The sequence below is a fragment of the Staurois parvus genome, unplaced genomic scaffold, assembly GCF_062004578.1.
Source record: "Staurois parvus isolate SC_StPar_1 unplaced genomic scaffold, SC_StPar_1.0 ptg000694l, whole genome shotgun sequence".
Classification (NCBI taxonomy): Eukaryota; Metazoa; Chordata; class Amphibia; order Anura; family Ranidae; genus Staurois; species Staurois parvus.
This window is the reverse complement of record NW_028318490.1, coordinates 7,224,995-7,297,083: the sequence shown is the minus strand read 5'-3', so window position 1 is coordinate 7,297,083 and position 72,089 is coordinate 7,224,995. Positions and strand designations below refer to the sequence as shown.

The window sequence follows — 72,089 nt, the reverse complement described above, 5'->3', positions numbered from 1 at the left end:
GGACCCCTGCACACTGATCCCAATGTAAGGTCACACTCTTCCACTGTTCACCAATGGAAGTGGGCCCTTCTACACTGGACACCAATGTAAAATGCTACTTCTCCACTAATATGAAGGGACAGTTCCATGTCTGTTTTTGATTTATAAAATGGTGAGGAGAGTGCAGAAATCCTCTACAGATATCAAATATGTTATGTACATCACATTATTTTATCTTTGTATTTATTTTGTCTGCAACTTACATATCCTAATGTACTATGAGATACAGATATAATCATTTTAGTAAAAGTTCCCTGATCTTTGGGAGTTATTTTAAGGATTTCTCCATGGTAAAAAAAAAACATTCAAATGCAACCAGATCCCTTTTTAGCATCAAATTGTCATTAATAATCTGCCATTTAAAAATGATCATTGTGCCAAGCCCAATCTAAAGCATCCAGCACAGTTCTTTTAAACACATCCAGCTAAGAGTAAAGTAGCAGAAGCATCATTTCAAAGTATATTTAGCTACGCATACTATATGGCATTGTACAGCCATGCTATTGACCATGCACCACATTTACGGCATATAACAAATGGTGGATGAAGATGCCTGTTATGCTTTGTTTTCTTGCAAATCTGCACCGATCACAAACCCGGTGTTCTGCAAATCCAAGTTCATTTTTACAACTGGTTTATTTATCTGCGGTTCTGCTTTTTTTGAAATGCCAAGTTGCCAAGTGGTATAAAGTCCATGTTTAGGCTAACCTTCTGCACCCAGGCCCTTTAAACTTCTAATATAAATTGGCCTAAAGTAAATATCTAGAATACAGACTGCTGATACTGATACTTTTTTAAGTTACATATGCCCTAAAGACAATTCATTGCATTTCCCTCTTTAACATCATTAAACCTTTAACACGAAAGTAATTTGTGATTAACCATACATTTCATCTGCCACTAAATGATGTGGTTTCCAAAGCGCACTACAATCACAGATAATAATACTTTTATAAAAGTGAATAATGATCCACTTATTTGTCCACTGAAAAACAAGGTGCATCATGTTTGATGTCAATATAACAATATTCAATACAGCTTCCACTCAAGTATTTATCATGCAGCAAATGGATGCCAGATTGTAACTGGGTCAAATGCATTGTGTATTTCTACTAATGCACCATTACAAATACGTCTTTAATGATGCATATAGAAGATGACAGGTTATCTCACTGTGTAATGGACCACATTGCATTTTGTCAGTGAACATTTTAATGTATCATGTACTGTTATAAGGAAATTACTAATGAATATACCAAATTAGTTAACTCGCTTTCAATCACATCTATCCTTAAATATAATCACAATTACAGTGGATATAAAAAGTTTACACACCCCTGTTAAAATGTCAGGTTTCTGTGATGTAAAAAAATGAGACAAAGATAAACCATTTCAGAACTTTTCACTTTAATGTAACCTATAAACTGTACAACTCAGTTTAACAACAAACTGAAATCTTTTAGGTGGAGGGAAGTAAAAATAAAAAACTAAAATAATATGGTTGTGTAAGTGTGCACACCCTTAAACTAGTACATTATTGAAGTACCTTTTGATTTGATTCCAGCACTCTGTCTTTTTGGGTATGAGTCTATCAGCATGGCACATCTTGGCTTGGCAATATTTGCCCACTCTTCCTTGCAAAAACACTCCAAATCTGTCAGATTGCAAGGGCATCTCCTGTGCACAGCCCTCTTCAGATCACTCCATGGATTTTCAATCCGATTCAGGTCTGGGCTCTGGCTGGGCCATTCCAAATCTTTAATCTTCTTCTGGTGAAGCCATTCCTTTGTTGATTTGGATATATGCTTTGGACCGTCATGCTGAAAGATGAAGTTTCTCTTCATGTTCAGCTTTCTAGCAGAAGTCTGAAGGTTTTGTGCCAATATTGACTGGTATTTGGAACAGTTCATAATTCCCTCTACCTTGACTAAGGCCCTAGTTCCAGCTGAAGAAAAACAACCTCAAAGCATGATACTGCCACCACCATGCTTCACTGTGGGTATGGTGTTCTTTTGGTGATGTGCAGTGTTGTTTTTGCATTAAACATATCTTTTGAAATTATGGCCAAATAATTTAACCTAGGTTTCATCAGACCAGAACACATTTTCCCACATCCTTTTGGGAGACTTCAGACGTGTTTTTGCAAAATTTAACCAGGCTTGGATGTTTTTCTTAGTAAGAAAAGGCTTCCATCTTGCCACTGTACCCCATAGCCTAGACATACTGTATGAAGAATACGGGAGATTGTTGTCACATGTACCACACAGACAGTACTTGCCAGATATTCCTGCAACTCCTTTAATGTTGCTGTAAGCCTCTTGGCAGCCTCCCAGACCAGTTTTCTTCTCGTCTTTTCATCAATTGTGGAGGGACGTCCAGTTCTTGGTAATGTCACTTTTGCGCCATATTTTCTCCACACGATGCTGACTGTCTTCACTGTGTTCCATGGTATATCTAATGCCTTGGAAATTCTTTTGTATCCTTCTCCTGACTGATACATTTTAACAGTGAGATCCCTCTGATGCTTTTGGAAGTTCTCTTCGGACCATGGCTTTTGCTGTAGGATACGACTAAGAAAATGTAAGAAAGACCTACTAGAGCAGCTGAACTTTTTTGGGGGATAATCAGAGGCACTTTATATGATGGCAGGTCTGTACTGACTCCTGTTTAACATGATTTTGAATGCGATTGCTTAATTCTGAACACAGCTACATCCATGGCCGGATCTAGGGAGGAGCTGGGGTGCGCTGCGCCCCCCCCAGATTTCAGTTGTGCCCCCCCCCAGACTGCTGAGCTCCTTCCCCCCATCCCTACACTCAGAGCTGGGACAATCAAAAGGGAGGGTGACAAAGAAGAAAGAGCAAGGAGGAGCACAGGATCACTCCATCCATCAGACTGTACACAGTTGCATTACCCGCCCCCATCTCCTGCAAGAACCGCTTATCTCTCACAGCAAGAAATGTGGGTAGGGAGCGGGTAGTGATCCTGTGTCATCAGCTACATGTAGCAGCTGTGTTCTGACAGGAGGAGGGGGGATTTGTGCTAGAAGGGGGGATTGGGGGATTTTTACTAGGAGGGAGGGTTAGCGGGGGGGATTTGTGCTAGAAGGGGTGATTTGGGGGTTTGTGCTAGGAGGAGGGATTAGTGGGGGGATTTGTGCTAGGAGGGGGGATTAGCAGGGGGATTTGTGCTAGGAGGGGCAATTGGGGGGTTGTGCTAGGAGAGGGGATTAGTGGGGTATTTATGCTAGGAGGGGGGATTAGTGCTAGAAGGGGGGATTGGGGGGTTTGCGCTAGGAGGGGAGGTTGGTGGGGGGATTTGTGCTAGCAGGGGGGGAGTAGTGGGGGATTTTTGCTAGAAGGGGGATTGGGAGGATTTGTGCTAGAAGGGGAATTTGGAGGGTTGAGCTAGGAGGGGGGGTTAAAGGGGACATTTGTGCTAGAAGTGGGATTGGGGGGGATTTGTGCAAGAAGGGGGATTGGATGGGGGATTGAAGGGGGTTTGTGCTAAGAGGGGGGATTAGTGGGGGGATTTGTGCAAGAAGGGGGATTGGGGAGATTTGTGCTAGGAGGTGGTGAAGGAATTTGGGTTGGGGGATTGGGGGGGGGGGGGATTGGAGATTTGTGCTTGAATGGAAAATTTGAGAGGAAGGTGGATATGTGCATGGAGGGATGATTTTTTTGGGTGAGGGAGATTTGTGCTAGGAGGGGGGAGTTGGGGGCATTGGAGGCAAGATTGGGGGGCAAAGATTTGTACTGGGACGGGGATTTATACTGAGAGGAGGGGGGATTTTTGCATTGCTGTTTGGAGAGAATTTTGGCTTGCAGACAGAAGTTATGCTTGGGGGGAGCATGGTGATTAGTTCTGTTTTTTTGTGGGGCTTAGTTTGTCATCTTCGCCCTGGGAGCTAGATGACCTTGTCCTGGCACCACACACAGGGCAGTCAATAGATCTTCTCCTCCTCACTCAATACATTGCTGAAATCGGATTCCCCTACAGACAGCCTCGATCTGCAGTTTATAGCTGGCTGCTATGGTGCAGTTCTGACCCTGTCCTCTGCTCTTCTGACCCTTGTCCTCTATCCTGCTGACCCTCTGTACCCTGCCGTGCTGACCTCTGTCCTCCACCCTGCTGACCCCAGTACACTGCCCTTCTGACCACTGTCCTCTGTCCTGCTGACCCCTTTTTCTCTGCCTTGCTGACCCCCTTTTTTCTGCCCTACTGCCCTGACTTTGCCCTGATAACCCCTGTTCTCCACCCTGCTGACCCCTGTTATCTGGTCTGTTGACCCCTGTCCTTTGCCCTTCTGACCCCGATCTTCTGCCTTACTGAACCCATGTATACTGCCCTACTGACTCTTACACACTCCCCTGCTGACCTCCTATCCTCTGCCTGCTGACCCCTATCCTGTGCCCTACTGAACCCCTGTATACTGCCCCACTGACTCTTGTACACTCCCCTGCTGATCTCCCATCCTCTGCCCTGCTGACCCCTATTTTGTGCCCTACTGACCATTTGTACACTGAGTCTTGTACACTCCTCTACTGACCTCTAATCCTTTGTCCTGCTGACCCCCTGTACACTGCCCTGCTAACCCCTGTACACTGCCTTGATAACCCACTGTAAACTGCCATACAAACTAATGGCCTCTGCCCTACAAACTGCTGTCCCTATCTATCTGCCCTGCTGACCCCCCTGCACACTGCCTACTGACTTCTATACACTGCCCTGTTGTTCTCGCATCCTCTGCCCCCCTGATGTGTTTTACTGCACAACCACATCAGACAGGCTAGATCCGGCCCTGGCTACATCCCCAGCTATAAAAGAGGGTGTGCACACTTATGCAACCACATTATTTTAGTTTTTTATGTTTACCCCCCCTAAAAGATTTAAGTTTGTTTTTTAATTGAGTTGTACAGTTTGCAGGTCACATTAAAGGTGGAAAAAGTTCAGAAATTATTTAATTTTGTGTAATTTGTTTACATCATAGAAACCAGACATTTTGACACGGATGTGTAGACTTTCTATATCCACTGTATATAGCACATGGGTATTAATACTGCATTTTAATGTATTTTCCTGCACTTGTGAAATTTTGTTCCTTGCTTTTCTTTATATTTAATTATATAAGTTTACATTTCTGCTCTTTATGTTTATAGCTGTTTTGTCAATCAAACAAAAAATATTTTCTTCTTAATCTAAGGGTGGATGTTTTGTTTTCCATATACAGTATAACATGACACCTACTGTAACTTTAAGCTGAAAGTCTTACGTTAAGGGTAAATTGCATTGCATTCCAACATTTCATACAGTCCAAACAGGGAGACCCTAATAAAAAAAAAAAAGAAACAGAGGGCTCTCTGAGTTTCATTACTGGGACATCATCTGCTGAAGTTCGTTTTACTAAAGGTAAGTTACTGTTGAAATGGACCACTGGATACAAATTTCCCTCTATACAGTTGATCTGAAATGTGTGTGAAATCTGTGTTTGTCCATTAGAGAAATAGGCAAACACCTTCACACCTCAGTACTCGGAGATCTTTGCATTGAGCAGAACCACAGTCTGTTTAACTTCATTAAATAACCAGTATTAACTAATGTTTATGGGCCCCCGCCATTGCTAGCAGAAGACACTGGATCTCACCATATCAGGAACTTTAAACATCACAGGACTCAAGTTGCAATCTCTAGTTAAAGGGACCTCTTCTCTTTCAAGGCCATTGCTATTTAAATTTGGGTACTTATATCTATTCATAGCGGAGTAAATGTTTACATAATTCTTTGCATTCTCCATTGCTGCACTGGTGGTCCAAAGGAAGCTGATAAGTCAACAAGCCTTTTCTTCCCCCTTTTGCTGCAGGTGTTGTAATTAAATGGTTGAAGCACACTACTCATGACTGTATAATATGTTAGATGTTGCCAATTGATTATTTTTATTTTACCAGTGTTCTGCTGCTCTGTGTTAACTGGAGTTGTATATCCTAAACCCATTATTTAGGTGGCCTACTCTTTTGAACAAGTTTCATATAGAGGTGTTACTAAAGAATTGTGTATTATTATTCTATACTGTTGAACTATATCTGAACCCAGAGTGTCAAAGGTGTCATGAGGCCTGAAGGTCAGGGCAACCACTGGGGACAAGCAATTTAAAGTGGTCCCTTTGGGGGTAGCGCTACACAAATGACATCTTGCAGATCATAGAAAGCTTTAATCCAAAAACGTGTGCAGACTATAACAGATGAACATCAGATGGGTCAAAAAATCATAGTGTGTCTATCTCCAGCTGAATACAGCACATCCCCAAGCTACAAAGTGGGGTAGAGACAAAATTATTAAAGGCAAACAGACAGACAATGCAGGTGTAACATAATAATCCTGTACATATGAACAGAGATAAGAGCCTTTCTGGATATTTGTTTCACAACATGTTCCATGACATTTGCCCAAAAAGGAAGAGCAGGAGGAAGAAACTGTGGTTGTTCTGTAGCCAAATGGTTCTGATAGACCTGGCCATATTGGTTGTTCATTGTTCTGGTCCAGTTTGCTGTGGAACGACATAATGAAATAGCAGCCAGAACAAGTTGCAAAAAGATAAAAAGAGCTTTTAAAAGCATCCCAAATTTTTTGTCCAGAGTCTTTAAATGATGGAACATCTTCAATAGGTACTGATGAGATGTTTGTTTAAAGCCCGGTACACACATAGTGAAAGTCTGCTGGTTCAGCAGGAACCAGCTGCCTTTCAGTATATGTGTACCGCTGTCTGTTCAACAGAACAGTCTTGCTGGAAAACCCACATTCATAAACCTTACAGGGATTATAACTCTCCTTTACTCTATCCAAAATGAAAAAAAAACTATGTTAAAGATAAAAGATCTCATGCACTTATCCCTTTTAAAGCCAGAACACAGCTGTTTCTCCTCTGGTGGATGCTCACTGCTTGAATTCCAGGATCATCACACATGCTCAAAGATACAAAGAAAGAAAAAAACTGTAATTAACCTTTTATTTTTGAAAAAAGAGATACACTGTTTTTCTTCACTGATAACACAAAGATTTTTCATTCAGTTATTCATGGACTTTTAAAAAAGTTATTTATATATTTATATACTAAGCACATTGATTTTACCTATACATGTGTGGTTCAAAATCAAAACTCGGATAGAATTTTCATTACGTGGAGATTTGGATGTATCTGAAATTCCGAATTACAATAGTAAAGAGTTTAAATTTATCTGAAATATCGAAACAAAATTTTGTCCAAAATAATGAATGATTCCAATCGAATACAAATTTGAAACTTATTCAAAAATGAATACGAAATGTAAACATATTGCTGACTATTGCTTATTTCCTTCAAAGACTGTGTGTCTTAGTGTACCTAAAAGAATTTCTGTTGTGTTGCAGCCAAAAGGTATTCAAATATTGATTTGATTTAGATTTTTCTTCTGTATGATCACTTTGTAATTTTTAAATTGATAAAAATAAACAAGTAAAATATATATTTTTTAAAGCATTTATACTTTCAATTATACATACCGGTACTTTACACTTGCCTAAAACATTTGCACAGTACTGTACATAAAGACATCAAAATGCTGAAGTTAGATTTTGCTTTTATACAGTAACTTAGAACACTTCACATATTATGAATAAACCATATTATTAATACAAAGAAGATTAACATGTCAAAAATTAATTGGTCAATTTTTCTGGAGAAAGCATAATTTTACCATCATTTTGATCAACATATATGCCTTATAACCAAGGGGTAAGTCCAGCACAGGCCAGAGATCCGGGCAGACAAGGTATGGTACATCAAGGGTACAGGCCAGCACACAGGGTTGCAATTGGATACAGCAAGAACTTGGTCCAGAGTCACAGGACAACAATCTGAGCACAGTGAGTAGCAGGCCACAATACAGTACAGCAAAGTCTAGGGCACGGGGCAGCAATTCGTGGACTCACCAGCCAACGGTGGCCTCAGCAGAGGAAGTCTGGTGGAAAGGAGTCTGGCGGGCAGAGGTCCTTCACAAACCCATCACTGGTCTCCAGTGGGCTGCTTATCTTGGCCTCCTCTTCAGGGTCAGACAGGCAGTAGTTGAAGGAAGAACGGTGGAGAGAGTGAAGTCCCATTGTCCAGAACGCCGCACAGAACCACAAGTCCCAGCAGTGCAGAAAGCAAAGCACAGGCCATTCTCACCAGTTCTAGGCATCTTCTATCTCCTTCTCGTGAGACTTCCACCCATGAACTCCTCTGTCCACTGAAGTAAGCTCTGAATAGTCTGACCCTTTCTCCTAGCATAGGGATTTAATATTGTCCTTTGAATTCAGCTAAGCCTAAAGCACCCCCTGCGGTGCACAGGAACCCGTAGATGAATTATGCAGACAGATTGACTGTTTTACACACTGTTTATTTCAACAAAACAACACCAAACAAAATATTTCTGCCCCCATTACAGGAGCAAATTTTAAGTCCTACATGTTTTGCATGTGTCTATAATGCTATGGAGTAGATTTTTTTTGGAGAGAGTCAATGAAGAGCATTGCGTAGAAGTGACAAAGCCACCAGCATCTCCAACCATGCGTATCAAAATTAGTCAGCATCAGGAAAACTTGGCATTAGCAAAAACATGCCCAAATGCAGAGACACGAGGGACAGGCAGCTCCGACCTGGTATGGCTTCTACCCCCCAGGCAAACAAACTAAAGGTGGTTTAGCTGAGGGTTGGCATAGATTCTGGGGCAGTTGGGGTTGTGTGGAGTTGAATATATATATGGGGTAGAAATTCAAGCAACAATAAATATGTGGGATAAATGTAAATATATTAACAGAATATGTCCGCAAGTGGCAACATCCAAAGGCGTGAAGAGGGGACATCATCACAATTGATACTATTCTAGAAGCATGCAATATTTGTAGAACTGTATATTTTATCTACAGGTGTTAGAAAAAAATGGAAACACTATATGATTTGCAGGTGTGAAAGTGATGACATACTGTATTTCACATTCAAAGCAGAAGTGATGTAATACTCTTTTGCTTCAGCTGTGGGATGAGAAACCTAGCTAACAGGTGGGAAGTCTCACTTTCTTCATTCACTGCAGGCACTGCTAGCAATACAGAGTCATGTCAGAGCTTACTAAACTTCAAAGAGGGCAAAATGTTGGTGCCCACTTAGCTGGTAGCTGTGTGACTGAAGTTGCCAATTTATTTGCCGTATGTTGAGGTACAGGATCAAAGAGTACAGGATCAAAGGTTATGATGGCATATACAGTTTTCGGGAAAATATTGTCTGATAAGCATAAGCGTGGTCGACATGGTCAACTGGCCGAAAGAAACAAAAAGACATTCCGCAGGAAAGAAACCTGCTGCAATAGTGACTGCAGAGCTCAATCTCAGTAGATGAAATACTTTGAACACCTCAAGTTATCAAGCTGCCCCCAACTATTGGTTGATGTAATGACCAGAGGTGAAAGACTGCACCGAATAATATGGGTGGCCACCAAAATTCTCCCACCAAGAATTCACCCAAAATGTGCCTGTTCATTAGCTGAATCTATATCTCCTCCATGGTGCCCTATAAATGGTACAATTCCAAGCTTAACTAAAGTGTACCTTTAAATGTACTTCTTTTCTTGACAATATTGTGTGGTAAATTAGCTTTGCTTATTTTCCCTGTCCTGTTTATATATCCTTAATAACAATCACTTCCTTATTTTAGTGAAAGAATGTCAATTGTAAAATCATTTGGCCAAAGATTTAATATTTCCATGAAGTGCAGTGTACAGACACCAGGCACCACAACAGGTATTGGAAGCTTTCACGTCAGTCATGATGTCCTGATTTTTTGTTCTCTGATATGTTATTGTAAGGGACAATGTGCTAGTTTATAGATCTCAGGGAAATGCTGTCAGTGTGAATATCCTGATCTATGATTACATATTTTATTTGCTTTCTGGACAACATCATTTTATTAGATAAGATATTTGTCATTCGGTTTTTTAAGGATACATTTATTTAAACAATGTCATAAGTTACATAATTAACCTCTTGAGCTCTGGAAGGTTTTACCTTTTTCATGGCCAGGTAATTTTTTGCTATTCGGCATTGCACTACTTTAGCAATCGATTGCGCAGTCAAGGCAATTCTGTTAATATATAGGGTTTTTTCCGACAAATAGAGCTTTCTTTTGGTGATATTTGATCACCACTGGGTTTTTTTATTGTTTTGCATTAAAAACAAAAAAAGAGGATACATTTTTGAAAAACTATTTTTTACTTTCTGTTATAAAACATATCAAATAAAAAAAGTTTTAAATTTCTTCATACAATTAGGCCAAAATGTTTTCTGCTACATGGCTTTATTAAAAAAAAATCCCAATAAGTGTATATTGATTGGTTTGTGTGAAAGTTATAGCATCTACAACCTATGATATATATATTAGAATTTAATTCTTTTTTATACTAGTTATGGCAGTGATCAGCGACTGACACTAACTGACACTTGCTAACTGCCACTGACATCTCCATTGACACTAATACAGTTATCAGCATTAATAATATGCACTGTCACTGTACTATTGACACTGGCTGTGAAGGGGTTAACATCTGGGGGCAATCAAAGGGTTAAAAATGTGCCTAACTAATGTTTACTGTGTGGTGCTTTTACTAGGGGATGTGCCAGTTTTTATTCCCTGCTTTTAGTTCATTGAGTCTTCCTGTCAGTCTGTCTGCTTGCCTGTATATCCCATATGGGCAAGCAGATATACTGACAGATCTGCAGGAGTCCTGGTGCAATGGTTTACAGGCTCCTGCAGCAAAAAATTATAAATGCACATTTCTTCAACTGCAAAAAAATGTGTATTTATTATTTTTTGTATAAAGGTAAACTTATCCTTTAAATATATATATAATCACAGAAAAAAAAAATCTTGTATAGACTGCATAGACAGTATTTAAACGCGAATAGCAGGCCAGTCAGATTGTAATCCAAAAATCAACATTGAAGTATATTTATTTCACAAACAAAAACAAGCTAAATATTGTACATACTACATACACAGTATTTATGCAATTTTAGTAGGCTGCATTTTGAAAAGGAGAGATACCAGTCAGCTTTTAATCCAAAAATCAATATTAACCAGTTAAGCTTCACCCTATAGTAGGTTTACTGCTACAGAGCAGAGACCCTGCGCAAAATCACGTATATAAACGTGATTCACACTCCCACCGTGTGTGCAGGTAGGGGGGCACGAGCGCACGTGCCTGCCGGACCAGCAGTGCTGTGATTTGTTGATGTTTGGCCTGGATCTGCTGAGTGATCACTGCCCTATCACAGATCTTCCTGTGCCTGTGTTTACATTACACAGACACAGGAAATGATGCAATCTTCTCTCCCTGGAGCACATTCCATTCCAGAGAGAGAAGAAAGCAGATCCATGTGAGTCAAAGCACTACACTTTTACAGTAAAAGCACTGATTAGTGTCACAGATGACTTTAGATAGCATTAGCATCAGTTAGCGGCCCTCCCAGACAGCGTCAGATTGCCTTCCACTACATCAGTCATCACATTTAACCCTTTGATTGCCAGGAACACGTTCACATACACAATAAGACTCCATTACTAGTATAATATCTGAATGGATCAATGTATTTGATCAGATCAGCACTATACCAGCATTCACATTAGTATAGTGTCCCCAAAATTGCATCATTAGCAGGATCAGCCTCAGCACCTGCGTTTAGTCCCTATGCTTAAACCCCCCCCCCTTCTCCCCCAGCAAGTGCAGTGTCAGTAGATCATGGTCACTTGATACATTGCACACAAAACTGCAGGGTAAGAAAAGATCAGGCCATGAATCACACTAGGTATCTTTACATTTAGTGGCCAAAATGTCCAACGAAAGGTACTCTAGTGAAGAGGCCTACAGGATTCTGATCATGTCAGGTGAGAGCGAAGGAGATGCCTCACTGACAGAATCAGGCTCAGAATAAAAACCTTTAGAGAGCAGCAGCACCCTGACAGATAGCTCAGATGATGGAGTAGAGGTTCCTGCTAAGGTTAGGCGTACCCGATCCCGTTCCCAGGTTGCTGAGGTGTTACAATTGCATGATGATTCTCATATGCTGCAAAGTGGCAGTACTAGTGCTGCTCTACCTTTTGGTGAACTGGTGAACTAATCACCGGGGCTTGTAAATACCCATCTTAGAAAGGGGAAGAAAACCTGCTTGAAAAATGATGAATTGTTTGCAGTGCAGTGGAAGGACAAATGGGACGTTTTCGAGCTGTCTCCCATTCACGGCAGCTGGTGTTGTTGAGAAGTCCACGACTATACCCTTAACATGGGAGGGGTGGACATCAGCGACCAGATGATGAAGCCGTACTTAGTTTCCCGTAAAGTCAGACACTGGTACAATCCAGGCTCCTGAGCCATACCAGGCCACATGCCCTCAACATGTGGGGTGCTTTGAGGCAGGCTCCCCCCCAAAGCACCTTCTCCCTATGTTGATAGAGACAAGGGCCTCTTCCTCCCTGGCCGGTAGTTGTGGGGGTTTTCAAAATCTGGAAGCCCCCTTGTGGCCCCCCAGATCCCACCCCCACATGTACATGGTAAAGCTACCCATTCACAGAAAAAAAAAGGGTAGTATAAAAAATGACAGTAGACAGTCTTTGACAAGTCCTTTGTTAAAAGAAAAAAAAAGTTCCCTGAAGTAGATCCAACGTAAAAAAAAAACAAAAAACGCTCTGCTCTCTGTGCTGGCTCCCAACTGTTTGACAGCTGTGCCATGATGACAGTTCTTAAATACAGTGATGATGTAACAAAGGGGCGGGGTCATACCTCCCCCTCTTGTGATGTCATCATGCGCCAGGTGCATTGCTTTGGCCAATCACAATGCACTGTCAGGGTGCAGTGCATTGTGGGGCACGGCAGGCGAACAGCCCGCCGAGCACCCTTATGTTCGACTCGAACATCTAGCTTAACATTAATTGGCAGCCCACAAATTCTGCAGCACCAGTTATCCCCCCATTCACTGCCCAACCTGGATTTCAGGTCTAAACAGCAAATTTAACAACTTCCCTTAATTTTCTTGAGCTGTTTTTCACAAAGATTTGTATCAATTGATTGTGGGCCAAAGCAATTTATACACACAACAATACATCACCGTCCACCCAAATTCAGCTCTTGCCAGATAGTTTCCATGGAAACATACCACAGTTTCTGAATGTAAAACTTTTTTGGGCCTAACCCTCAAAATGGGCATTACAAAAAAGAATGAATTGTGGTCATATTGGTCCACAGACCTGATTCTTCATATGCCCATGTTCTCTGCTGCCATGAGCAGGTATAGAAATGAGACGATATTGACCTTCATGCATTTCAGTGATAAAACTCTCATGAAAATAAAAACATTACATATATGCCCCCAACAAGGACCAGCACTATACTGGTACATCACTGGACTTTGAATAGTTATTCCAGGATGATGCCTGCAGCTGCAGGCATTATCCTGGTAGTTTTTTTTTCAGACAGCAGTCTGCTTTCATGTAAAAGAAATCCTACCAGCTAATTAGCCACTGGAACACTTTTAGAAGCAGATGGAAGTGACTCCCCCAGTTCTGCCTTCCATAGCTTTCCGGCTTTCCCAGGTACTCCTGTCCCACTGGGGAACCCAAGAATGCATTCCTTGAAGTGTCTACTTTCCAAAAAGGGGTCTTTGGGGGGGGGGGGTGCATCTCTATCCTGGCATTTCAGGAGCTCTGAAACTGTGATAGGTAGTCAGGGAATGTGCTGAGGAAATAACACCCTTTATAAGCCTGAAGGTGGTCATTGGATTTTGGGGGCCAATTCATGGCTAGGCTGTCAAAAAGTTTCTCACATGTGGTATCTCCATACTCGGGAGAAGTAGCAGAATGTGTTTTGTGGTGCTATTCCACATATACTCATGGAATGTGTGAGCAATATGTCATTTAGATGACAACTTTGTGTAAAAAAAACAAAACACAACATTTTTTTATTTTCCAAAACCTTGTGGCAAAAAATAAAATCTTCCATGGACTCCACATGCCTCTCAGAAAATTCCTTGGTGTGTCTACTTTCCAAAAGGGGGTCATTTGGGTTTTTTTTTGTACTGCCCTGGCATTTTAGCACCTCAAGAAATGTGATAAGCAGTCAAGAAGTAAAAGCTGCAGAAATTCCAATATATATCATAACTTGTAGACACTATAACTTTCACAAAAATACAATTAATATATAGTGCCTTGAAAAAGTATTCATACCACTTGAAATTTTCCACATTTTGTCATGTTACAACCAAAAACGTAAAAGTATTTGATTGAGATTTTATGTGATAGGCCAACACAAAATGGCACATAATTGTGGAAGGAAAAGTGGAAGGAAAATGATAAATGTGTTTCAAAATGTTTTCTAAATAAATATTTGAAAAGTGTGGTGTGCATTTTTATTCAGCCCCCTTTACTCTGATACCCCTAACTAAAATCTAGTGGAACCAATTGCCTTCAGAAGTCACCTAATTAGTAAATAGAGTCCACCTGTGTGTAATGTAATCTCAGTATAAATACAACTGTTCTGGGAAGCCCTCTGAAGTTTGTTAGAGAACATTAGTGAACAAACAGCATCATGAAGGCCAAGGAACACACCAGACAGGTCAGAGATAAGTTGTGGAGAAATTCAAAGTAGGGTTATGTTATAAAAAAATATCCCAAGCTTTGAACATCTCACGGAGCATAGTTCAATCCATCATCAGAAAATGGAAAGAGTATGGCACAACTGCAAACCTACCAAGACATGGCCATCCAGCTAAACTGACAGGCTGGGTAAGGAGAGCATTAATCAGAGAAGCAGCAAAGAAGGCCATGGTAACTCTGAAGGAGCTGCAGAGACTCACAGCTCGGGTGGGAAAATCTGCCCACAAGACAACTATTAGACATGCCCTCCTCAAATCTGGCCTTTATAGAAGAGTGGCAAGAAGAAAGCCATTGTTGAAATAAAGTCATAAGACGTCCCTTTTGCAGTTTGTGAGAAGCCATGTGGAGGACCCAGCAAACATGTGGAAGAAGGTGCCTCTTGTCAGATGAGACCAAAATTGAACTTTTTGGCCTAAGAGCAAATCGCTATGTGTGGCAGAAAACTAACACTGCACATCACCCTGAACACACCATCCCCACTGTGAAACATGGTGGTGGCAGCATCATGTTGTGGGGATGCTTTTCTTCAGCAGGTACAGGGAAGCTGTTCAGAGTTGATGGAAAGATCGATGGAGCCAAATACGGGGCAATCTTAGACGAAAACCTGTTAGAGTCTGCAAAAGACTTGAGAATGGGGTGGAGGTTCACCTCCCTGCAGGCCAATGACCCTAAATCTTAATGAGAATCTATGGCAAGACTTGAAAATTGCTGTTCACAGACAAAAATTTCACTCTCTAGATGTGCAAAGCTGGTAGAGACATACCCAAAAAGACTTGCAGCTGTAATTGCAACGAAAGGTGGTTCTACAAAGTATTGACTCAAGGGGGCTGAATACAAATGCATGCCATACGTTTCAGATATTTATTTGCAAAAAATGTTGAAAACCATTTATCATTTTCCTTCCACTTCATAATTATGTGCCACTTTGTGTTGGTCTATCACAGTGGTCTCCAAACTGTGGTCCGGTGAATGGATGTGGCCCTTTGCTTGCTTATGTCGGGCCTTTGGGCCATTTTTCCCCTACTGTCAGCAACAGTCGGGCATAGTTTCTGTCACTGACACTGAAAATGAGGTACTATGCAACAATGTTGCACTATTCCTTCCACTGTTACCAATGATGGAGCACTATTCCTCCCACTGATACCAATGATGGGGCATTATTCCTTCCACTGATTCCAATGATGGAGCACTATGCCTCCCACTGACACAAAGACACTTTCTACTCTAGCTGGCCACAGTCCGGCCCTCCTAAAGTTTGAAGGACAGTAAACTGGCCCTTTTTTAGGAATGTTTGGAGACCCTTGGTCTATCACATAAAATCCCAGTAAAATACATTTATGTTTTTGGTTGTAACATGTGTGGAAGTAGCTCAGGTGAGGGATCACCTTCCCTGGGAAAAAGGTAGTCCAGACAGCAGGGCTTTCATAAAATCTGACTTGTCGTCGGTTTTATTTAAAAGGGTGCAAGCATCAAAAACAAACAAAACAGAAAATAAATCCTTGCCATCCAGGCACTAACTAAACACAGAAATGCGCTTTTTTTTAAAGCGATGTTAGTGGCTAATTAGCTGCTGGATCACTTTTACAGGCAGCGAAAGGGGGTCCCTCCTCTTGCCACATTCCAGTGCCTTCCTGGGCTCTCCCATCCCAGGACTGAAGTGGGTGGTTCCACAGGCTTACCATAGAGATGATCGAGTAGCAGAACGTCCCCAATCATCTCTATGGTATAAGAACCCAGAAGTGATGAGTGTTTTGTCACTTCCAGTTTTGCCAGAATGCAAACAAGCCATTACTAGTCTGTAAAAGCATCTGTTCAAACCAATCTTGGTTTGATCAGATGTTTTTAAGGACAGAGGAGAGATCTAGGGTTTAATAGACCCCATATGTCTCATTAAAGAGAACATCTCACTACCCGTGCTATCACAAGGGATGTTGTTGATCCTTTGTCATAGCAATAAAACTGAACGAAATAAAAAAAAGTGTAAAGAAAAAATGTTTCAATAAAAAACAAATTAAAATTTTCTTTAAAGCACCCCAGTCCCACCATGCTTATGCAAAAAGGTGAACAAATACATTGGTCCAGCTCGCATACGTAAACAGTAGTCGCATCACGCGTGAGGTATCACCGTGAACGTTATAGTGAGAGCAATAATTCTCCCGTGTAACTCTAAACTGGTAACCGGTATAGGCTTTTAAAGCGCAGCCTATGGATATTTTTTTATTTGTTTACAAACGGTTTTATTTTTCAAAGGTAGACTGTAAAACAACAGTACTGTTTCAAGTAATGCGTACATTAATAACAAGGCACATTTGAAAAGTACATTTCAGAAGAGTACATATATGTAAAAGAGATAGGAAGGAAAAAGAAAGAGAAGAGATTTTAGGTACATGAGAAACGGGAACGATAAAGTGGGTCGAAAGACACATCTGCCAAATAGTATATGCCAAATAACCTTCAAATGGAATGCTTTTTAGTCCTGTAATAAATGTCTATGAACCCTCCATGATTCCCATTTTTTATCGAATAAGTGCATCTTATCCAGCAAAGTATAATGAATACACTCCATGAGCATCACAGAGTCAACTCTATGTAAAACAGAGGTAAGAGGTACAGTGATGGATTTCCAATGTAGGGCTATAGACCATAAAGTGGCAATACAAATGGTATGTATCAATCTCATAACAGCATCAGAGACCCCCGGGATACGAGCTCCTAGTAAACAAGACTGTATAGTCAGACGTACTGGGGCACCTACCAATGAAGCAGCTACCTCAGATATCCTACGCCAAACCAAGGATATAGTTTGGCAAGCCCAAAACGTGTGAATCAATGTGCCCGTGAGGCCACAGCCCCGGAAACATAAGGGGGACGTTTGTGGGTACAGTACATGTAGCCTTGATGGGTATAATACCATCTGGTTAATACCTTGAGGGCAGTCTCACGGACAGAAAGGGATCTTGAACACTTACATATGTTATCCATCATGGAATCCCACTCCTCATCTGAGAAAGTGATACCAATATCCTCCTTCCATCTTTGTATATATAAAGGGGGCGTGGAAGAGAAACTGATCAAAAATTGATGATAAAGATCTGAGATAAGACCCCTACCCCTAGGAGAGTCACGGCTAATATGTTCAAAGAATGAGATCGGAGAAGAGGGTATGAGGCCAAAATGTGACCAAAAAAAATGTCTAATCTGTCGATAACGATGGTACTCTCGAAGCGGAACCTCAAAAAGTACACACAGCATATCAAAAGTAATATAAGATCCTCCTCTTTGAAAATCAGATAATCTAATAAGAGGTCTGTCATACCACTAACAAAACGTTTGAGGGGAAGAAAATGCTGTAATAAAGTTTGGATCACCAAAAAACGAAACACCCGGAGAAACAGAAGAGACCAGATTTAATTTAAGTGTATATTTGGACCAAAGTGTCAGTGAATGGGCAACTATAGAACTATAGAGTTGTAAAAAGTGAACGATCGAGGGGGGATTCTGGACCACAAAATACCCGGTAAGTAAAATGGGTGTATAGACTGAGATTCAAATCTAATCCACAGGGTCTGAGAATTTACAGTAGCCCATTGTGATAATTGTGCAAAACGGGCTGAGAGGTAATATAGCCAGAAAATTGGGAAGACCTAGACCTCCCATCCGTTGTGAGCGGTACAGAACAGATGAGGTAAAGCATGGATGTTTATTACACCAGATAAAATTATTAATAACCCGCTGAAAGTGATCCAGAAATGTTTTCGAGACCGGGACTGGAAGTGTTCTAAATAGGTAAAGTAGTTTGGGCAAAATATTCATTTTGACTGCCGTGACGCTACCCAGAAAGGAAATAGGGTAACCATGCCAAATCTTCAAAAGAGTAGAAAGGCACGATACACATGGTGGGTAATTAGCAGCAAATATATCTGAGTATCTGGGAGTGAGATTAATACCTAAATAGGTAATCCGATCCGTGGCCCAATGAAATGGAAAAGAACTACGGAGAGATGCACTTAGGGAATCAGGAATATTAACAGGTATAATCACCGATTTGGTAAAGTTAACAGTAAGACCTGACACTTTAGCAAAGTCATTCAATACTGTGCATAAATTAGGCAATGAAATTAACGGGTTATTGAGGAAAAGCATTACATCATCAGCATACATGCATATTATGAAATGTGAGACTAATAATGGGTAACCAGAGATATCCAAGTATGATCTAATTGCAATTGCCAAAGGTTCCAGCACCAGCGCAAACAATAAGGGTGAGAGAGGACAACTTTGACGGGTACCTCTTCCCAATGTAAAAAAGTCAGAGTTACAACCGGGAAGCCTTATTCTCGTTTTAGGAGAGTCATATAGGGCGTGTATACCAGACAGAAACTCATCACTGAAACCCATTCTCTGCAGCAATGTACACAAATAAGGCCAAAAGACACTATCAAAGGCCTTGTTAATGTCCAGACTTAGAAACAAAACCTCTTTAGAATGCAAATTGGCATCCTGAATAACATTTAAAGTAAGGCGAATATTATCAGTGATAAATCTGTCTGGGATAAAACCCGACTGGTCTGGAAAGACCAAAGAGGAGATAACAGGGGCCAACCTGTCTGCCAAAATGCGGCTGAATATTTTCAGATCGTTATTCATTACTAAAATTGGCCTGTAGTTTTGTGTTAGATGGTGGTCTTTCTGTGGTTTGGGTAATAAAGACATATTAGCCAACAGCATCTTCTCAGGAAACTTACCTCCCTGCAAAACATCATTAAATAAAGTTATCAGATAGGGAGCCAACATAGAGGCAAAGTGTTTACAATAATGAGCAGTAAATCCGTCAGGACCCGGTGCAGTGGAGGTTTTTAGCACGCTAATCGCACGGGTAATTTCCTCCAAAGTACAAGGGGCATTAAGAGAAGCTAAATGAGAGGGTGAGAGAGCAGGGAGGGGTATAGAATCCAGCCACGAGTCGGATGGTGGAACAGAATTTGACTGTGGGGGAGCTAATAGATTGGAATAAAAATTTTAAAAAATACCCAAAACTTCTTGAGGAAGAGACGATACAGCACCAGAGTTAGTGCGTAACTTATAGATATGTGGGGGGCGCAGAGAGTGATTCAATTTCCTTGCAAACATAGTGGATGCTGAGTTGCTGTGTAATAAAAATGAGGCCTTCGACCAGCGGAGAGCTTTTTCGGTCTTTTGAGAAAGTAGAGTATTCAATTCTAAACGCTTTTGAGATAATAGCTGTTTATTAATGAGAGATGGATTCCCAACGTGACTTCTGTAATGTGCTTCTAATTCTCAGGTCAGTTGTAGAATCTGCTGCCATCGTTTTCTATTTCTGGAAGAGGCCATGGAGATAAGGCGGCCACGTAGGACATCCTTATGTGCTACCCATAGTGTGGCTGGAGATATATCAGGAGTAGAATTAGACTGAAAATATTCCTGAATAGAAGTAACCACCTCCTGGCGAGAGTTAATATCAGTGAGCATAGAGTCATTAAGTCTCCAAGAGTAGGGGGTAGGTGCCAATCCTATAAACGTGATAGATAAGGCTATTATATTGTGATCCGACCAGGGGCTCAAGTGAATGCAAGCTTTCCTAGAATTAGCTAGCAAAATGGGGGTACAGTAGATGTAGTCTAATCTAGCGTAAGAGTCATGTGGGTGAGAATAAAATGAATAATCCCTGGCTCCCACATTATGTGCCCTCCAGGTATCAACCAACTGGAGGGCATCCAGTTTTTTAGTGAGGGATTTTGGGAAAGCTTGGGAAGATTGCAAGGGAGAGCTACGGTCCAAAAGCGGGTTTGCTACCAGGTTAAAATCACCACACACCAATAGATGGGGGGATAAAAACCTATCTAGAATGTTAAAAAATTGAGAAAAAAAGGAAGCTTGTGCCGAATTAGGTGTTTAGATATTAGCGATCGTAAGTTCACGACCCGAAAGGGTGCCTTTAAGAATGATAAACCTACTGTCCGGATCACGGTACACATGTTGAACCTCAAAAGGGAATGAATTATGCAAAAAAATGGCTACTCCTCTACTTTTAGAGGAAAGTAAAGTGTAATACCCCTGCCTGTAGGATTTATGAAAATATGTCGGGTGTTTTGTGGCTGCAAAGTGGGTCTCCTGTAGTAAAATAATTTTAGCCCCTAATCGCTTATATTGAAGAAAGGCTGTTTTGCGCTTGTTTGGTGAATTGAAACCCTGGACATTATGCGAAATACATTGAATAACCATGGCAAACGGAAATAATAGCTATCAACATAAAAGTACACATTGACAGGATATCCCTTAGAACTATTTGGCTAGACATTAGAATCTGCAGATCCACAACAGACAAAGCAATAATCTGTAGTGCCAATTTAAGGAACATACAGACCCCAGTATGGGCTCCAGGACATCCACAAACCAGCACAAAACCAATATCATGCACTAAAGCTTTGAGAAGAGGAAAGATAGAAAGCAATAGAGGTGAGGTTTTAAGAGCTCCTACAATTAAAAGGATAGTTAGGAAACATGGATCAGGTGGGCCAGTTATCATTCCTGAAAAAACAGAAAAATCAAACATCAAAGGGCCAATCGGGCCCAAACCCTGACACCGTAAAACATGGAAAACAGAGTCGCCACCCCACAATCGGGAGGTGACATCTCCGGCCATGCCAGGCGGCAGGGTGGGGTCACGTGTCCAAGAGTCTTAAGATCATTAACATGCGGGTGGTATAATAAAGGTCCGAAGACCCTAGTTAAACTTTAACACATCCAGATATAGATAACAAAAAACGCAAACATAATATTCAGGAGTATAGAGATATCTCAGCAGTGACCAAGAAAAACATCCAAAGGATGTATGAGATACAAACGAGCAAAATCCTTTTATAACGGTTCATCCTGGTTCTTGTCTGTCTCTCCTCCGTTCTCTTCTTGGAGATGGAGTGTGCCATATTGGAGATACCCGAGGAGTGGAAGGAGGGCTCCGAGGAGAAGGAGCATCCGCCAAGCCTAATTTGGCCAAAATATCTTGGCCCTCAGAGAGAGATGTAGCTGTGTATGTGCTTCCATTGTGGGGGATTATCAACTTAAAGGGGAAGCCCCATTTATAGCGGATATGAGCTGAAAAAAGGGTGGACGTAATTTCCTTCATTTTTCTGCGTCTCTCCAACGTAGATGGAGAGACATCTGGGAATATTTGCAAAGTGGTGCCTTCAAAAGTGATTGTTGGGGTATTGCGGGCAGCCCTGAGTATGTTTTCTTTGATCAGGAAATCCTTCATACAAAGGACAATGTCGCGAGGCGGTTTATCGTTAGGTGGTTTTGGGCGCAGGACTCTATGAATGCGGTCACAAGCAAAGGACCCGGTGTCGTGGTCTGGAAGGAGTGACCGGAATAGCCTGATCATGGCTTTTGAAAGGTCACTCACAGACTCTGGGACTCCTCTGACTCGCAAATTATTCCTGCGGTTACGATTATCAAGGTCCTCAACCTGCACCTGCAACTGTGCAAAGGCTGTTTGTAAATGATCATGATCCCTTGAAAGCTCAACATAAGCCAGGCTGAGTTCATCATGTTTGGTTTCTAAGCGGTCGGTTCTGGAGCCCAATGCCGCTATTTCCTGGGATAGAACATTTGTGCTCTTGTGGAGTTCTGATTGGAATTTAGCAGCTAGCTTAGTGTACATACTTTCCAGGCAAGATTCCAAGTCTCCCTTTATAAGTTGCTGTGCACATTCATTGTCCTGAGTTAATGGATGAACTACGGTATCCTGCGTTGGACCGGATGGAGATGCTCGTTCTGTATTATCTTGAGACATGTTGCTTATCTCATGCGTTTTAAGTAGGTATGTCATAAGGGACTTTTGAGCTTGTCCCTTTTTTTGTTTGAGGATGGCATATAGGAAGTCCCTTGGGGGTGATCAGCTGAAAATTAGATAGCCAAGGAAGATAACCCCAGGAGACCTATAACGCCCTAAGCAGGTATATGATGATAGTTACATGGATGCGGTCGGGCACATCAGCAGGATCTTTATATTGTAAAAATTATTATAAAGCTGCAGAAATGCAGAGTGGACATAGGCTGCAACAGGCTTCCCTATCAAGGCCAAGGATCCAAGAGTTAGCTCCAATTCCCACCATAGGAGGCCTTTGGGCCCAGCAGGGGCCACATTCACAGGGGGAGGAGCACGCGGACCAGAGAGTGGGAGCCACGGACCACCGAACGTTGGAGGGGGGCCAGATATCCAGCACCCGCCTTCCCCCACACTGCTTGTACTCACTGTGATCCAGATGGGACAGGATCAGGGATGGATGGAGCGGGTCACAATAAGCCGCAGGTCTCAGCCACCTCAGAGGGGGGAAATAGGGTCCAGCGCCCCCCTCCCAGATATAGGGAATGGTATAGGTGCCTCCGATGCCTCGGATGGGTCCTCCCTTGCCCGGATGGCCGCGGATTTTGTGCCAGGGCTCCGCGGCCGCACCAGGCAACGGACCTCCGCGACCGCAGAGAGGGACAATACAGTCCGGACCCCCTCCCCCAAATGCGGAGGATAGCGAAGGAGCCCTCCTGCGCCTCGGATGGGTCCACGGCCGCCAGATGGTAGCAGAGAGGAAGCCGAGGCGCCAAGGCTCTGCAGCCGCACTAGGCCGCGGATGTCCGCGATCGCGGATATGGGCAATACAGCTCTCTCCCAGATGCAGGGGACAGCACCGCAGCCTCCGATGCCAAGCACAATGCCACCGCTGCCCGGATGGCAGCGGATTAAAATCCTGGGTGCCGGAGCTCTGGATTAGGCGGCCGCTCCGGTCGCCATCTTGGACACGCCCCCCAGCCTACGGATATTTTTAAGTACTGTAGTTTGTCGCCATTCCATAAGTATGTGCAATTTTAAAGCATGACATGTTAGGTATCTATTTACTCAGCATAACATCAACTTTTATATTTCACCAAACAATTGGGTATTGAATTGTGTTTTTGTGCAATGAAATTCAAGTGTATTTTTTCTAAGAAATTGCATTTGAAAGACTGCTGCGCAAATACCAAGTGACATAAAAAAATTGCAACATGCACCATTTTATTCTCTAGGGGCTTTTACTTATATAGACCGCTCAGATGAGTACACCATAATCAAAGATGTAAAGTTTTCCCAAAATCAAAAAGATTAAATCTGGTGTCAAGGATTTTGCTGTAATATTATGAATATTTGTCAATCAATACATTTTTTACCAGTAATAGCCTCTATCCTTTTCTCCATTTATATATTCTTTAGTTTCCTATTTACAACACATGATTTTGTATAGGTATATAATGATAATGGCTACCACCACCCACATCCTGTATTTCAAGGAAATAGTCCTTGATTGATGTCTCTGGGTGGGGACCAAACCTGATTTAAGCCAGCCAAGCCTGCAGTCTCATGATTGTGATAGTGTGTTTAACACATGCTTCAAACTCCCTGTTTGTCTTCCCTGATCTGCTGTTTGAATTCCCCTTTTATGACCTTGTAGTGGAACTTACGAATTTGAGCCTGAAAATTCTGAACCTTGTCTGTCTTTTACCTGGACTGTCATTAAACCACTCTGTCTGTCTGCCAACTGCAAGTACCTGTTTCCTGTGCTCAGTTTGGGCCTGCGCTGGTGTAACGGCCAGGTAATAAAGCATTATGTATAAGACCTGGGGGTAAGCAAGACCCGGTAGGCCTGCTTGCCTTATGGTATAGGGGGCTGCTTTAGGCGAAAAAGACAGAAGCCAGCCATATTGCCTGACTGCCAAGGTCCTACCTTTCCTCAGGGCTTGTGCTGCTCCATGTGCTGGCATCCATCTTAGGTGTCTGCAAAGCATTGTGGGATCCTTTATGCTTTTAGCCCCCATTCGGCTCCTCCCCCAGGCTTATCACATATAAGTCTGCTGTTTGTAGCTGTCCATTGCATTCATGTCCTGTCTGTTGCACAGCAGCAAGCTCCTGTTTAGTTTCTCATTGCTCTCCTGGATACCGACTCGGCTTTGGCAAGACTCCTTCCTGGCTTCTGTCCCCGGCTCTGGCGACCATCCTTCCTGGCTTCTGACCCCGGCTCTGGCGACCATCCTTCCTGGCTTCTGACCCCGGCTCTGGCGATCATCCTTCCAGGCTTCTGGCCCCGGCTCTGGCGACCATCCTTCCTGGCTACTGTTCTACCAAGTCATCCGCTGTTGCTGTTAGACTTGCATAGACTCTGCCTTGTTTTCTATATTAAACCTACCTTTAATTGCACCTCCTTGTGTGTCTGGCTCCTCGCTCCCTGACACTGACCACCTGTGCTAGGGATAAGTGTGACAATATCACTAGTCTTTAATAAAAAATTTTACAGGCTTGTTTATTTGCAGAGGAGCTTTGCAAATGGATACACCAAGTCCAGGAACTGTCTCCACACATGACACAGTCTGGGAATGCACCTCCAGCAGTAACACAAGAACCAGAGCTCAAGGTCAACCCGCCTAATTTTTTTTTGCCACTCCCATATGTTTTCCAACTTTAAAAACAGTTGTATACTGTACTTTAAGCTTCAGTCATGCTCTTCTGGTTCTGAAGCACAGCGGGTTGACCTGATTATTACATGGTTGCAGGGGGATCCCCAGTCTTGTGCTTTTAGTCTCCAGTAGAAGATCCAGCCCGAAGGTCAGTCTAAGCATTTTTCAAGGTTTACTCTGTGATGATCCTGACTGTGCCCAACTCAGCAGAAACTAACCTTAGGTCTTTATGTCAGGGTTAAGGGTGGACTGACAACTCATGGGGCTCCCGGGCAATAGGGGATCATGGGGCCCCTGTGTCCTTGCCCAAATTCAAAAAAGCCTATGAAAAAGGTACCAGGGGCATCTCATGGGGCCCCCTACTGACCCCAGGCCCTCGGGCAGTGCCCGAGTTTCCAAATGGTCAGTCAGCCCCTGGTCAGGGTAAATGCACAGCTGAACAATGGGAAACATTCTCCAATTCAAACTCTAGATGGCACTATTGTAGCATACATGTCATAGGTCATACTGTATATGTCAGAAGGTCAAATTATTGTTAACCATTGATTACCTTGACTTCTTGATTTCAGTTACATAATAAATGAAGAACAATACAAGAGCCCAACATACAGTACAACAATGCTATCTAAATTCTCATTGTTGTAGAAGATAGCTTGTGTAATTTGTTACCAAGGCATGTTTGAGAAGTCCACTCAAACATTCAAATGTAACCTGATTTCTGTTTGTAAGACAAACAGATTCTTTCTTGTAAATCTGAGAAAAAAAATCATAAAACAGACATACACTTATATCAAAGCAGCACACCTCTTCTTTGCGCCATTTTACTTATATTACTGGTCCCAAGCCTCCTTAATTGCATTAAACCCACCAAATTACTGGCCTACCTCACAGTTCTAGCTCTCCCTGCCTGTTGTGCTGACTCTGCTAACATGTCCACTTAAAATGCCGCTTCTGTTCTCCTTCCTCGTTGGCCATATGATTGTCTGATAGACTTCCTGCTTAACTCCACCTCTCCTAGAGGCCGAACTTATCCTCTGTCACTATCGGAGACCAAGGTCATGAAAACTTATATTCAGGGAATTTTTGGGTCCAAGTTCTAAGAACGCCAAGGTGGGTGACTTGTCATGCGGTTTTGAGCCCTGTTCGGAAACTTCCTCTAAGTTTCACAATATCTAAACACCAGCACAAGTGATTGGGGCCCTTTTCCCCGACCTTTTTGGACTCTATTTTAAAGGCTCAGTCTAGTGCTCCTCCCAATCTACTCCCTGGAAAGCTGATTGTTCCCCTCCATCGTAAGACTTTCCACTCCACCTTAAGCCTAAAGTGCTTTCTGAAGCACATGGTGCTATGACAGCCACCCAGGGATTATGAAAACGTTTTTTGTTTCTCGCATGCTTTGGTGGCCCTCTCTCTGTAAGGACTCCTGTTCCTATGTATGTGTTCCTGCTGCCTCTACACCTGCCGATGTGGTCCAGTCTGCCACTACACCAGTTATACTGCTCCAGCCCTTGCAAATTGATCCTCCTGCTTTTTCATGTTTGTGACTTACCCAAATATATCAGTAGGCTCACCCTACTACAACTACAACTGCTCAAACCTAAGAAGTTCCATCCGTCCTTTAAATAGACTGCCTCATTCGGCCAGGTGGAGTCCTTGACTTTTCCTTCAAGCCACTCTGCATCCAGCCTGTGTTCCAGCTATCCAGCTTGTCTCCAGTGATATGTCACCTGCTATCAAGCGTGGTGTTACTGGTTCTCTGTCTACTGTCCAGTTTGGCTCCATAGTGTCTCTGCCTGCTAACCCACCTAACCTTGCTGATCCCCTGACCATTGCCCAGCTTGATGGTTCTGTACCTAATTCCCAGTCTGATGGTCCAGTGCCCATTGTCCAGCCTGCCTCTAAGAGTCCAGTGGAAGTTAAGGTTAAGAACATGTAAGCGCTCCTGTTCCATGACAGCTGCATTCCAGCATCCTGGTTTTGGCTGTAATGCATTCTCCCTGTCTGCCTGTCCACCTGCAAGGTGATTGATGTTGCCAGTTCCTGGGTGGAGGCCAAACCTGATTTAAGCCAACCAAGCCTGCAGTCTCATGCTTATGATACTGTGGTTAACATGTGCTTCAAGCACCCTGTTTGTCTGCCCTGCTCTGCTGTTTGGATTCCCGTTTATGATGTTGGATTGGAACTTGGACTTTACTCTGAACTCTGCCTGTATTTTGACTACGGACTTGAGCCTGACTATTCTGAACCTTGCCTGCCTTGTACCTGGACTATCATTGGACCACCCTGCCTGCCTGACAACTGCAAGTACCTGTTTGCTGTGCTAAGTTCAGGCCTGCCCCGGTGTGTTGACCAGGCACTATAGCATTGTGTTTTACTTTAGGACCTGGGGGCAACCGAGCCTGCTTGCCTTATGTGTACACGGGCTGCTATAGGTAAAGAACACAGAAACCAGCTATAGTGCTATAGTGACCACCTGCGCTAGGGGTAAGCGTGACACTTCTAATCAGTAAATTGCCAGAAGAGAAAATTAGTTTAATAAATATACAAGGGGCGTTTTAAGTAAAACCGGGACTTTTGAGTTTATATAATAACAGGAATAATTTCACAGAGGGGAAACTGCATTTATTTTCCAGCATACTCCCCTGCTACATTTAGACCCTTATCCCAGCATTTAACTAATGCCTGAAAAGCTTCGGTATAGAAAAATTTGTCAGTATGCCTAAACCATTCTAGAACAGCCTGCTTCACTCTGTCATCATTATGTTTACCGTTCCCACAGAAAGATTGGTTCTGTGTGCAATTTCAGGGTTTTGTGTCGATTATCTAGGATCAGGCGTTCCATGTGCTGAATGTTCACAGGAATGACTGCTGTGGGCTGAGAACCACCAAGGCCATTATTATCACTGACAGAAGTATGGCTATATTTGAAACGTTTACACTATTTAAATGTCTTACTGTGGCTGAGCTTCTCATCACCGTACTGTGCTTGAAGTCTACTGTAGATATCTGTAGGTTTTAAGCCTTCATTCATAAGAAACTTCATCACCACACAGTGTTCCATGCATGCACTAACACTGTTGTCTGCCATCTTGATTAACCGTCTCTGGATTGGCCTGCGACATGTGCGCCACCTATCAATAATAGGACACACTTTCCACCTACTACTGCCTGTAGTACCGCCACACTAGAATCCCATGAATACCTGTAAAATTGAAAGTCCCAGTTTGACTTGAATGCCCCTCGTGTGTGTGTGTGTGTATATATGTATATATATATATATATATATATATATATATATATATATATATATATATAAACACTGTGCAAAAGTCTTAGGCAGATGTGAAAAAATGCAGTAAATTAAGAATGCTTTCAGAAGAGGACTTGTTCATTGTTTCTTTTTATCATTTGACGCAATGGAAAGCAAATGAACAGAAGAGAAATCCATATCAAAACCAATATTTGGTGTGATCACCCTTTGCCTTCAAAACAGCATCAATTCTTTGATTCTTCTAGGCACACTTGCACACAGTTTTTGAAAGAACTTGGCAAGTAGGTTTTTCCAAACATCTTGGATAACTAACCACAGATCTTCTGTGGATGTAAGCTGCCTCAAATCCTTCTGTCTCTTCATGTAATCTTATACAGACTCAATGATATTGATATTAGGGCTCTTTGGTATCAAAACCATCACTTCCAGAAATCCTTGTTCTTTTTAAGTTAGTTCTTAACCACATGCCGCCCAGCCACTGTATAAATACGTGTCAGGGTGGCACAGCTGGGCAAAACCACGTTTTAAAACATGTGTTTTGTAAATAGGTAAGGGGCGCGCGCGAGGCGCACCGCTGCCCTACCTGTCCCGCCGATCACAGCCACGGATGTCAGTCGCCGGGTCACAGCCGGTCCTTACCGGCTATGTCCCGGTGATCGGCAGCAATCCCTGACAGAGAGCACAGCTGCAGTAGCTGTGCTTTCTGTCAGTTCCCTGACAGCTCCAGGACAAGCTGATCGGGACAGAAGAGTTTCTCTCTCCCGATCAGCGGTGTCCTGTGCAGTACACACCCCCGCCCCCTAGTAAAACACTCCCCTCACACAGATAACCCTTTCCCTGAAAAATAAACTTAACCCCTTCCTCCCCAGTGCCATTAGTACAGTTTTAGTGTTTTTTTTTTCACTGATCACTGTATTGGTGTCACTGGGGATGTCAGTGACCCAAAGTCAGTACCCCCCAATGTCAGTCCAGCAGTCCCGCCATAAGTCGCTGATCGCCGCCATAAGTCGCTGATCGCCGCCATAAGTCACTGATCACCGCCATTATTAATATAAAAAAAAAACTAAAAATCCCAGTATCTTTCCCGCCATTTGTAAATGCTATAACGTTCACGTAAACCAATTAATTTACACGTATTGGGTTTTTGTTTTAGCAAAGACATGTTGCAGAATGCATTTTGGCAGAAATTTATGACTAACTTTGATTTTTACATTTTTTTTTACTGAACATGTTTTATAGCAAAAAGTCCAAAATATTGTTTTTTTTCCTCAAAATTGTCAGCCTTTTTTTTATAGCACAAAAAATAAAAACTGCACAGGCGTTCAAATACCACCAAAAGAAAGCTCAATTTGTGGGAAAAAAAAGGATGTAAATTTCATTTATGTACCATATTGCATGACTGCGCAATTGTCCGTTAAACTAGCGCAGCGCTGTATAGCAAAAAAAATGGCGTAAATTGCAGTATCTATACCATAGTTTGTAGACGCTATAACTTTCACACAAAGCAATCAATATACACTTATTGGGATTTTTTTTACCAAAAACATGTAGCAGAATACATTTTGGCCTAAATTTATAACCAACTTTGAGTTTACTATATATTTTTTATAGCTGAAAGTAAAAAATATTGTTTTTCTTCAAAATTTTTGGCCTTTTTTTGTTTATAGCGTGAAAAATAAAAAGCGCACAGGTGATCAAATACCACTGAAAGAAAGCTCTATTTGTGTGAAAAAAAGGACGTAAATTTCGTTTGCGTGCAGAATTGCATGACTGCGCAATTATCAGTTGAATTCGTGCAGCGCCGAGTAGCAAAAAGAGGCCTGGTCATTAAGGGGAGTAAATCCTCTGGAGGTCAAGTGGTTAATAACATTGGCTGTATGTTTGAGGTTGTTGTCCTGCTGCAGAATAAATTGGGGGGCCAATCACATGCCTCCCTGATGGTATAGCATGACGGATAAGTATCTGCCTGAATCTCTCAGCAATGAGGACACCATTGATCCTGACCAAATCTCCAAATCCATTTGCAGAAATGCAACCCCAAACTTGCAAGGAACCTCTGCTATGCTTCACTGTTGCCTGCAGACACTCATTATTGTACCGCTCTCCAACCCCTCGTGGACAAATTCCCTTTTTCTGCAGTCAAATTCAAATTTTGACTCAGTGTTTTCATGCATAAGAAATGGAAATTAGGCTAACTGACTCAACTATGCATGAAAACATAGGAACTTGGGTGCAGAAAAATGCAGCAGGTGCTCTGGATTGATGAATGACAAATTTGAAATATTTGGCTGTAGCAAAAGGCAGTTTGCTTGAGAAGGGCTGAAGAGAGGTACAATAAAGAATGTCTGCAGGCAACAGTGAAGCATGGCTGAGGTTCCTTGCAAGTTTGGGGTTGCATTTCTGCAAATGGAGTTGGAGATTTGGTCAGGATTAATGGTGTCCTCATAGCTAAGAGATACAGGCAGATAATTATGCATCATGCCCAGGGGCGGACTGACCATTTGAGCACTCGGGCACTGCCCGAGGGCCCAGGGTCAGTAGGGGGCCCCATGAGATGCCCCTGGTACCTTTCATTGGCTTTTTCATAGGCTTTTTTGGGTGTGGGCGAGGACACAGGGGCCCCATGATCCCTTATTGCCCGGGGGCCCCACGAGTTGTCAGTCCACCCCTGATCATGCCATACCATTAGGGAGATGTGTGATTGGCTTCAAATTTATTCTACAGCAGGAAAATGATGCCAAACATACAGCTAACATAATTAAGAATTATCTTCACTGTAAAGAAGAACAAGGAGGCTCCCAGAGAGCTCTGATTTCAACATCATTGAGTCTGTCTGGGATTACATGAAGAGACAAGAGGATTTGAGGCAGTTTACATCCACAGAAGATCTGTGGTTAGTTCTCCAAGATTTTTAGAACAACCTAACTGTCAAGTTCCTTCAAAAATGTGTGCAAGTGTACAGAAGAATGGAATAATTAATGCTGTTTTGAAGGCAAAGTGTGGACACGCCAAATAATGAGTTGAGTTGGATTTCTCTTTTGGTAATTTTCTTCCATTTTGTTGATTGATAAAAATAAACTATTAACACTTCTATTTCTGAAAGCATTCTTAATTTACAGAATTTGCCTAAGACTTTTTCACAGTACTGTGTATGTACAGTATATATATATATATATATATATATAGTTTTTGGTTTTGGATTTTTTAATGGATGAAATCTATTAGGGTAGTGAATCATTTACACACACCGGCCACCTTAATAGGTACACCTGTTCAAATGCTTGGTAACACAAATTGCTAATCAGCCAATCACATGGCAGCAATGTAGATGTGGTGAAGACGACTTGCTGAAGTTCAAACTGAACATCAGAATGAGGAAGAAAGGGGATTTAAGTGACTTTGAATGTGACATTGTTGTTAGTGCCAGACAGGCTGGTCTGAGTATTTAAAAAACTGCTGGTCTACTGGGATTTTTGCTCACAACCATCTCTAGGGTTTACAGAGAATGGTCCAAACAAGAGAAAATATCCAGTAGCAGCAGTTGTGTGAATGAAAATGCCTTCTTTATGTCAGAGGAGAATAGGCAGACTGGTTGCTGCGACATTCAGATGGTAGGCTCAGAATTTGGTGTAAACAACATGAAAGCATGGATCCATCCTGCCTTGTATCAATGGTTCAGGTTGGTGGTGGTGTAATGGTGTGGGGGATATTTTATTGGCACTAGCAAGGTGTGCCTAATAAAGTGGCCGGTGAGTGTAGATTTGCAGTCTTTACTGCTTACCCTTCTTGGAGATACCTTTTGAAGATAACATCTTTTCTTTACATGGAAAAAATCTATATATACCTCTGTCTTGGAAGTTGGGTGTGTTGGGCTCTCTAGAACTCAGTTAGTGGACAGTCCTTGTGGACCTATAGCGCCCCTTGTGCTCCATGGCTTACACTCTATTGGCACACCTCTCTCCTTTGACACATTGTGGCATTCAGTTGTATTGTATTATAAAAAGATTATCTATGTACACATTATTGACCATCATGTCCTCTGATGAAGATTTTCTGAAACATTTAAATGCTTTTGGATCATCTACTTACATGTTGGTGTTTTTCTAGCTGTGAGGATGATCTCCGTATATATACCTTTGTGGTTGATCAGCAACTAATTTTATATGATGTTTTTAATGAAATTGTATTAATAATTTGTACTTTTATAATAATTTGTGTGTAAGTGCCTAAAAAGTCCCTAATTCAACCAATTGTATACAATCCTACATATGGGACATGGCACCCAGCATGATCAGACTTATAGAATAATTAATATTATATATATATTTGTCAATCAATATATTTTTTTACCAGTGATGACCTTTATACCCTGTCTCCATTTATATATTCTTTTTAGTTTCCTACTTAAGACACATATGATTTTGTATAAGTACATAATGGTAATGGTTACCACCACCCACATCCTGCATTTCAAGGAAATAGTCTCACCACGTCTAATAAGTAAAATGCCATTTCCTGTATGACCAGAACATTAGTTAACTCCATTGGATAGAAGTGAAACAAGCATTTTTCATGCATGCATTTGGTGATTAGGTTAAATAATTAAAAAATAATAATAAACTGCACAATATTGTTGTAACAAACTATGGGCAAATATAATTACGTAAGCAGTTCCAGTACATGACAATAATACTCTTTAAACCATTTGTGCGTCCGAGCGCAAATTGCATATTTGTATTTCATTTTAATGTTACGCTCATTCTTAATGAAACAAAGCCATCAAATGGATTTGAAAAAGAATGAAAGATAAGGTCATCTTATGTTACTTTATTTTTATGTTAAGGTTGTCACACTTCATTTCGGAACTATGATTATTGAACAGCGTCACTTGTACAATAGGCATGGTGCTGCTGTTGCTTTTTCAGGAATGCAAGATATCAATATATTTTTATGGTATGCTCTGTATCATAGACAGTCAGTGATTTTTATTATCTTTTTTCACTGACAGATCATAAAAATATTTCAATGTCAATTCAAGCAGCATAAATGTAAATGATCATTTTCACTTTCATTACTTTCTATGTACAGAATAAAGTGACTAAAGTAGGAGAGGCAAGTAGAATGGAGCTACTTGGACCGGTACAAACTGTCCACCCATGCCGTAATCACAGGTAATTACTAGGGCTGTTATCTGTCTTTTGCCTTCGTATTGCTTCAAAGTACATTTAATTCAATTGCTGTAATTTTTTGCCCTCCCTCAGTACAGTGACTTGTGGAGTGGAAATGATCTAGTGACGTCTGAGTCCCTTACATGCACCCTTGGGAGGGAGACTAGTCAATATCAAGCTGATGCTGACCATAAATACAGAGCCCCCTGGCTGTTTCACATAACACCCTGGGGAGACTTGCATGCCATACAATGCAGTGAGAATCTTGCTGTGTGTTTTTCTTGGATCACTGCACAACCTCACTTCTCCTGCATGCCAGCTGGGAGCACCTGTGGCACACTTCTGCAAGAATCAAGAGACAGAAACTGCAAACACACCTACCCAAATCAGCTCAAGGTTTGTCCTCTGCTTGATTTTCACTATTCATGTCATTTCTCTGCTGCTAGTTTTCTATTGTATTTCTTATTATCTTCTATTATTTTTGTATTCACTTTGAACAGATTTATGTACAAATGGGCAATTCAGTGAAAGGATGCCTTAGAATCACATAGCTTTGTTATTAATGTATTTTGTGAGATCTTTTAAGCTATTGCTATTATTATTATTTTTATTTTTACCAGTCCAAATAAGTTAAGACAAATAATTAAGCTGGAAAGCAGTATTTATGTGTTACTACCCTTATACTTTATTTATTTATATGCTACTATGTAATATTTTATTACTGTCTGAATTGACAGTAAAAGTACAAGTCACTTTTCACAACAAAATTTTAAGATTTTTATCAATCAGAGTGGGTTAAATTGATTTTGTATTTCAACTTATTTTAAAAAGCTTAAAAGTATACTTCTTTGTGAAAAAAATTGTGATAAAAGAAAATGTAGGGTAAAAAAAATAAAGTTTGTGTTTACTTCCAGGTAGCACTTATATAAAGGTAGTTCAACATAATTTGATATACAATAAATAATTTTTTTTGTGCTGACAACCAACCACAACTTACAGCCATTTTATTGTAAGCAGTAGTAGTAATATAGTATAATTTTAACTGTGGATTACACATGTAACATTTTTCACAAATGTTGTGGGAATTTGAGCACATTTAGAACATCCCTTATATTTGAACCTGTTCCCTGGCAAAAAACAGGGATTGATCAGATCCCATAGTAGTAGCAGTGACTGATAGAGTCTCCACTGTATTTCTTCTGTTGTTTGATTAACACACAGCAGAAGAAAACTCAGAAAACAGTTATATGCAGGATGTGTACTTTAGCATCAAACATGTTCAGTACTACAATACATATTTATTATTTATTTCAGGTACTTATATAGCGCCGTCAATTTACGCAGCACTTTACATATATATTGTACATTCACATCAGTCCCTAAGCCTCAAGGGGTATACAATCTGAGGTCCCTAACTCACATTCATACATACATATACTAGGGACAATTTAGACAGGATCCAATGAACCTACCAGCATGTGTTTGGAGTGTGGAAGGAAACCGGAGTGCCTGGAGGAAACCCATGCAGGCACAGGGAGAACATGCAAACTCCAGGCAGGTGGAGCTGTGGTTGGGATTCGAACCAGCAACCCTAGTACTGCCAGGCAGAAGTGCTAACCATTTAGCCACTGTGCCGCCCCATATTGGGGTTTATTTACTAAAACTGGAGAGTGCAAAATCTGGTGCAACTCTGCATCGAAACCAATCAGCTGCCCGGTTTTATTGGCAAAGCTTAACTAAACAAGCTAAAGTTAGAAGCTGATTGGCTATCGTGTACAGCTGCACCAGATTCTGAATGTACCAGTTTTAGTACATCCCCCTCATTCAGAACTACAATCTGTATACTCATTTGAGTTGTATAGCTACCAAGTTTGCTGTCAGTCAGGTTTCTGTATTCATCTTAAATAAAATAACCTGATAAAAAGAAAATGTAAATAAAAGTATACTTATTTTAAGCTAGCCACTTTTTTTTATATATTTATACAGATGGAAAAGTGTACAAGTCTGCTTCTGGTGTCTTTAATACTGTGCGCTACAATCTCACAGACATTTGGATTAGTTTTATCAGTAAGTACATTTACTATATATTCTATATACACAAATGGATCAATTTGCTAAAGTAGTTATCAAAGTGTTCACTGCAATCCTCCAATCACATGCAAGGCAAAATCCTGTGTTTAAATCCCCTGAAAATGATTGGGTATCCAAAATGAATACAGTTTTGTTTTGCCAAATGAACATTATCTACTTTTTAGTAAGTCAAGGAGACAGCAAATGAAAGAGGGAGAAGAAGAGAGATGAAAGAAATTTATCTACAAATACAAAGATTTTGTTTATAGTGACCAATCACTTTTAATATGTTGTTATGTGGAAAAATGAAAAAGGAATCTGATTTTGCATATACACAAGCAATTACATTTTTTGCAGCATTTACTTTTCTTCAGCTTTTATAAATATTCTTCTGATTGCATCATTTACCTTATTAAAATGTAAGATGGCCTTAGTGAATGGTTAATGATTTTTGTTTAACAATAATACTATATCATATATATGAAAATATTGCTTCATTTTGTATATAGTTTTTCTTATCAACTGGAACCAGGTGTTAATGTTGTTAATATTTTAGATTAATCAGAATGAAAACTTGATCTTTATAGAATAGCTCTCATAACTTAGCCTGAGCTGCTGATATTTGAAAGTATTAAGATTTGCCTTCAAAAAATGGGCAAAATGTGTCAATATGGTGGGAGAGATTTACTGAAACTGATGCTCAGAGAATCTGGTGTAATCTGCTTCTAACTTCAGCTTGTTCAATTAGCCTTTGAAAATAAAACCTAGAAGCAAATTGGCTACTATGTATAACTGCACTACAATCTGTGTGAACCAGTTTTAGTAAATCACCTTTATTGGCTGCCAAGGCTGAAATTATAGATCATTATTTTATTTATACTATATTTTAAATTTAAACAAATATATGTATATGTCCATGTCATCTTTGTTTTCTGAACGGCAAAGATGATTCAACTTTTCTGTTAGTTGTAAAGCTATGCGAACCACTTCTTAATTTTTATAGCTTTTAATTAATTATATAAAATACAAAATTTGTACTACAATGTTAGCATTTGAGAGTATGTGCAAACGAAAAACAAGACAATCCCTAGGTGACGAGTCCTGTTATCTCAGCAGTTGTTAAGTAGAGGTCCTGGATGAATTTGGTAAACAGACATATAGCCACTGGAGGGAGGAATCTGCAAATATTCTCATGAGATGCTGTAAAAAAATCATTTGAAACAGAAGATAAGTAAATAGTTGAAAGCCAAAGCAAAAAAAATCAAAAACTACACAGTCCTGACATTGGACCCTATTTTTCAGCACCTTAAAGATGCCAAGAATAAACATTGCACTGTACATGCTTTGGTAAAGGAGACATAAAGGGTCTTATACTGAAAAACTGTGATCAAACGCAATTTTTTTTATGACTTCAGAGAGAGACCAGATTGTGGAAGAGAGAAAGAAGGCAATGAGACTCAATAGTGGAGGGGATCAGATTGTGTTTGGATATACAGTAAATATGATCACCTATTTACCAGATCAAGTGGTCTGCTTAGATAAATGATAAACAAGTACTTTTAATTTAGGGAATTCAAATCATGATGATGTAGTGTACCTGTAAGACCATGGGCTAAGCCACCCCTATTATATTCTATTGCCCTTTTACTTATCCATTCACGGACTGGAGGGGGATTTGGAAGTGTAATGATAAAAAGTCCAGAAAAATATCTTTTTGTAGCAAATTATATGCCATGTGAAGGATCAATGCACCTACTTACTACACCTACAATCCTTCCTTCCTGTCTCACTGCCTTCTCTCCTTCCACTCTTTCATAGTCCATTCTTCTGTTTTCTTTTCCCTCTCCTTCACAGTTCATTCTTGCTACCAAACCTCACAATGTGACCTCACTGGCCTCTGTCTCTGCTGCCATACCAAATAATGGGACTTCTGAGAAACCCCACTTTAATATGTGACGGACTTTGAGGACATTTTTTATTAGCCACCTTAAGATGGACTAGTACACCTAAAGTAAATTTTTACTTAAAACCTGCTTTTAGTGCATTCTTTGTCTTTCTTTTTTACTTTTCCTTTTAGATAAAGGCTCTTTCATTTACATGCTTTGCTGCTCAAAGTTTACTAGGCCTGTGTTGTGTAAAAGAAAGTTGAATGGTCAGGTTTCATTTTTGATGGTGGCATACTATTTTATTTGGGTGAGACTATATTATTTTCACAAGGCAGAAGTCATTTTGTTCAGCTCATACAGCACTTCACTGTTTTTGGTTCATCTTTTACATTCCTCCTTTACATTCCTTCTTTTTCATTGGTATTATATACAGTACATGTGAAAAGGTGTGTTAAAACCATCCACTGTTCTTCAGACCTACCAATTACAGTGATGAGACATCACACTTTGTGTAATGTATTTTCGTTACCCGGTTGAAAATGACCCCTACCATCAAAGGGCTGTTGTTTTTGCCCCACCACTATCTATTCTCAGTCCTCTCCTACCCACATCCTAGCTGCTTTAGAAGGGCCAAGTATGTGAGTTTGTTAAATGCCAGCCACTATAAAAGGGTGAACTCCCAGCAGCTATTTTTCAGTGTCTCTAAATTAGGGAGAACTAATAGTCTCTGCAAGGAGATTTTCTTGGGATATGATGCTATACTGTACTATATTGCATGAAATTACTGTGGCTTGCACTGTGGAGGGCTGCAAATACAAATAACCCCAACACTCCCTTTTAGGATAAACTTTCTTGGTGTGTCTGCAACAATTCTGATTGCTGTTTAGGTGATGCCACCCCCCTCCCCCACACCTCCACCACCATTGCAGTTGTTTTATTATTTTTCTATTTTAATGTTATTTCACATTTAGCCATTTTCTTATTTTCTGCTAGGATGGAAAAATGAGCTGAAGTTAGTGTTTCAGGGATTATTTTTTAGGGGAGGTATACTGTAAATTCTGTTGTGAGGGACTTTTTAATTACCCTGGGGTACGCAGTGTATGTTGTTCAAGCAGGCAAAACTGCCCTTTGTTATCAGTATGTCGCTGCATACTTGTACGGTAAGGTAGTGTGCACCAAAGCACCATGTATTATTCCTCTCTATTGCCATAGCTGCCATTAGGTAACCCCTTTTATTAAAAGAAAAATAACAGACAGGCCTAGAGTAAGACGTTTCTGCATGCTGAGGTGGAAGGGCAGGCAGAGAGAGAGAGAAAAATGTCTCCAAATCACTCCTATGCCTAGTTTCTTAGAATCTGGCTTTTCATGTGCTTGTGGAGTCCCATTTCCCTGAATGTATGGCCTGTGCTACAACACAGTGACATGTACCCAGCCACTATTTACCCAGAAGACCATTTCTTCCCTGTGTCACTGGACTAGGCTTTCAGTAGCAGGGTACACAATACCATAGACATGCAATCCAGTAAACATGAGCATGGATGCTGCATATTGGTTAGCACAAACCTTTGGCAGTTGGAAAGGATACAGGATGGGGCACACCTCTGACACTGGAGGACCCTCCATGTGTCTTGTCTGATAGTGACAAAGCAGTCACTTGTACCATCTCCTTCTAATTGGCCTTCTCCACTGACTTCTTAGAACCAATAGGTCTCAGTTCCAATAGTCCCCCCTCCCCCAAGTGCCCCCAAGCATATGCACTATCCCAGGCTAAATGCTGGTTGTGCTGTGTTGCAGTTTGTATTCATAGGGGAACAGGAGCTACACTGGCACAGGGCTGTTTACAGCTCTCTATGCCCAGGCTATAGTGTTGCTGAGCCCTTGTCATTTTCAACCAGGAAAGGGTGTGTATGACCATGTCACTAACCTGATGGCTGCCCTTCTCCTGGTAAAAATTGTGATGTACCAACCTGGAGGTGCATTGGTTAATTATGGAGTACCATAATCCTTCATATGGCCAGAAGGGTTTGTGGTTACTTTAGGAAATCATATTCAGCCAGTATTCAGAAATGTAGCACCAACATAGCTGCCTGCCAACTGTTTCATTTGTGACATCTCAACATGCTGAACTGAACATTGACCATGCTGCAGAAGCAACAATGTACTATCAGAGAATACATACTCCAGAGCTTTAACAGTCTGGGCATTGGAGACACAGCAGCAGAAGGAAGAAGAAGACTTGCTGGACTGTCAGGGCCAGCAGGATATTTTGCCTACTGCTTCCATCCCTGTAAGGCAGAGATAGCAGGAAGCAATATAGCAATACAAAGAGGAGGAGAAGGGTTGGGGTACTGGCAGTGAGTAGGAGGAAATGGGGTAGGCCTCATGGGGATGTTTAATTTCTTCCTAACCCAGGTAGTTGTACATGGGTGGGGTGATATTGTTGAGGACAGTGTTAGCCACAGGGGCACAGAGGATTCAGTGTCCTCTGCTGCAGGTAATTTGTGGGCAATTGGTCTTTTATGCTTAAATGCCTGTGCAAGGACCCTAGAATTAAGATAATCAAAGAGAGGGGTGTGTATTAGGTGGTCACCCTATTAGATCCCTAACACAAGTGTAAAACAGCCAATCTACTGCCAGCTTTATAGAGGGAGCCTAAAATGCAACACTTTGAGCAGGTGCTGCATAAGAATCTCTATGATATATTTCCTGATGGTGGTCATAGAGATCCCTAACAGGAGGAGCAGCGGTGCTGGCAGCCACCTCAATGCTGTGTTTCAGAGTTGTTTTTAAACCACAGCAGCCAGGCCTGTTTAAAGGCAGCACTGACAGACAGCACCTGAACCAAATAAATTCTGATTACATTGACTCTAGTGCTGATTAAGACACTTTGTGAAGTGAGGCCCCCATGAAATACCAGATGTCCAGGCTGGACCACTGGTCAAATTTTGCACAGTATGTGCCAGAGCTTCTGGCTTTTCAATGTGCCATCTGAAAGGGCTTTCAGTGCAGCAGGAGGCAAATCCACCAGCTCCCTGACAGTGTGGACAGGCTCACTTTCATGACCCAGTCTTGAATTACCAGTGGCTACAAAACCCCTGCTGCATACTAGATTTTTAATTGTCCTCTACCCCCAACAAAAAAAAATAATACCTGCCATAATTACCAGCTCCTGCCACCTCTCTTGGCCTATTCCTGTGCTCTGGCACTTTAAACATACCACATAATCTTTCCCCAACTTGACTCCAGCTCTCTAATTTTGAATGTTTGCTATAGGGTTAGCAGCCAGTTCCAGTGCCCAGGTACTGTCAAGGTGTAATACAGTGTTTTCACAGCTGGACCACAGCTGCCAAATTTCTAATGTTTGCAACAGGTAAAATACTACATTGCACCTCAAAGCTTGCAACCTATCCTATTGCTCAGCTACTCAAAAAGTGTTTAAGTTTTGATTCTCAGATAATACAACCTAATATTTATTTCAAAGTAATTTTTTTCATATTTTCCTCTTATAATGTGTCCTCGTCAACCTGTTTGCATACTACGCAGCCACTGTACAATATTTTTGGCTATTGTCTCTCAGATAATATGTGATGATAGTGAGGTCTGATGAACCTCAAATTGTGTGGCGAGAATTGGATTGTAACATTGGATACATTGCCACCTTCATTTTCCCGTAAGTTCACAACTTGGTAACAAAAATGGTTAGACTAAAATCTCATGTCCATTCTAAGCAGTCCTGGGAGGTGACACTTTTTTCCAATCTAGAAGAAAGGACTTATGATGCAATCCTGTTGTAAATGGACAAATTGTAAAGGATCTGGAGTGCAGTCCAAGGAACATACTGTACATCTGTGATTCTGGGATCATAACCTAAAGCTGAACTCTCACATATCTTAAACTCTCAGTTTACAATCATATTACATAACCCCTACTGTAGAACTATACCGACACTATACCGACAAACTATATATGACACTCCTGCAGACCCTTAGAATGGTTAGAGTTAGCTCTACAACACCCTCTTCAGGGACAAGAAAAGATGGCTCTAACAACAGCTGCAAGCTCATGTTTTACCTTTGAAACTAGGGGGCTACTGACTCCTGCAACACCAAATTAGACTTCATCTTCAAGTGTTCTTAATGCTAAACTGTATACTAAGACCAGACTCCACTTAAGTATTTTTTCACTTTTAAACCCTTTTTTTCAGATATTTCTTGCACCATTTTCCTCAACTTTTTTCATTAAAATAATATGTAATTATGATTAAAAGGAATGCTCTAACTAGAAATTAAGAACTCTGTCCCATGTTATGTAATACACTTTAATGTTTATTGCAAAATTAAACCTGCCTCGTATATCCTTCCCATATTGCAGTCTAACCAGGTTGTTTACATACTATTTAGCCACTGTTCAATATCAATGGCTATTGTCTGTCAAATAATACACAATTATTTTTAATTTAGGATAAAATCTGTCACATCTCTCCTGCTCAGTTCACACTAGTGAACTCTAGTGAGGTTCCCAGTGTGGGCTGTGATTTCTGGAAAGGTGCAGGGAGCTTTTGCCTGTGCTTTGAGAGGCACGGTAGTTCATCTAAATGAATGGGCTGCCACACCACAGCCCAAAAAATGGCACTAGTGAGAACCAGGCCTAATATGGGGACTAACCAAGATGGTTACATACTGAACAGCTAATAAACAATATTTGTGGCTACTGTCTGTCAGGTAATACCTTCTAATTTGTATTGCAAGATAAAATCTGTCTTGTCTCCTTCTATTTGCTGTCTATTCAAGTGTTCATATACTAACCTGATACTACAATTTCAACCAAACACATACCTAAAGTCTATACTTTTAATATTTTGGGTATATGCAGATAAGCAGTATTTGGGGAGCTTTGGGTGGTGGTTGTGAAGTGTTTTTATGCACTCTGACTTGACATTGTGTTTAATTATCAAAGTTCTGTAACACCACATACAGCGTAAAGGTATCTCCAAGCATTTAATTTAAAGGATTGGCATTTTGTCTGGTTTTGGGAATTTCAAACAGATTTCGAGGAATTGAACCCTAGCAGTAACATAGTTAGATAGGTGAAAAAGTATATTAGAAGCAGAGTAGAAAATGCTGGCTGATTAAGACCAAGTTGTAAACTTGGTTCCCTTTCTTAATTTTCTGCATCAATGCAGAGGTTTTATTAAAGCCCTGTTACTAGAGGGACGGAGTTAGACTAGCCCTACCATCACAGAGTAAAGGTGGCTGGTTCTGTTGAAAGCAGTGTAAGTGCTATCAGTTCTGCCACCATTATGTAAAAGGTGACCTGTCCTGTCAAACAGTAAAGAGTAAAAGCAGAAAACATTCTAATTTAGATAGTCATATCCAGCAAGGAGGTTGTTGTAAGTAGAATGCATGTGAAACCTACTCACACAAATATTATACCTCATGTCAGCATCACACCTTAAATTATGAATCTTGGGTCAACCATGCAAATATACATGTTTAGTAATACCCTTGAAGTATTGTGAATGTGCCTCTAATATGCATTGGGAGCAATTTTCTGATTTAAATGAAATGTCTTTTTAGGGTAAAGAGAAGCGTGGCTGGACATTGAACAGTGCAGGTTATCTTTTAGGACCACGTAAGTGATTAGAAAAAGTTTTATATGCTCCATATTTGGGTGACTTTGTGTTACAGTACATATTCAGTATATCTTTAAATGCATTTTATTTGAGATATTTGCAAGTTTAAACACAAACACATATACTGAACACACAGTGAAGCCATGAAGAAAACACCAAAAAGAATAGCCATTGTTACACCTAGCCACGACTGTAAGGTTATGAGAATGTTGTTTCTGTTCACACTGTGTTATACTTACAGGTCTTAACCTATAAAAGGTAAAGCTAGCTAATGCCCCAGTGAATTCACAGATTTGATTAGATACACCTATGGCCAAAATAGAAAGATCCAGGCATTTGGTTCCAATCTAAACATCTGGAATATGTAGGCCAGATAGAAAGGTCCTTCATTGACTACAACTAAAATGTCCTGAACTGTCTCCCAAGTTCTACAGTGTGTAGTCATTTTTTACTTAATACAAGAAGTTGTCCTACAGTACACATGGCTCTACAAAAGTTCATATTCTATATCACCTGAGCCAAGATGGATATCATTGCCTTTCCTATTGGGGAAGTCATTGCCAAAAATGTCAAAGTTGCAACATAAAAGCCTTCAATTATATACAACTATTAGGTGTTGGTGTCTGGGGTTACTTTAGCAAGCTTTAAAAAGAACTACATTATCCATTGTATGTGCCGGTAGTAAAGCCTTTAACGCTAAGTGGTTTCATGGCATTTCTATCTGGATAAATTATTATGCAGCCAGACTGTTCTAGGTCCCTTTTGTTGTTGATCACAGAGCAGTTACATTGTCTGCTATGTCTGTATAGAGACTGATCATTTCAAATTCCAGATGGCTCCATATATTTCTCAGGACTCCAGTGCTGAGATCTCTAAGTTCCTAGGCTTTTGAATCTGCCACAGTTAGTGGTCTATTTTTGCAGTTTGATTTTATACATTTATTATCTAATCTAACAAAAGTAAAGGGAACAGCTCAAGGTGGGAGGGAACATGTAACAGTTAAGGTAGGTGGGAAAATAGCAAGAAACTATGACATGGATATGATGCCAATTAAGTCCCCAAAAGCTATAAGAAGCTAGATGGTGACTTGAAAATCAGTCTCCATTTATGATTAATCAAATCAGTTTTGGTCAGGCTGACTGTTGAAGTTTATTTATACAAATGTATTCTCTTTGAGGGTTTTTTACTTATTTTTAAAATATTTTAGTATTTTGCATTGTGCATTTAACTGCAACATTTAAAACAATTACTTCTTTTATGTCTTTGTAAATGTCACAAGATGTTCCTCACTGTCTTTGAGTATGCAGACCAAACTATAGACTGGATTACAAAGAGAGTTCCAAAGACGCTGTTTAAAACTCAACCTTTTTGACAACTGGTCATAACCATATGTGATAGATTCCCTTAGAGTGTTATTGTAGGACTCCCCCCATCTTAGTGATAAACTATAGGATCTCTTGGTTTTAAAACCTCCATCTTGCCCAAACTTTGAAATTGGCAGTCTGAAGCAACATTTAACACTGAGGTGCATGTAATACGTTTGTAACATTTTGAAAGAGATGTCAGCACTATATTTACAGTATACAGTAATATGTTAACTTTAGAGTAATTTGCCAACACCTACTACTGCACAGAGAGGCAAGCAGTATTGTGTCACTGCTGATGGACTCCAAAGCAGTCACATATGCTACTATAGTTATAGTAGATTTCCTTTCTTGTGTTTAAATTTTAATGAAACATTTTTCTTTTGGAAACTCAAGATACAACTGTATCTAAGAAATGTTATGCCTATGTATTTCAATTGTTTTTTTTTCATTTGAAGAATTAAAACTGGCTTTTCTAATAATGCTTGCTTCCTGGACCATTAATTTGAGCTGCACCTAGTTAAAGAAAAGTTTTTGGTAATAAGGAAATTGAAATAATGATATGAAGATGCATAATAACACCTTTCCTCTCTCAATGTTCTCATTCTCCATCCATCAAAAATAAATAGATAAAAATGGGGTGTTCTTTGTTGCTCCTTCAGTATCAGCTGTAGCAAGCTTTATTCCAGAGAAAGGTTCCTTTATGTAAAAAAAACCTTATAAATGTAAATTAAAGGAATCATTAAGAATTATTGTAAAGAGTGTCAACATTGCTAAAAATGGGACAGTTATGCATCTGAATTTGGGAAACAGCTAAGCCTTATAATAAAACTGGGAGATGACATTTCTCTTTATGGAAAAAAGTGTAGTCTTAAAAATATCAGCATGCTAGCCCTAAATCAATAAAGAGCTAACGTAAAAGTTCTAACATTTCCATAATTAAACCTAAAATGAAACTAAATGTAATTTAAAAAGCAAAAAATCAAGTACTATTTTAGACCTCCCAGCATTTTAAAGCAAATCTGTAATGAGAGAAAAAGGGAGGCTGCCATTGCTCATCTTCTGAAAATTGCTGTTTGCCTGCTTCTTGTACTAATCAGGAGGGTCAGATTTAAAATGCATTTAAAGTATATGCACAATCTTGTGGCACTGATACATTCCAAACCAGACCAAACATCTGATGTGTATTCTCATGGTATTTATTATGTACACAGGATGCCCACAGAGACATGCACAATAATAACAGCATACATGTAGCTAGTTCTCTTCAAAATTAGTTTGCTAAGCAGCACAGGCTTTAACATTGATGTATACCAAATGAGTAATTAAAATAGGAAATTATATTTTTTAGAGCTATTTTAAATCAGTTAGCCATTTTACATGTGCTTTTCATGCAAGAACAATACATCGTGGCACGTGGACTGTTATCACCAAATGTGACTTAAAAAAAATAAAAACATTTATAGTAAGGAAACCCTAATACATGTTTTGCAAAGGGGTATCACAGTGTACATGTGCATGCATGCTAACTTTGGCCTGTACAGTTTCATACTTTGCTACTTGTGAATGGATGGTATAATGATAACTATCCAAATTCACTTTGCATTATTTTCTAGTCACATTGTAGATTTATTTTAAGGAAATAGATTAACACACACATTTTCTAATGCATTTACCTGCAAATAAGATATAAAACAGCCTTATTTGAATGCTCCATGCAGACCAGGGGCAGACTGACAACTCATGGGGTCCCCGGGCAATAGGGGATCATGGGGCCCCTCTGTCCCTGCCCAAACTCAAAAAAGCCTATGAAAAAGGTACCAGGGGCATCTCATGGGGCCCCCTACTGACCCCGGGCCCTCGGGCAGTGCCCGAATATCCAAATGGTCAGTCCGCCCCGATGCAGACTGAACATGGGGACTGCAAGATATTCATTAAAACAAGATTGCATGCTTTACCTGATCAGCTAAAGCCCAAATTCAGGAGTTAGAAAACAATTATCCCTCCTTACTGCATGGGTTAAAGGCGTTTTATGTCAATGACAAAGTAATTGAACAGATATGGCCAAGTGGCCATTTTAGGTCAATGATGCCACTAGCATCCCTGTCCTTTTATTACATGTGGCTGTGGGACAGGGAATTCCATGGCCACAGCTGATTGGCAGCCTGCAGTCATGTGACAGTTTCTATCAGGTTCGGGCTGAATTTAGTTCACTCCAAACCTAATCTCATCCTTACTGAGCAAAGGCAACCTTTGTGTTTCTCTAAGTATGGTTTTCCTTAAGTTCTTCTTTATATAGAGCTGTGTGTACAGCATGCTTTTACAAAGCATTTTCAGAGCTTCTGGCAAGATTTGTTGAAGCCTTTAGGACCTGTTAACACTTGTGGCTGGAGGGATGCATTAAAAACGCTTCGTTTTTACTGGACAGCAGCTTGCTGCACACATTGCTCTTATACAAATTGAAGTACATGTGGTCAAGGCTTAAAATCTAAAATGAGGACACTTTAAGACTTACTCAAAACAAATACAAACTAATCTGCAAAATCTTGCAGATTTGTCAATAATTGAAACCACCCCAGGAATCTGAAAGTTAAACTGCTAATAAAAATTAGACTAGAAGGTATTTTTGTAGGAAAACACATATAATTTCCCCTAAATGAATATATGGAAAGTTTTCCATACATATATTTTTCATGGACTGCCCTTCGTATATCACATTCCCTATAATTCAGGATAAGGTTTCCCACCCATTTTTGATAAAGCTTAAGCACAGTATGGAAAACAGCTCCTTTTTCTACACCTCTCCTAATATGCACATTGATATGTTGCTATACTCAAATAAAAAAAACCTGTTTAGTATCAGATTTTCAAGCACAGAAGCTGTTTTCTCCAAATGATTCAGTATATGATTTAACTGTGTGATTTATAGGCTTGTGCCATTTTCTGCAATGAATTCTAAGAGAATTTAATCTTCTGCAGTGATTCTGTGAGCTCATTTTCATTAAATAGATCAAAGTGGCATAATGATGGTCTGTTTCTGCCAGATGCCAGCTTGGTTAGAATGGCTAATGGCCGCCATCTCTTATTTCAGGTCGTATTGATCAGCTTGTACTGGTTAAGGAAATTCCCATTGAAATGGGGAGAGAAGAGTCACCTGGGGAATGTAAGTAGGTTAGGTGAGGGCAGACACTGCTTCCTTTTGTTAAACAGACTTTAAATTAGAATTAAACACCACTAAACACATAAACTGAAATAACAAACTGATTATAAAATATTTAAAATGCATGGTAAAGAAAATGATAAAATAGAAACAAATTTTAACCAGGTATCACTGGGTTTAGAAATTCATTTATACATTCATTAATTCATGCATTCATTCATTCATAAAATTAATGAATTCAGTTTTATCTCCCCAACTTTTTTTTTTCTCATAGAACAATTAACGTTGTACTGTTGTGAGTTGCTAAGATTTGCCATAGACATTTTAGCCTTTCAACCAGAATTAGGGCTCATGCACATTGGCAAATCTGCTTGCACAGCATAAACAAACATCCATAATTTAATGCCTGGGAGCCCATGGTGCTGTGCACAACCCCCCAATGATATGAATGGGTGAAGGTGGCTGTACGCAACTATACGCCACTGCTAGCATAAAGTGGCCTTCATCCTTTCATGTCTACGGGCTGTTGTGCAAACTTATGAATGGTTGGAGGTGGCTGTATGTAACTAGGTTCCACAACTTGCATAAAGTGGCCTCCATTATTTCATGTCTATGGGCAGTTGTGCATAGGGGCTCCGGGGCACTAAAATATGCCTGATTTTTTACCCCATGTGGGCAAATGCACACTTGTGCATGAGATCTTACTGTTTTTATAATAAAGCTTTTTTTATTGTTGCCTAGGCTTTCATTTGGGTGATTTTTTCCATGACTTCCTGCCTGTATACATATGCGGATCTCCCATGACTTCCTTTTCTAGTTATGGTTGTCAGATAGAACAGGAAGAAAAGAAAAACATCCTCTGTGGGGACACAAGGAACATTTTTCTGTCATATTTGAAATGTTCCCTAACAGAGACACAGACAGTATTGAAACGGACAGTCCCAGTCCTTTCCTGCCCTACAAAGAACTAACACCAAAACTTTTGGCTGGAGTTAGACTTACAAGAGACCTGTCCTGACGAAATTGGCTTGATCAGCAATTAAAAGGATGTTGGCTTCCTTTTATGCACTTCCTACAGCTCCACCTCACCGCTTCGCAAACTGCAGTAGTGAGTTGTAGTATGGGTGACCTAAGGGTTTATCTAGAGGAAACACGGTCATCTCTAATTGTATAATGGAAGCAGACACATGTAGGACTGTAGGAGTTGCATGGGGAAATAATAGTAACAAAGCTATTTAGTAATCATTTTTTAAAGTGTTAAGGTGGTCTATAAAGACTGGTATTTCATTGGCTAAGCGGTGAGGTTGGGTGGAGTTAGGCAGATTTCTATGCTAGGTGCACATCTTGTGGTTATTGAGTCCCGCTATAGAGAGATGTTCTAGCCATAGCACCAGTGCTAAGGGCAGCTTAAGCTGCCTATTGCCTTTGGATTACATAATTATATTACTGAACCTCAGCAGTTGCAAACTCTCTGGTTTGAAAGGGCTTTCTAATAACCAGGATTTATATATATATATATATATATATATATATATATATGTGTGTGTGTGTGTTTAAAACGGTCCCTGCTCATCAACATGTTGTTTTTAGGCTTTTAAAGTGTTACTAAACCCACAACAGTAAAATCAGTCTGTATATGCAGTAAAGCATGCTTGTTATACTCAATGTGGAACCTATGGGGTTAATCCTCTGCATTGTGTAAAAATGCTGTTTGATCCTTTTTTCTCCGTGCCTCCCCTTTTTCAAGTGACCACCTCTTAATTCCAGACTGAAACCATAGGCATGCACATGCTCAGTTTGGTGTGTATTGCTAGAGAGGGGTTTTTTTCCCCCTTGGGAGAGTGCATGTGATCATCACAGGGCCAATCGGCACTGTCCAGACAGAGGTCAGGGGATTTCCATCCTCCTAAAGCAGAAAGAAAACTCCTCCTACAAGCTTTAGCTAGTGGTGGGCTGGACACAGATAGAAGTCACAAGATTGCTCTAACTGCTGTTAAGAAAAGGTATTTAGCAGTTTATATTTACTAAAATAATTGCACTTCCATGGTCTGTGTACTGTGGGAGACCAGATATAGTGAATGCAAAGTCCGGGGTTTAGTAACACTTTAATTATTTAATTTTTGCCTTCCTCTGAATCAACTGTGGATATAGGGTTCTGTGTTATGGAGGTTTTCTATTTTTTTATTCTGTTTATTTTTTTATTGGTTGAACTAGATTGACACTGGATAATGTCTTTTTTCAACCCAAATAACTATATAATTATTCATTCATTTCTTCTCAGCCACAAATCAGCATAAGACTTGCCCTAAACGTTTGGACCTGATTGGTAGCTGTGGGAAAATAACTCAATTTCCTAGGAAGAACACATTGATATACACGGCTTTGGGGTTGATTTATTAAACTTAAGAGGCGAAATCTGGTGCAGCTCTGCATAGAAACCAATCAGCTTCCAGATTTTTTTGTCAAAATTTAATCGAACAAGCTGATGTTAAAAGCTGATTGGCTACCATGCACAGCTGCACCAGATTTTGCACTCTCTAGTTCTAGTCAATCTCTTTGAGTCATTGTTTAAATTGCTGGTTAAGCTGGGTACACACAGACTAAAAATCAGCTGGTTCATCAGGTACCGGTTATATTTTGATCCATGTGTTACCCTCTCTTTTTAACAGAAGTCTGTTGTTAGACAGGTTTCTGATAAACGGTCCTGCTGGAAAATCAGCAATTGAGCAGCCAGTAGCTGCAGCACTGATCAGTGTATTCTTTCAGGGGAGGAGTCCCCGCTTTCAGAATACAATAACGCAGCATAGGAGCTCCCTGCATCCACAGTGGGAAGGGAGGTTGGGGTTAAACTGAACACTTTGAGTTACTCGTATAAAATCTATGTTCTACCTAATTTGGTTGTACTTTAAAAAATTACTTGGGAATTTTATTTTACAAGGTAATTAGACACATAGGGGTTGATTTACCAAAACTGGATAGTGAAAAATCTGGTGCAACTCTGCAATAGAAACCAATCAGCTTCCAGTTTGTTTGTTTTTTTTTCTTTGTTAAAGCTTAATAGAACAAGCTGAAGTTAGAAGCTGATTGGCTACCATGCCCAGCTGCACCAGATTTTTCACTCTCCAGTTTTAAAAAATCAGCCTCATATACTACAGTATATAAAAAGAATACCCACAGCCCACAACAGTTTAGATTTTTTTTATACATTCAAACGTGATGGTTAATTTAGTTCAGCTGTTCATAAGAATTCAAATATTACACACAAATGTAAAGGCATAAAAACTACACATATGTTTTAGTATATCACAGATCACTGTTCTCTACAAGTTTCATTTTATTCACATAACACATCATGTACTTTATATTGCTCATCTGAAGAACCTTTTGTTTTATCCCCAAATATGCAATGCACCTTTTACAAGTTCATTTATGATACTTTCATCTATTATTTCTTAATTCTAGAATCTTCTATACAATGCATGTTTTATTATCAGAATCATTACAGTAATTGTCCCACATCCTTATCACAGAACACTGTTTTCTACTAAGCTGCGCGGAAGGCAAATAACATAATCTCTCCTATTAATTTCATTTACCAGATGCAATAGATAATCATAGATCATTTAATGACAAACATGGAATAGCTGGAAAACGTGAGCTACAGCCAGAAGAGGATATAAAGTCAGGTAATATTTACAGTAATTATAAATGTATTGGGCACATCTGCTGAACATTTATATAAATGGAGAATTAACATATCTCTGAATTTATTACTCTTGCATTTTTTGATTATTAAAACATGTATAAACAAGCCTAATAACCATATTGCCATATCAGTAATCCAAAGCAACCAGATGTAAATTAAGAAAACATAAAACGTCTGAAAATAATTTCTGAGTGGTTGAAATAGGTTAGTGCAAGCCAGCACTCTTTAATCCTTTATATTAAAGTTAACATGTTGACCCTTTTTACATTTTTGAAGGTTAAAACTGAGCTTTCAGTACACTGGAAATCTGCAAGAATCAATTCCTAACATGCCACAATATACAAGAACAGTATAAGTTTTTTTTTTAAAATGTACCTTTTACCTTTGCAGCGCTGTTATTGAGCTCCAGTGATGTGATTTCACCTAGGCTGAGATGACGTCACTGTCCCGCAAACAGAAAAAGCCGTTTCCTTCCCCTCTGTGATCAGACAGTAAAAGTGGTCATACACTATCAAATTTTTTTCATGCAGCCTCCTGGCTGAATAAAACAAAATCTAACAAATTGCTCCATCCACACTATACAGCACGGGTAGACAAATCCCCCGGCTGTTGGCTGACAATTTTTCGCACGGCTCCATCAATTTTTCATTTGAAGGACATCAGTTATGAGGGGCCAACAGGACTACCCACTAAACAAATTTTGGCTGATTCATCAGGAAGCAGGAATTCCAACAGTGTATGGCCAGCTTAACAATGTAACATTACCATTTTCATGGCAGTTGACATTTCTAGTCCAGCAGTCAGAATAGTGTACAGGGTTTCTGGATAGAAACAGTAATAGCAGGCATCTTGTACTGTCTGTACTTAAAAAGTAATTTGACTTTCAAAGTATAAAATAGCTGATGGCGATGATTTTATGGATTGAGTGGTGTCAGCTCTGCCCAGTGTCTATTGCTAAACTACTCATCCACTCCCACTCAAAGATCTCTACAACATAAAAGCTAATTATTCCAAGATAGTCCAAGATAAGAACTAGGAGGATTGCTTGAGATAACACATGACGTTTGCACAGAACACAAGACAGATCTGAATTTTATTTATTTATTTTTACTTATTACAGGTACTTATATAGCGCCGTCAATATATGCAGCACTTTTACAAGGGGCGTACAATCTAAGGTCCCTAACTTACATTCATACATACACATACTATGGCTAATTTAGACAGGATCCAATTAACCTACCAGCATGTCTTTGGAGTGTGGGAGGAAACTGGAGTACCCAGACGAAACCCACACAGGCACAGGGAGAACATGCCAACTCCAGGCAGGTGGTGCTGTGGTTGGGATCCGAACCAATGACTCTCTTATAAGATTAACAGTTGTTTTGCATTTATCAAACCAATATAAAAATGCTTCCATTGGTACATTTAAAAAGAACACATAAGATAAATTTGTTGTTAGAGTTTACATACATTTTAAGGCAAGTCATAGATGATGCAAATTATGATGCAACCACTGGTTGCAGGAAAGAAGATCGTTCAATTCCTCCATCAACACAGTGTTGGTGGGGAAATCCCTCCTGGGGAGCTATTGTGTTCCCCTGTTGGGGGAGGAAGGGGGCGCAGAAAGCCACCCCGGCCAGAAGAACACAATAATTATTGGTAGTGGCAATAGCCTCTGGTAATAATCACATGAAAAATCCAACTGGCTGATTGTACCCAAGTCATACAACAATCAAATTGGGTACAATCAACGTTGACTAGAGATCGTTCGAATCTCAGCCAGTCCCTGCTGTACTGGCCGAGATTCGAACCATCGATTGCCAGCTTGAGTCTTTTATAAAATGTAGCCTAGGGCCTGTGTTTCCATAGTTACTGATTATCATGACAAAATAGCGGTTCTCTTTAATTTTAGATTTGCTGTGAAGTCAATGTGTAAATAGTCATCCAGTCAAAAAAACGGTCGCGAAACCTATAAGTCATAAGATCTAATTTTTTAGCAAATATTTTTGAACAGCTTGATTCTGATGTATATAATAAAATTAATATTCATTCCAACTATGCTCTTTAAAATAATGTACTATTGTAGTGCTTGCAAAAAAAAAAAACTTATACTTCTGGAGCCATGATAATGACTGTAAATGACTGCTGCTTAAACATGACTAGATAATTAAATGACTGGGATATTTAACATCAACTTGACCTTTCTTGAAGAGGATAAAAATATTATTTTCATACAACTAATCATGTAATTGCTAGTTGACATTTTCTAATTCGCAATAAAAAGCCTCAACTGAAATCCAGGTGTACAACTAAATACAAAGATACAAGACTGGCTGTTTTGTCTGCCAATAGATTTGTGTTTCTGGTTATTAGCTGGTAAAGCATCTGTAATTCTGTCAAGCCAGCCTTGTGTTTTACGTACCTCTGCCTTGCTGTACAATGAGGCACATGACACCACTCTTTCCTACTGTTGCTTTCTATGTCACATCTCTCACTCTAGTCTGCCTTTTAAAAAATGAGGTTGATATATTAAAGTTGAGCTACAAGTTTAGTTCAGTTACACTTACATTACATTGTATTTCCATAGCTGTATTTGCAAACACAAAGCATAAAATGCAAGCCATTACATCAAACACCAGCTGGAACAAGACATTAGGATTTAACAAACAGTACTTTACAGTTGAGTTTATCATTTGCTTAAATAATCATCAGAAAAAGCAGGACAAGCTATATTTGAAATGATCTGTAGACAATACATCATAATGACTAAACTTTTCATGCTTTACATCTGTGTCTTCCTAGGAAATTTTTATAGAACTTTGTCAGACGATAATGTCCTGCGCACACTGGTTGAATTTTTAACATATTTACATCTTAAAGGTAAGACTTTTATATTGGTTACCTAAAGGTCAAAGGACGTTTTGATCAATAGTACATGGCTGTGTCCATTCATGTATCCAGATGTTGTAACTCACAAAAATAAAGATGTGACATTCGAAGTTAAAATATGGTTTCTGAATAGTACAGTACAGGACACAGGCTTTTTTAACCACTTGCCTACCGGGCACTTTCACCTCTTCCTGCCCAGGCCAATTTGCACTTTGCTGTTTCACTTTGAATGACAATTTCGCGGTCATGGAACACTGTACCCATACTACATTTTTATCCTATTTTTTCCACACAAATAGAGATTTCTTTTGGTGGCATTTAAACGCAACTGGGGTTTTATTTTTTGCACTATAAGCAAAAAAAGAGCAAAAAATGTGAAAAAAAAGTCTGTTTCTATTATAAAATATTGCAAACAGGTAATTTTCCTCCTTCACTGATGTGCGTTGATGAGGCTGCACTGATACACAGCACTGATGGGCAATAATAGGCAGCACTGATAGGTAGCAATGATGGGCAATGATGAGGAGGAACTGGTGGGCATTGATGAGGAGGCACTGATATGCAGCAATGATGCGCACTGATAGGTGGCACTGATGGGCACTGATAGGTGGCACTGACTGGAGGCACTGACAGACAGCACTGACTGGCGAAACTGATGGGCAGCAGTGCTGGGCACTAATAGGTGGCACTACTGGGCACTGAAGAGCAGCACTGCTGGATGACACTGCTGGGTATTGATGGGTGGCATTTCTGGGCACTGCTGGGTGACACTGCTGGGCATTGATGGATGACACTGCTGGGCACTGATGGGTGGCTTTGCTGAGCAGCACTGATAACACTGTTCAACAGGTAAAAAGTTTTGGGCATAAAATTAGCTAATCTTACATAATTTTGGGGTGCTGAAAACGAAAATGACCCTAAAAAATGTTGATTGGCTCTAGTTTCCATGATATATTCACCCATCTAATGACGTAAGCCATTCAAAATTATGATGCAACTTCAGCTGCATATTGCGCAATTGATACTGGTGACCAATAGAAAATTGCATGTATACTGAGATGATGCAATATTAGCCTTTAATTGCATCACTTCACTGCATAAAAGCTGCAGTATCTGTAGCTGATTGTAGTTCGACAGCGTCTTTACATTTCGTTTTATGCTTATATAGGCTACTCAGTAATGCCTCGAACTTGTGTGAATAAAGCAGATAATTTCTGCTATATCTGCGGTGAAATAACTTTTATCTCACAAAAAAGGAGGATAACAGGAATGATTAAGAAAGCCTACAACTTGTATTTTGGCTGCAAGATAGGAGACCAGGACAAGAGCTGGGCACCACATATATGCTGCAATTCTTGTGGGACGGCACTGGAGCAATGGTTGAATGGAAAAAAGGCATCTATGCCTTTCGCTGTGCCAATGATTTGGAGAGAGCCAACAGATCATGTTAGTAATTGTTACTTTTGTATGGTGCCTCCAATTGTAAAAGGGCTAAATAAGAAGAAAAAGTTATCTGTGCACTATCCAAATATTCCATCGGCAATACGTCCAGTTCCTCATGGAGAGGGGCTACCAATTCCTAAAGCACCAGAATCCTTTGTGGTTGAGTCAAGTGAGGAAGAACCTGAAGCGTGTAGTCACGTGCAGTTGTAAGAGATAGCCCTTTCCTCGAATACAAGAGAAAAGCCAAGAGAAGCAAAACCGACACAAACTGAAGACAAAACTAGTGAGAATCCTAAGTATTAAAATGATTCAACTTAGCTTATGGCTATAATTTTTCTTGGTAATCCTATGCAATATATTATGCCATTTAGGCTTTGTTATGTAGTCAATATCACTTGCTTTATATTTGTGGAAAGACATCTATCTATATAATTATTGTGCATTATGTAGTCATTACGCCTATAGTAGAAAACTTTCCGTTTACAGAAAAACTAGAGCCAATTGACAAATTTCATTGTTATATTTGAACTCAGAATGTGAAATTCATTAAGAAATGTATCCTTTTGTTTCCAAAACTGGCAAAAAATAAAAATTTGTTGAACAGTGTAATCAGGGCACTGATAATCAGTGCAGATCTCCCCTGTCACATTTGCCAGTTATCGGCAGTACTTTCCTCACGACAATTGTATTTACCCGGTGATCTGCTGTGTCATTGGACACAGCTGATCACATTGTAAAAGGCCACAGTGATTGGCCTTTTACCTCATCACGTGATCAGCAGTGTCCGTAAAACACAGCGATCACCGATATTGTCGGGTGCACGCCGCTGGGGGCGCGCAGGGGGGGCACTCTGGGAGGACGTCCATGGACACCGACCCAGAACTGGACAACCGCACTGTAGCTGTCTTTCAGCTATAGCGTGGTTGGGAATCAGTTAAGTCTAAGTTATATGCTGCCACCTTCAGATGAGGACACTGGGAAACAGAGTTTTTAGAACTGCCTATATAACCTCCCCATGCCCAACAATCCTCAGTTTTTTGCTTGTTTCCTAATGAATGGCCTCTCTCTCCTTAAAGTGGAGGTCCAGTTGGAATACAAAAAAAAAAACGAGTCAGCAGCTACAAAAACTGTAGCTGCTGACTTTTAAAAAATGGACACTTACCTGTCCTTCAATCCCGCAGTGTCCTCACACCGGCTGGGTTGACCAACCATCTTGTCCCCTCAGCGCCGGCATCTTCAGTGTGGGCACCAGGCTGTGACAGCTTGCGGCTTCACAGCCGGGTACGCACTGCACATGCGCGAGTAGCGCTGTGCTTTGTGAATGGTCCTGTAGTCTTCTGGGACCTGTCACGTGTCAGGAAGAATACAGGAAGGGAGGGGGGAGGACAACTTCCGCTTCCAATCGCCTAGGTGAGCGCAGTGGAAGTGGGAGCGGGTATCTGTCAAATTTGGGTACCCCCTCCCCTCGCTCCCCCCGCTTTCCAAAGGTGCTAATCCTTAACGGGGAGCATCATCGCTCTCATATAACATACAAAACCATCAATTATATCCCTTTCTGTCACTATTGCCATACCCCCTCCCCACCTATCTAAATCCCCCCCCCCCCCAAAACCACCCACTCTGCATTTCTCCACTATATCTCTCCCTAAGCAAGGGGCACTTTCACATATCCCACTCTACTGCTTCATTATTTCACCTTGGGCACAAAATCTTCCCATTTTCCCCACCTCATATAATATAACCCCATCTTGTCTTCTTGCATGTAATACAGTTTCTCCATCCTACATATCTGATTCACTGTTTCCACCCAGTCCTCCTCGCTCGGCACCTCTGACCTATACCAAAACTTAGGTATCAGACCCTTTGCCACATTTAAATAATACCATATACCCGAATCCTTATATTTGTTCACTGATAGTTCTGTACTATGTAATAGACACATCTCTGGATCCAATCCCATCTTTATCTCAGTAATTATCCCAATTAAGTGAACTATTATCTTCCAAAAACCTTGAATTTTTGGGCACTCCCACCATATGTGATATAACATGCCTATCTTTCCACACCCCTGCCAACACTCTCTACTCATCTTGTGTTCAATATTCGGTGTAAGGTGCCATCTTATTAAACATTTATAATTTACCTCTCTCATGCTTACATTCTCGTGCATTAGTCTATATATCTTCCTCTGTTTGTCCTCATCTATCTCCTTCCCCAAATCCCTTTCCCAATTTGCTATGTACATTGGCTTTGTGTGTGCGTCTAATTCAGTGAGAATCTTATAGATTTTTGCTGTGCCCCGTTTCCCATCTCTGCGTGATTCCAACAACCTCTCAAACAAATTCCAATCTTTTCTCAAACTCAAAGGTTTCGGAAAACTCCAGACAAAGTGTTTTAATTGGTGATATCTCCACTCATCTATCTTAATGAAAAGTTCCCTTTTGTCCTTTTCCAAGTCCTTAAGTGTTCTCAATTCCTGCCCTTCCATAATATCTCTCAATTGAATGTCCTCCTTTTTAAACCATTTTCCTGTATTCTCCTCCCTTCCTGGAGGGAAATACTCCGTGTTCCTCAGTGACATTAATTGTGAATTAAAATCCCACTTCATAAGCTTGTGCAGTCTATCCCAAACCCTTAAAACATTTAATGTATAAACACTCGTGGTATCTTTTAACCCTCTATATTGTGCTGGTACCCATATGGTTTTACTCAAATTAACTCCGCTTAGTTCATTTTCAATTTTGACCCAACTTTTCCCCTCTGGATTGTGTCTCCAGTCGTAAATTCTCGCTAGAACTACTGCTCTATAATACCTCTTAAAATCTGGCACTCCCAATCCACCTTTCTCTTTATTTCTACTCAACAAATCATAAGATATTTTAGGTTTTTTATTCTTCCATATGTATCTTGTTAACATCTTTTTAATTACCTTAAAAAAAAACCTCCCGAAGTTTAATTGGGATTATCTGAAATTTATATAGGATTTTAGGTACAATTACCATTTTTATCAGATTTATGCAACCTATCCAAGATGGGTTACCACCTCCCAATTTCTTTAGTTCCTCCTTAATCTCATTTAAGAGTGAGATATAATTTAACTTATACAAGTTCGTATATGAAGCAGTGAGTTTAACCCCTAAATATTTTATCTCTCTATCTTTCCATATAAAAGGGAATTCTTTTTGTATCTTTTCTTTTTCACTATTTGGAAGATTTACATTTAAAATCTCAGTTTTTGTTGGGTTGATTTTCAAATTTGATAGCTCCCCATAATCCTTTAAGCTCGTCATTAAATTTGGGAGTATTATCCTAGGGTTTCCCACATAGAACAACAGGTCGTCCGCAAAGGCAGTCACTTTATGTTCAATTCCTCCTATCTGTATTCCCTTTATGTCCATATTTTTCCTAATTGTTGACAGTAAGGGTTCCAAAGACAATACATACAACAATGGGGACAGTGGGCATCCCTGTCTTGTTCCATTTGACATCCCTATAGGTTCTGACATTTCTCCGTTAACCAAAATAACCGCGGAGGCCTCTCTATACAATTTTCCTATCCACTCTCTCATTCTAACTCCCAATCCCAGAGTCTCCAGAGTGTCCATCATAAAGCTCCAATCTACTCTATCGAATGCCTTTTCAGCGTCGATTGAAAGCACCACTGCCGGGGTTTTCCCCTTCCTAGCTTTCTGAATAAGCAACAAAGTTCTCAACCCATTGTCTCTGCCCACCCTCCCTGGTACAAATCCCACCTGGTCCCCATGTATCCATTCTGGCATTAAATCTTTCAACCTATTTGCTAAAACCTTTGCATATAACTTAGTGTATATGTTCAAGAGTGAGATTGGTCTATAGCTAGAGCACTGATAAACATTCTTCCCTTCCTTTTGAATAAGCACCACATGGACCTGTAAGGATTCTCGTCTCATTTCCATCTCCCCACCCAGGGCGTTCATATATTTCTTCAATTTAGGTACTAACAATTCACTGTATTTTTTTATAATACCTCACAGTATAACCATCTGGGCCTGGACTTTTCCCCGTCATGGTACTTTTTAATGCTATTTTTATTTCCTCCTGCGTAATTTCTAAATCAAGGGAATTCAGTTGATCTTCACTTAATTTCGATAGTCCTGCGTTTTTTAGATATATCAAAAATATAGTAAACTTGATTACCCTCTAATCAGTATTAGTGTATGAACATAAAGTCCAAAACCCAAAAAATTAAACAAAAAAAACAAAAACCATCCAAAAGAAAAAACAAAAACAAAAAGTCCAAAATAAAGTCCCAAATTATTATTTCAAAATCTTTATCTGTGATATCTTAATTCTTCATATCTTCCAAAATCTTTGCGATATACTTCAAACCAGATCTTCATATACCTCAAAGAAAAGAACTCAACATGTGTAATATCTTCAAAGAAAGGGGTATATAAAAAACCGTGCCACACGTGTTTCATGCACATAAAAAATAAACGTGCCACCACAACCGTGAAAAAGGAAAATCCCTCAGCCTTAGGAGTCAATCCACTGCATACCACTAGAGGAAGTGCATAGTTACCCTCAGAATGGTATCAAGGGTCTGAGTACTTCTTTCCAACCTTTAACTATTCCTTCAGCCTTTCCAGCCACTTCCCACAGACCTCATAAACAGACCATGGATCAGTATGTATCATAAAAACTTTTATAAAAACATAGCACTTTATTGTAGCAACTTACATTCAAATAAGATGACATCAGCTTCAACATCACAAACGATATGTTCACAATCCTGCCTCTCCTCATAAGTGTATAGATTCCACACTATCTCACTCCCGAGGGGGAACCGATTGCCTGTGGTAAGTCCCCAGTACCTCAAAGCCCCATGAGGATTCCAGGAAGCCACAGCCGCATGTACCAGGATCAAAAATGGCCGTCGCCGCACTTCCGGAAGAGCGTCACTACGTCACCACGTCACGTGCCCCGGACGCGTTTCGTCACATCCGGACTTTATCAACAGGGATCCCTGTTGATAAAGTCCGGATGTGACGAAACGTGTCCGGGGCACGTGACGTGGTGACGTAGTGACGTGAGATAGTGTGGAATCTATACACTTATGAGGAGAGGCAGGATTGTGAACATATCGTTTGTGATGTTGAAGCTGATGTCATCTTATTTGAATGTAAGTTGCTACAATAAAGTGCTATAAGTTTTTATGATACATACTGATCCATGGTCTGTTTATGAGGTCTGTGGGAAGTGGCTGGAAAGGCTGAAGGAATAGTTAAAGGTTGGAAAGAAGTACTCAGACCCTTGACACCATTCTGAGGGTAACTATGCACTTCCTCTAGTGGTATGCAGTGGATTGACTCCTAAGGCTGAGGGATTTTCCTTTTTCACGGTTGTGGTGGCACGTTTATTTTTTATGTGCATGAAACACGTGTGGCACGGTTTTTTATATACCCCTTTCTTTGAAGATATTACACATGTTGAGTTCTTTTCTTTGAGGTATATGAAGATCTGGTTTGAAGTATATCGCAAAGATTTTGGAAGATATGAAGAATTAAGATATCACAGATAAAGATTTGGAAATAATAATTTGGGACTTTATTTTGGACTTTTTTTTTTGTTTTTTCTTTTGGATGGTTTTTGTTTTTTTTGTTTCATTTTTTGGGTTTTGGACTTTATGTTCATACACTAATACTGATTAGAGGGTAATCAAGTTTACTATATTTTTGATGTTATTTGTACTTCAGGGGAAGGATTGTGTTAGTAACTTGGTGGGGATTCTATTCTGTGAAAGGATAGTGCTATATGTTGAATATTGTTTTTTAGATATACCCTTCTTTTTTCTATGCTCGCATTTCCACTTTTATTTACTGAGTCCTGGGAGTTAATATTATACAGCTTGCTATAATATTCCTTAAACACCTTAGTGATCTCTTTAGTAGAATAAACCGTTTCTCCCTTGGGGTTTCTTATTTTTTCTATATAATTCCTGTTTTTCTTTTTCCTCAAGGCTTTCATTAAATATTTTCCTGGTCTGTCTCCCCATCTATACCTCTCGCATGCCACTTTATTAAAGACTCCTCTCCTCTTCCATCAGTATCTCTAGTTCTTCTTTCTTTATTATTACCTTCTGCCTTATCTCTTTTGTTATTCTACTTTTATGTATCTGCTCTAGGTCAAATATTTCCTTTAACAGCCCAGTAAGTTTCTCTCTTCTTTCCCTTTTCTTTTTTGCCCCGGACGTGATCAATATACCTCTTATGTAGGCCTTGTGGGACTCCCATACTGTAGCTACCGACACTTCCCCTGTTTCATTCTCCTGAAAGAATCTTTCAATCTCTTCCCTAATCTTCTGATCAATCTCCTGATCCAGGAGAAGAGCCTCATTTAACTTCCATCCTGTACCACCTGTCAACCACCTCCCCCACCCTAATTTCAATGTAACAGGGGCATGGTCTGAGAGAGATATTGCCTTTATTTCTACTTTAGCCACCATCTGAATAAGTTGATGATCAACCAATATATAGTCCAATCTCGAGTACATCTCATGTGCACTAGAGAAGAAGGTATAGTCTCTCTCTTTTCCATGTATTATTCTCCAAATATCCACCAGTTGACACTCATGCATCACCTTCTTCAAAATTCTCAGAGATCTACCTCCCTCTCGCTGCGCAGAAGAGGTTGTATCCATTTGTGGATCCATACAAAAATTTAAGCCCCCTGCCATTATCAAGCACCCCTTTTTGAAGGCCATCAATTTTCTCAAAACACCTTTCAAATATATCTCCAATCTGTTATTTGGGCAATAAATATTCACAATTGTGCATTCAATTTCCTGTAATCTACCCTTCAAAAACAAAAATCTCCCCTCAGGATCTATTTCTCTCTCTTCTAGCACAAACCTTATGTTTTTTGCAAGCCCTATTGATACTCCATTTTCTCTCTTAATTGGGGAATCTGCGTAATACCATATTGGATAATTTCTAGAATTCAACTTAATATTTGACTCAATCTCAAAATGTGTCTCCTGCTGAAAAACCACAGAAGCTACTCTAGGTTGCAACTCCTTGAATAGCTTAAATCTTTTCCCAGGACAATTCAACCCATTTACATTATATGTTATAAACCTTAATTCTTCCATACTTCTTGTATCTTTTTTTTCCCACTCAATATCCTCTTTTCCACCCTCAATTCCTTTGTGATTCCCTTCCTTGTACAGAGTGTTAACTTTAATACCCCCTCCCCATTCACCTCCCCACCCACCCTCCCATGTTACTACTTTCCCTTCCCACTCCTGTCCCAATACCCCCCCCCCTTTGCTACCCAACCCATTTTAGGCCTCTAACTTGCCTATTAATCATTTGTGGGTCTATTCCCACCATTGATTTAAACCTTAGGGCTAAGCTCTGCCCATGAACGGCACTCCCTCCTTCCAACCTCCCCAATTACCCTCCCTCTGTTTATTTCTATTATCTTTAATTTTCACGGTGCGTAAAGGAAAAAATAAAACAAAAAAAAAAACGGATCCCCAAGGAAACGTCATAGAGAGGAAGAAGTAGAGAGGGGAGAGAGAGAGGAAAAAAACCCCAAAAAAACGGAAGAACCAAACACCCCTCTACTCCTCCTTACTTCCCCGTTCTAACAATCTGCCAATCCTCCTTTCCCCTGACACCTATTTCTCCCTCTTCTTCACACCCAATAATTACTGTTCTATGTAATTCCAGTCTATCACAGAAGTCTCTCAAATCCTCTGGAAATCTCAAATAAGCTGTAACACCATTCTTCCATCCGATTAAACACGCTGGGTTGCCCCATCTATAGTGTACATTCCGTTCTCTCATCTGCTCTAGCAGGGGTTTCAAAGATCTCCTTCTCTACAAAGTCTCAGACGATAAGTCCACAAAAATCTGAATTTTTATTTCTCCATACTTAATGATTGTTTTTCCTTTGGTCCTTCTCCAAATCTCTTCCTTATCCTCATACTTGTGCAATTGAGCAATTGTATCTCTTGGTTTTTCCTTCTCATTTCCTTGGTGAAACTTTCCTGTTCTATAGACTACATCCAATTTGACTAACTCTGTTTCAGGTCTGTCCATAATGGAGTTAAACATTTTACAAACTCGCAGTTCTCCTCCTTTAAAGATTTCTGGGATTCCACATATCCTAAGGTTGCTTCTCCTATCCCTGTTTTCTTGTACTTCCATCTTATACAGCAATTTTTTCTGAGTGTTCCCAATTGTAGTAGTCTTTTTTTCTAAATCTGAGATGTTTTGGGTATGGTTTTTAACTTTTCCCTCTGTTTCTTCCATTCTTAGTAACAAATGACCCAAATCCTGTCGTATGGTTGTCATTTCTTGCTTTTTCCAGGTTTTTAAACATTTCTGCCATTTCTCTTTTATTCGGTACTTGTAAATCATTTTCCAAGTCCTTCCTCTCTATATTTTCTGACATTTGTTGGCTGCTACTGTTCAGGCCCAACGATAATCTAGGGCTATTTTCCAGGCTAGTTTCCATTTCCCCTTTTTTACTTCCACCTTGGGACCTTTCTGGAGTCGCATTCCTCTGGGACGTATATTTTTTAATCGTACCCGTATGGGACCCTTTAAGCCCGCTTCCTTTAGCGCTTTTATTCTTCATATCTTTTGTGTAGCTTATTCTCTTTAACCAACCCAGAGGGAGACTTTAGGATATATATCAGGGTGCCAGTATTGGTCTGTTCTTTATCAGTTAACACTTCCTTTCCTCTTCTCTTCTAGAGCCACTAAAACCTCTTATCTTCTTCCACACTCTTAAATCCCCCTGGGAATCCCCCTGCTCTCTTTTACAGGCTTTTTAAATTCACATCCCACAGTCCAAGACACTATACATTTAAGGTTTATTGTTAACCTGGGCCATCTTCACTCACCCTTCTTCATTAAATTCTCCTGTGAGCTGGCCCTAGTCTACGGCTGTCCGCTTCTCTCTCCCGGAATGTGTCCCAGGGGGATTCTTCCTTCTCTTGTGGTCCTCAGATAGATGTCCGACCGCTGCCTCTGCTGAACGATGGGTTAGGGATTAGACCGGCATCTCCCTCTCCTCTCTGGACGTCGGCCGGCTTTTCCGCTTCCCAGTGCTCCTTAGTGGCTGACCACGTGGTCTCGCCGCGTCGCTCCGTCACCCCGGCAACCCCGCTGCTGTTTCTCAGATTGTCGGGGGATCATCTCCTGGAGCTCGGGGCCCACTTCCTCTCCTGCCCCTCTCACCACACCAACATCTCCCACCCGAGGACCTCCTAACACAGGTAGGGCTCCACACACCGTGCCATGAGGGTTCTCGGGGTGGCTACTATGGAGGTTGCCAGAGAGCACTCACAACGTGCTCTCCTGCGCCATTATGTTCAGGCTCCGGCCTCCTCCGGATACTCTGTTCTTTTGCTTGGACTCTGTGAAGCTCCTTTTTCCTCTTTAATCAGGACATTGTTCTACCCTCTCTGTGCCCTGCTCTTAAGCATCCCGAGAGGTATCTTGAAAATGCAGTGCAAGTTTACCGTTCTGCCACGGCCTCCATCCAATATTCATCTCATTCCACCATCTCTAGGTGGACTAGGCATGTCATCACTAAGGTTTATGTCTTGAAGGATGGGACTCCTTCTTTTCCTGTTAGGCCTCACCCAACCCATTCAGTCAATGCTTCTTGGGATTTTCAGCACCAGGCATCTGTTTCTTAGATTTTCATGACTGTCATCTGGTCCTTTATTCACATGTGTGTGTGAAGTTTTATCAGGTGGATGTTCAAGCCTTTGCTGAAGCCAGCTTCAGCTGCTTTGTGTTTTATACTGCTCTGTGAATTTGGAACCTGATTCCTTGTTTGGTCCTGTTGGCATTGTTTGCTGTGTAGCTTGTTGTATTACTTGGGGACATCCTAAGATCAAGATCTTAAAGAGCCTGTGTCCTGTACTATACAATTAAGAAATTGGATTTTAGACTTACCTGTAAAAGTTTTGCAAAATGTTGGAGTATAGAAGACATTGAAGAAAACCAGGAGTTGGTGACTATTGCCAATGGTGCATAAAGTAAAAGAGATTCAAAAAAGTTGCAGTTGTCACCATAACATGAATAGAGGAGAAATCTTCCAATGAGGCACTTATTGCAGCATCAACAAAAAAGGTTTTTCCTCACTTTGGAAAGCTTTCTTCTTGTTTTCTGTTGTATCTCCAGGACAGTTAATGGAAACACTGTATCTATCAATTGCACACAGGGACAAAAAATGTTAGCACGGGTTTAGGTGTTCAAATAATTCCATACAATGGAATTATCAATAAAAATGACTTTTGATTTACTTTATATAAAGATCATATGAAGAATATAGTTTATTTTAGCAAACACACCAAATATTTCTTCATTCATTTAAGTCTGATGTTCTACCCCTTGTTCAGTATATTTAATGAATACATTGTCAATACTAATCCTAAATAAAATAGTTCTAAAGGCACAAGGTTTTTTACCTTCATACATTCTATGCAGCATTCTGTGCAGCATTCACCCCAGCCCCCCAAATACTTACCTAAGCCCCCTCTTGATCCAGCGATGTGCACTGGAGTCTCGACTATCCCTGGACTATCTCTCCTCATTGGATGAGACAGAAGTGGAAGCCATTGGCTCCCACTGCTGTCAATCACAGCCAGTGAGACAATGAGAAGAGAGAGGGGACAGGGCCGAGTGAATGGGCACATGGAGTAGTGGGTGCCTCCATAGCAAGCTGCTTGCTGTGGAGGCACCCGACAGGAGGAAGGGGCCAGGAGAGCCTGTGGGGGACCTGGGAAGAGGAGGATTAGGGCTGCTCTGTGCAAAACCACACAGCAGGTAAGTATAGACATGTTTGTTACCAATAAACCAAAATATATAATCTTGCACACTTCTATGGATAACAATTACCCTCCTCCTAATATTAATTCAGTGTCAATGTAAATTATATGTATTCAATTAATTAAGAATCCAAAAATAGCTGCTCTTGCACATAACCCTTATCCCATATAAGGCAAAACTAATAAACACAGTGACCAGTGCAGTGCTACAATGTAAAGTGAAATCACAAAATATATTGGGAATTATATATAAAAAAATCCAATCATCTTCATTAGAGTACTTCCATCCTTCTGCAACCACCAAGTGCTCCAAAGCATCGGACACTGAAGATCAACTTGATGAATTCCAGCTATGGTTCACACCTTGTCCCGAATACAACTCCCTCCACCACATCACTGTGTGATCGGGATCCTCAGTGTCCAATTTGGAACCAAAAGCGCAGTTAGACCAAGCATAATATTATGTGAGGTCACATTGCTGGAGGTGAGCAGACATCTGGTGGCGGAATATTGCACTTATATGCTTTCGAGCACTTGGTGGTTGCAGAAAGATGGAAGTACTCTAATGAAGATGATTTTTTATATATAATTTCCAAAATATTTTGTGATTTCACTTTATATTGTGGCGCTGCACTGGTCATTGTGCTTAATAGATATGTTTGTCATTGTATACGCCTTTAGAATCACTTTAACGTAAATGTATTTTTATTTTCAGAGTCTGGAGCACTGGATACCTTGCCCTCAACAATGTCCTCAGAAGAAACAACCCAATCATGAAAACAAAATCCTTTGTATTTGACTGTATAATTCCAAATCCAATAAATGTTTTCACTTAATGTTCATACAATTTCAATTATAAATATATCCCAATAATACTACAGTGTATTTTTGCTTAAGTAAAATTAAGCTACAATAAAAAATAGCAGCTGCTGTCTGATGTTTTTCATATACAATAATTTATTTACAGTTAAACTAATTAGACTGACCTATTCTTGTATATGTGCAAAACAAAAACCACACAAATATATCTAAGCCTGGCAAAAAAAAAACTATTTATAATCATGATGATGTGCAATGTGCCCATTTCAGCCACAAATGCTGAAAAGAGAAAATATGAAACAGAGCAATGTCTGATCCTCAAACTCAATGCACACCTTGTAATACTATGTTTCCCTTAAATGCTGAAAATATCTAAAACTCTCCATGACAGCAAGGCAAATAAAGACCCAGCTTCTCTTTGGAGGAATCAAAGAAAATCCAAATCTAATAAAACCCATGGCGCATCCTAACAGTGAAACGAGCCTTGGAAAAACATTTCTTTTTAATCAGTGACAGTCTATGAAACCATTAAAAGTCTTTTTACATGTCAGAGATTGGTTTCCACTAATGATATATTGAGAAATCTTATAAAAGAAAAAAACATATTCAAAAAGCTCTAGGATTTATGAGAATATATTTTGCTTTTAAAATTCATATAAATGATGTAGCGCTACTCACATTTCATAGGAATAAAAACATACATATAGGTGTGAATAAAAACTAGTGACAAAATATACGGACAAACACAATAGTGAAATCAAACTGGAGCTATACAATCCATTAGAGTGCCACAATCTAAAAATATAAGTGAACCAACAGTGAAACCAAATGTGTCATTTAGTCTATGTGTCACATTGCATGGTTGTGCATTGTTTCACTGAACCTACAGTAGAGTTCAGCATCTGTACAATCTCCAAAAACTGGCATTTTGATGTGCAATACCCATGGTTGTCCTATATGACATTTTTAAGGAAGACATTTTTAACCAGAAAAAAAAATCTGAAAAATGTGACGACATATTGTCCTAACACACATAAATGCACATACCGGTAAGTATATACTATTACCCAGTACATGTATGTGATCTCTAGACACCCCAAGTTCCACTTTAAGTGATTGCATACCTCATATATACCAGGTGTATGCAGTTAAGGTCAAACCAATAATAGCCACTTGCCCTCCAGAGGATTTACCCCCTTCCTGACCAGGCCATTTTTTGCGATAAGGCACTGCGTTACTTTAACTGACAATTGCGCGGTCATGCAATGCTGCACCCAAATGAATTTTACGTCCTTTTTTCCCCACAAATAGAGCTTTCTTTTGGTGGTATTTGATCACCTTTGCGCTATAAACAAAAAAATACTTTTGACTTTTTGCTATTAAACATATCCAGTAAAAAAATTTAAAAAATCAAATTTTGTCATAAATTTAAGCCAAAATGCATTCTGCTACATGTCTTTGCTTAAAAAAATCCCAATACTTGTAAATTAATTGATTTACGTGAACGTTATAGCATTTACAAATGGTGGTATACATACTGGAATTTTTATTTTTTTTTGCTAGTAATGACAGTGATCATCGACTTATAGCGGGACTGCAGCAGGCATTCTGACAGTGGAGGGAACTGACTTGGTGTCACTGACATCCCCAGTGACACCAATAGTGATCAGTGCTAGTAAAAAAAAGCACTGACATTGTACTAATGGCACTAGGCATGAAGGGGTTAACATCTGGGCCGATAAAAGGCTTAACTGTGTGCTGTGCGCTGTTTAACTATGTTGGTGGTGTGTGTGTTTCACTGTAAGCATACTTCTTTGTATGTCTTTGCTATGCATATGCAGGAGCTGACGGGACAGATCTGTGTTGTTTATACACAGGTCTTTCCCCCATCATAGATACTCGATCATCCGGTGTCGGCGAGTAATCACCAGCCGGGAACCGGTTATTGACAGCTGAGGCCACAAGCGCGCACCCTACCCAGAATTGCAAAATCACGTATATATACGTGATTTTGTGCACCCGTACCACCCTGTAGAGGTATTTGCAATAGTAAACAGTGAAAATGGGAATAGCTGCTTGCACCAAATATAGGATACACTATGTTAAGTCAACATGAAAAAACACAAGGTGCTAGTGCCAAGTACCCCAAAGTATGAAATGGCTGAACAATAAATCACAATTTAAAAACCAAAAATAAAAATGAAATGCAATAATAATGTTCAGTAATACAAACTGTAATAATAAATTAATAACATAAATACAACCAATTAAAAATAATCAAAGTGCAGTATGGAAGTGCTGTTCAGAATTAAAACATCATATATGATTCTTAAATGGTGACCAGTTGTGCCTTTACAAATCTGACATCATCAGAGACACAGAGGCCATGCAAGCCCATGCGCCTTATATGAAACATTCGCAATAAGGGCAAGGAGGAACCCCAGCCAACAAAAGCACTGACTATAGAAGTGATTGCCATCTTTTGGACAAAAAGTATACATGCTTAAAATTAAAATATAAACACAATATTTATAAGCGCTTAGTGTGCCAGGGAGATGCAGCACTTAATGTTCCAGATACAGGAAATTACAACTAACATTACGTAAAAGGTGCATTACCCCCTATGCTAATAAACAAAAATAATGATAAAACAAAAATAACGATTTAACACCATAATATATAAATACTCAAAAAATGTGTTATGCAAAAATACCAAATGCAAGCAAAAAAACATATATACAGTACCAGTGCATAATTAAAAAAAAGAAGAAAGAAGGAAAAAATAATAAAAAGTACACTCCGAGTGGACAATTACGGCCCCACAGGGCAATACACTACATATGTTCTGAATGCAAAATTCCACATGCAGTGCTCACAGACCTCCAGAAAGCCAAAAGTGCCAACTGCTTACCAGATCCCAATAATCTCCAAAGACAAGAGATCAAAAGCAGTTAAACCAGTAAATGAGGTCATTCCAGGGTCCACCTCCTCTTTCAAATCTCTTCACTCCTAACAGTATGACAGATACAAAACTATCCTCAGGAGTGGTGTAAGAAAACAATAGGATACCATGGAGTACTATCGTTAAAACTCCCAATTTTTTGCATACAATTTTTATAGATATTCATCAATGATAAAAACAAGCTACAGCTGAGATCCATAAATATGTAAAAATAGGAAGTGCTGGTCGGCCATTTTTCCATGCTAGTAGATGCATAATCTGTTACTCTTCTAAGAAAGTGGTGAACATAGCCCACGAAATGCATCAAGAATAATCTTTTTTCCCCACTGTTCAAATGGAAGATCTGTGGACATGGGAATGCAGGCCGCACCTTTTCTCCCTCTCCTGAATACGCAATATATAACTATCTAAATAAATAGACACAGACAATCTTTAATGGCAAAATTTTGCCTGCTGCACTTTATTGGTTTAAATAAATAAATGATAACAAATACTATAAATAATTAATTAATAATCAAGTTTATACTTCTCTTATCAAATAGCAATCAAATAGCTCTGTCGTTAAGGACTCAAGCTCAAACTGAATAAATATAACAACAGTCTCCCCTTTAAATGTAAAGGGTGACAATACCACATAATGTGCCCTACGACAAAAAGGGGAGGGGGGAGGGAGCTCGTTGCACTGACAAGGACCAGCTGGCAATCTCCCGCCGATGGAGCTCCTATATATAATGAGCCCCACTTTCTAGAACTTTCCACTAGTCATGTGACCTTCTGGAATTTTCTCCCAGGGCAGGTGCTACTTGTTTTCCTGCCCAAACTCTCTTTAAAATTTAAAGACACAGTAACCTTTTATATATATATTTATACATATCTCATTTTTTTTTTAAATGAAAAGAGGGAGGGGCGGCCGCCTCCCCATGTTATTGGGCCCAAATGATTGAGCCCTCTTAATGCATGGGAATGCAGGCCGCACCTTTTCTCCCTCTCCCGAATACCCAATATATAACTATCTAAATAAATAGCCACACACAATCTTTAATGGCAAAATTTTGGCCGCAGCACTTTATTGGTTTAAATAAATAAATAATAACAAATACTAAAATAATTAATAATCAAGTTTATACTTCTTTTATCAAGTAACAATCAAATAGCTCAGTCGCTAAGGACTCGAGCTCAAACTGAATAAATATAAAAACTGTCCCTCACCAGCCGGGCTTGAAATTTCAAGTCATCTCAATGCTATTTTGCAATCCCAAATTAAAAATGTCTAAACCTACTTCACTTAATTACACTTCATCTGATCTGTATATTCCCCTAAAGCCTAATTCTAAATCCAAATGTCTATAGGAGAGGCCACCTAAAAAAGGCATGAACTTTTCCATAGACTTGTTCAAACGACGTCTAATTTTTTCCAAATTTTTAAATTTTGGATAAATTAGCCACTTAAGATGAGGTACTATCTCAGAGAAAATAATTGTGGTATTCGGAGATGATAATTTGAAGCGATGTAAGTCACGCTTCATCATAAACATTAGATCCAGAGTATTTATATTACCAACATCATTTCCCCCAAGATGAACGATTAAAATATCTGGAGCAGGCCACACTTCAAATAACCTGGAAAGATGAAAGA

General features: G+C 40.0%; 1 protein-coding gene across 1 annotated transcript; it reads left to right on the top strand.

Moving 5' to 3' along the window:
- The first annotated feature begins 33,608 nt into the window (after positions 1-33,608).
- LOC149446255 (galanin peptides-like) lies at positions 33,609-67,602 on the top strand. Its single transcript, XM_089652774.1, has 7 exons — positions 33,609-33,691; positions 33,782-34,084; positions 35,675-35,755; positions 43,221-43,275; positions 51,400-51,486; positions 54,312-54,389; positions 67,388-67,602. Exons 2-7 carry the CDS (start codon positions 34,001-34,003, stop codon positions 67,447-67,449), a joined length of 447 nt encoding a protein of 148 aa, XP_089508900.1. The 5' UTR covers positions 33,609-33,691; positions 33,782-34,000; the 3' UTR covers positions 67,450-67,602.
- Positions 67,603-72,089: the final 4,487 nt, after the last annotated feature.

What these genes read in the sequence shown, in the direction of transcription:
- LOC149446255 (XM_089652774.1), top strand. Translation starts at nt 34,001, where the DNA reads ATGCCAGCTGGGAGCACCTGTGGCACACTTCTGCAAGAATCAAGAGAC. An exon ending in CCTACCCAAATCAGCTCAAG is followed by an intron (nt 34,085 to 35,674) that starts GTTTGTCCTCTG and finishes ATATTTATACAG; the next exon opens with ATGGAAAAGTGTACAAGTCT. An exon ending in CATTTGGATTAGTTTTATCA is followed by an intron (nt 35,756 to 43,220) that starts GTAAGTACATTT and finishes ATGTCTTTTTAG; the next exon opens with GGTAAAGAGAAGCGTGGCTG.